This window comes from Dromiciops gliroides, chromosome 6 (assembly GCF_019393635.1).
Source record: "Dromiciops gliroides isolate mDroGli1 chromosome 6, mDroGli1.pri, whole genome shotgun sequence".
In the NCBI taxonomy this organism is placed as follows: Eukaryota; Metazoa; Chordata; class Mammalia; order Microbiotheria; family Microbiotheriidae; genus Dromiciops; species Dromiciops gliroides.
In genome coordinates, this window is record NC_057866.1 from 10,819,762 (window position 1) to 10,872,632 (window position 52,871).

The 52,871-nt window shown below is 55.4% G+C and overlaps 7 protein-coding genes across 21 annotated transcripts; 2 read left to right on the forward strand and 5 right to left on the reverse strand.

Moving 5' to 3' along the window:
* Positions 1–2,494: 2,494 nt before the first annotated feature.
* PRDX5 (peroxiredoxin 5) lies at positions 2,495–5,685 on the reverse strand. The gene is made up of 6 exons (XM_043970617.1): positions 5,514–5,685; positions 3,821–3,955; positions 3,400–3,531; positions 3,258–3,296; positions 2,873–2,934; positions 2,495–2,730 (listed from the first exon to the last, which is right to left on the reverse strand). Exons 1-6 carry the CDS (start codon positions 5,658–5,660, stop codon positions 2,625–2,627), a joined length of 621 nt encoding a protein of 206 aa, XP_043826552.1. The 5' UTR covers positions 5,661–5,685; the 3' UTR covers positions 2,495–2,624.
* Positions 5,686–7,339: 1,654 nt separating this feature from the next.
* On the forward strand, positions 7,340–9,006 carry TRMT112 (tRNA methyltransferase activator subunit 11-2). The gene is made up of 4 exons (XM_043970620.1): positions 7,340–7,491; positions 7,578–7,679; positions 8,608–8,700; positions 8,791–9,006. Exons 1-4 carry the CDS (start codon positions 7,414–7,416, stop codon positions 8,896–8,898), a joined length of 381 nt encoding a protein of 126 aa, XP_043826555.1. The 5' UTR covers positions 7,340–7,413; the 3' UTR covers positions 8,899–9,006.
* Positions 8,955–14,171, reverse strand: ESRRA (estrogen related receptor alpha). Of its 2 annotated transcripts, none has more exons than XM_043970599.1 (7): positions 14,150–14,171; positions 12,243–12,594; positions 11,636–11,752; positions 11,414–11,542; positions 11,146–11,313; positions 10,782–11,051; positions 8,955–10,126 (listed from the first exon to the last, which is right to left on the reverse strand). In XM_043970599.1, the coding sequence occupies exons 2-7, from the start codon at positions 12,577–12,579 to the stop codon at positions 9,861–9,863; spliced, it is 1,287 nt and encodes a 428-aa protein (XP_043826534.1). In that variant the 5' UTR covers positions 12,580–12,594; positions 14,150–14,171; the 3' UTR covers positions 8,955–9,860. The 2 variants fall into 2 exon arrangements, with proteins under 2 accessions (XP_043826534.1, XP_043826532.1); XM_043970597.1 differs by lacking the exon at positions 14,150–14,171 and adding an exon at positions 13,938–14,094.
* Positions 14,172–14,900: 729 nt separating this feature from the next.
* Positions 14,901–17,004, reverse strand: CATSPERZ (catsper channel auxiliary subunit zeta). Its single transcript, XM_043970619.1, has 4 exons — positions 16,313–17,004; positions 15,955–16,028; positions 15,759–15,825; positions 14,901–15,253 (listed from the first exon to the last, which is right to left on the reverse strand). The coding sequence occupies exons 1-4, from the start codon at positions 16,608–16,610 to the stop codon at positions 15,153–15,155; spliced, it is 540 nt and encodes a 179-aa protein (XP_043826554.1). The 5' UTR covers positions 16,611–17,004; the 3' UTR covers positions 14,901–15,152.
* Positions 17,005–17,925: 921 nt separating this feature from the next.
* KCNK4 (potassium two pore domain channel subfamily K member 4) lies at positions 17,926–22,715 on the reverse strand. Of its 8 annotated transcripts, none has more exons than XM_043970606.1 (7): positions 22,522–22,647; positions 21,855–21,960; positions 21,031–21,151; positions 20,448–20,608; positions 19,854–20,040; positions 19,510–19,649; positions 17,926–18,566 (listed from the first exon to the last, which is right to left on the reverse strand). In XM_043970606.1, exons 2-7 carry the CDS (start codon positions 21,876–21,878, stop codon positions 18,177–18,179), a joined length of 1,023 nt encoding a protein of 340 aa, XP_043826541.1. In that variant the 5' UTR covers positions 21,879–21,960; positions 22,522–22,647; the 3' UTR covers positions 17,926–18,176. The 8 variants fall into 8 exon arrangements, with proteins under 8 accessions (XP_043826541.1, XP_043826540.1, XP_043826538.1 ...); XM_043970605.1 differs by having other exon boundaries at positions 22,527–22,644; XM_043970603.1 differs by lacking the exon at positions 21,855–21,960 and having other exon boundaries at positions 22,527–22,715.
* On the reverse strand, positions 22,673–28,474 carry GPR137 (G protein-coupled receptor 137). 3 transcript variants are annotated; one of them, XM_043970602.1, is made up of 7 exons: positions 28,118–28,474; positions 27,813–27,862; positions 27,244–27,469; positions 26,954–27,103; positions 26,684–26,812; positions 26,451–26,569; positions 22,673–22,802 (listed from the first exon to the last, which is right to left on the reverse strand). In XM_043970602.1, the coding sequence occupies exons 1-7, from the start codon at positions 28,472–28,474 to the stop codon at positions 22,760–22,762; spliced, it is 1,074 nt and encodes a 357-aa protein (XP_043826537.1). In that variant the 3' UTR covers positions 22,673–22,759. The 3 variants fall into 3 exon arrangements, with proteins under 3 accessions (XP_043826537.1, XP_043826536.1, XP_043826535.1); XM_043970601.1 differs by lacking the exon at positions 22,673–22,802 and adding an exon at positions 25,789–26,237 and having other exon boundaries at positions 27,346–27,469; XM_043970600.1 differs by lacking the exon at positions 22,673–22,802 and adding an exon at positions 25,789–26,237.
* A 6,958-nt stretch (positions 28,475–35,432) lies between these two features.
* On the forward strand, positions 35,433–44,670 carry BAD (BCL2 associated agonist of cell death). 5 transcript variants are annotated; one of them, XM_043970615.1, is made up of 5 exons: positions 35,434–35,603; positions 36,016–36,167; positions 38,883–39,079; positions 43,662–43,897; positions 44,113–44,670. In XM_043970615.1, the coding sequence occupies exons 3-5, from the start codon at positions 38,905–38,907 to the stop codon at positions 44,236–44,238; spliced, it is 537 nt and encodes a 178-aa protein (XP_043826550.1). In that variant the 5' UTR covers positions 35,434–35,603; positions 36,016–36,167; positions 38,883–38,904; the 3' UTR covers positions 44,239–44,670. The 5 variants fall into 5 exon arrangements, with proteins under 5 accessions (XP_043826551.1, XP_043826550.1, XP_043826549.1 ...); XM_043970614.1 differs by having other exon boundaries at positions 35,435–35,603; positions 36,016–36,128; XM_043970616.1 differs by lacking the exon at positions 36,016–36,167 and having other exon boundaries at positions 35,433–35,603.
* Positions 44,671–52,871: the final 8,201 nt, after the last annotated feature.

Below are 52,871 nucleotides of genomic sequence, written 5' to 3' on the forward strand. Positions count from 1 at the left end.
AATTTGTTGGGCTTGGCTAGTTAGTATATTTATTGAAGGATTTTGTTGTTGTTCCTCCAATGGGGGCGAGGAAAAAAGTTAGATTTCTGTTCATTAAAAAATAAAATTAGGGGCGGCTAGGTGGCGCAGTGGCTAGAGCACCGGCCCTGGAGTCAGGAGTACCTGAGTTCAAATCCAGCCTCAGACACTTAACACTTACTAGCTGTGTGACCCTGGGCAAGTCACTTAACCCCAATTGCCTCACTAAAAAAAAATAAAATTAATTAAAAAAAAATAAAATTTAGGGGCAGCTTGGTAGCTCAGTGGATAGAGCACCAGCCCTGGAGTCAGGCAGTCCTGAGTTCAAATTCAGCCTCAGACACTTGACACTTACTAGCTGTGTGGCCCTGAGCAAGTCACTTGACCTCAATTGCCTTACCAAAAAAAAAAAAATTATTAACAAAAATTATAAAAAATAAAATTTAATTGAAAACAGTGTTTTACATGGGTGACCTTAAATATAGGCTCTCATTTCATCCTCCCAACAGCCCTGTGACTTGAGTACTTTCACTATTATCCCCTTTTATAGATGGGGATATTGAGACTGATTCAGGTTAAATGACTTGTCCACCATTTGACAGCCAGCGTCAAGAGGCAGGTCTGTTCACACAGCTCCATCTGCTGCACCTTGTTGGCTCTCTTACGAGGAAGACTGAGATAAGGTTCAGGCAAAAGCTGAGAAACCCAAGAAGGGAAAAAAATAACTTTCATTTCTCGGTCATTTATAATCAATCTTTTCATTATCTGCTAGCAATACTTAATAAAATTAATGATAAATTACCTAGAAACTCCATCTCCCGAAAATTGTCATTCATCACAGCCAACAAGCCTTTGTCAAGCCCCCATGGCATGCCAGGGCCAGAGAAGACTTCAGGAGAAGAGCACTAGAAAGAAATTCCATGCCTGGAATGCTCTCCTGCCTCACTGACACCGCCTACTTTCGCTGCTTCCTTCAAGGCCCAAAGTCCCGCCTTCTCCTGGTCCCCCTCATTTCTTTTTTTTTTTTGGTGAGGCAATTGGGGTTAAGTGACTTGCCCAGGGTCACACAGCCAGTAAGTGTTAAGTGTCTGAGGCTGGATTTGAACTCAGGTCCTCCTGACTCCAGGGCTGGTGCTTTATCCACTGCGCCATCTAGCTGCCCAGGTCCCCCTCATTTCTAATGCCTATTTCCAATTGTTCCTGTCTATAACTTGCTTGTTCTTGGGTGTTTGTGTATTGTTTCCATCAGAATTTAAGCTCCCTGAGGGAGACTGGGTTTTTTTCCATTTCTTTGTTTCTCCAATGCTTAGCACAAGGCAGAGCAGAGTAGGTGCCTAAGGAGAAGAGTCCTAAAAAGAAGCCCAACTTTGAGTAACTGAAAAACCAATAATGAACCAGATAATCAATACCATGAAACCTGCCTCTTTCCTCTAGGCACAGAGGTAGGAGCCCACTTGGTCAGAATGCTGTCTACCTCATCGGATGCACTTGCTGTATTAGGTATTGTGGCTTGGGAGCGGGGGCATCTTTCTTACAAGGTGGGGCTCAATTTCATTGAGGGGGATAGAGAAGAAAGACTCCCAGAGTTAGCTGTGAGATAAAAAACAAAACTTATAGTAGGGGAGACTGTAAGAGTTCCAGGTCAAAGAACCCAGGAGAGAAGGGAGTTGGTCCAGTGTCTGATGACACAGAAAGATGGAGGATGGGAGCACCTAGGCGGCCCAGTGGATAAAGCATCGGCCCTGGATTCAGGAGGATCTGAGTTCAAATCCAGCCTCAGACACTTGACACTTTACTAGCTGTGTGACCCTGGGCAAGTCACTTAACCCTCATTGTCTTGCCAAAAAAAAAAAAAAAAGATGGAGGATGAGGCCAGAGAAGGAACCATGGGCTGTAGAAATGAGACTCTTCTTCATAGTGGGGCCTGAAGCCAGACAGAGGCCACATGTTGAGGAGGGAGTGGGCCGTGAACATTAGGGAGATGCCACTTCTCCAAGGGCCAGCAGGATGGAGAGAACTTCCTTGGGATTTGGGAGCTGCAAGTGTGTTTATACACATGGGGGGAGAGGCCAAGAGAAAGAGGCCATGGAGAAAGAAGATGGAGGATCCGGGAGTGGATCCAGCAGTGTTGGAGGAGGGGGTGGCCACAGCAAGTCCTGGAGGGGCACATGCTCTATGGTCGGGTTACCCAAGGCCAGATACCTACTGGCCAACAGTGGTCTACCCAGGAGCTATGAGTGAGTGGAGCCCATGGGGGTAGAAAATGCCCTACATTGTCCAGTCGGTAACCTGCCCTGGACCCCCATGCCAAGAAGAAACTTCCCGACTTGGGCTGCAGGCCCACTCCATCTGTTCTGTTTATGGCCTATGGGTGCGACGCTCTACATGGCTGACCTGCTACAGTGTAGCCTCCCCAAGGGCAAGCCCTAAGATGGCACCTGGTAGACACAGAAAATTCTTCCACGGCAGAAAGGACTGAGAGACAGCAAACGGAACTATTTTATTGTAGAACCTTGAGAAGCTGGTGGACCAGATGCCAATTGTGAGGTCTTGGCTCCCTGTGGAGAGAGCCCAGAGTCCAGGGCTGGTCCTGTGAAGCCCTGGCTTCAGAGCTGAGACAGAAGGTTGGGGGCGAGGCTGCAGGTGAGGCCTGTGCCATCTGGCTCCACATTCAGAGCTTTCACAACACCGTCCTGCACCACCATGGAGAACCTGGATGGGCACAGGGAGTCAGGGGAGTGTCAGGACCCAGGGGGGACCCTGAGGGTCAGTGGGAGAGAGGATTCAGGGGACACAGGCTGGGGAGTGTCAGGGCCCAGGGGGGACTCCCAGCAGAGGGTTCCATAGGCCTCACCTCTTCAGACGATGATTCCCAAACAGGGGTACAAGGGAGTCATCCAGTAACAGCCCAGTTGCCTAGAAGAGTGGAGGAGGAGATGACCAAATGGGTGGCAGGCCAAGGTCACCACAGAAGACCAGCCTCTCCCTACTTGGAAGGCCTGATAACGCCAGAGCTTGAGTCTAGCCCCGTCATTTCCCAGGCCCCCCCAGAGTAGATAGGACCGGCCCAAGGTCACAGAGCTAGGAAGTGGAGGATCTTCGACATGAACCCAGATCATCTGACTCCTCCCTGCCTAACCCTGCCTCTCCCAGCACTGAGCCAGGCCCTGGGGGTCCCCAATTCCTGGGTGGTTGCCCCCCTTTCCCCAGCCGGTCCCCAATACTGACAAAACATTTACCTTCCCGAAGGCCCCTGTGGGGTCAGCCAGCAGCTGAACCTGGAGGCAGAAGGACCAGGGGAGGGGAGATGTCAATCTTGTCATCAGCCCCTCCCCTCAATGAGCCCCCACCCAGCCCATGCCTGATCCCTCAGGGCCTCACCTTGCCTGAAGCTTTCTGTGAGTGGCCCCATTCACTGACCACAAAGACATCATTGACGCTGAGGCAGGCCACCACCTGGGCCCCCTTGGACTTCAGAGCATCAGCCTGCTCCACAAATCCAGGCAGGTGGGTCTGGGGAGGAAAGCACAGGGGTTAGCAGCCCCATGTCCTTCCCCACCCTCCCTTCTTCCAGGCTGCCCCTCCCTCACTTCCCCTAATATCTACAAGGACCCCAAAATGGTGCCATTCTTCACTCACAAGAGAGTGGAAAGGGGTTCCGAGGCCATCTTATCTAAGCCACACTTCACCAGGTACCCCTTCTTTGATCCCCAAAACAAGGGGTCACCCATGTTCCGGTCATAGGGGCCTCCATCCCTCCCTGGGGAGCCCAGCTGGCCACTGTTAGGCACCATTCCCTTACCTTGGAACAGCCTGGCGTGAAAGCTCCGGGGACTCCAAAGAGCACCCCCTTCTTGCCTTTGAACAGCTCTGCCAGGTTCACCTTCTTGCCCGGGTCTCCCTCAAATACCTCCACAGATGGAAGGGCATCGCCCACCTGGGGAAGGAGAAGGCTCAGAGCTCATCCCTAAAGAAAGGGCCCCTAGACACCAGAAAGATGCTGGACCCCATGGGAGCCAGGTCCAGGTCACAGTCCCCTGGGACCAGTTTCCTGGTCCCTGCCCTGCCCCCAGGCACAGCACGATCACCCACAGCCCCTCCCTACTGAGGCAGGTTTGAAATTTCCGGGGTTAAGATCCCTCCCTTGGGCAAAAAGAGGGCGGTTGGTGACCTGGGAGTTTTTCTGTGGCCAAGCAGGTGTTGCATAACCCAGATTAATAGCTTCTATGGGGCAAGACCAAAACCTGCATGCTGGGAAAGGAGTGGGATGGGATGGGGAGGGGCAGGAAGAACAGAGTCTGGAAAGAAGGCAGAGTCTCATCTAGAGTCTGGGATTTGTCCTGTGGTGTCCCAGGATAGTGTGGCTTGGAAGAAGACCCAGGAACCAGCATTTCTGGCTTCAGGAGAAAGAGGTGAAATGGGCTCCGAGATGGAGCCTCCACACACACCCCAGTGAAATAGATCCCCCCCAGAGGAGAGAGGAAGAGGGGTACACCAGGATGAGTAACTTGGTCCAGAGGCATAGACTAGGGGTAAGGAAACCGTTAATTCCCTAAGTCCCTGAGAACAATGGCCCCCAGCATCAGACACTGGGTCGGAGGAGAGGGTCTTAATCCCCACCCCCCAAATCACTGGTTGGAGGGGGCTGAGACTAAATGAATATCTCAGGACATTAGCAGCAGCAGGAGGAAGAAGAGAGCACGGGTGGAGGGGGGATTCCATGAGGAGTCAGTCTATAAGGGGGTGCGCCTTAGGCCAGATGAGGCATCAATCCACAACTGGGGGAGGGGGAAGCCCCCTGTACAGGATATGCCCAGGTTACACTGGCCGGGGGTGGGGCGAGCAGTCAATCCACAGAAAACTACCCCTTTAGGGGAGGCTCGGCTCATTAAGCAAATCTTTGCCATTTGAAGGCCTGTGTTAAAACCCAGCTCTCCTACCTGGAAGACCTCCAGTCAATCACTGAAAGCTGCCCTGAGCCTCAGTTTCTTCAATTGTCAAAGGAGAAGCTTGGCTCAGGGCAGCACCCCGCTAAGGGCGAGGTATCCCAAAAGGGAGCCGATGCCTGCCCTGGGGAAGCTTGGATAACCCCCCAGTTCTAAATCTATGAGGAATGCTGTCTATATCCATCATCAACGTATAGAAACCCCCCCCCATCCATGGAGCAGGGAGAGTCAGTCCGTGTAGGGAATCCACAAAGAAGGTCCCTGGGTTACGGAGCGATCAGCCACAGTTGGGGGTGAGGTGCCGACTGTAATAGGGAGGGGGGCTTCAGTCTATAAAATAGATCGGTCCTCATGGGGGGACGGATGGAAGAGGATCAAACAGTAAAATAAGTCACTAACATGGAGGGGTCACGGGGGTGTCAGACCATGAAGTGGGTCCCTGACGTGGAGGATGACTGGGGAAGAAGGGTTAGTGCGGCGTGGAACTAGGGGGGGGTGATGGGGGCGGGGCTGCCAAGGTCAAAGTCAAGGTCTGGAACCGAGGCTCACCTTGATTGGGGCCATGGCTGCAGAGCTGCTGCGCAGGGTCCGAACCGACACGGCAGGAAAGCTCTGGACGACGGCGACAGCTCCCGACGCCCCTTTAAGTGCGGGCCCAGCGCCGCGCCCGAGAGCGAGCAGCCCCGCCAGCCCCATCCCCACCCTGCTCCGAGTACGGCCCGCCCCCGGCCACAGCCCCGCCCCTGCAGGGGCTCCTCATTTGCATGATGGGGCGGGGCCTAGCGACTGCGAGCCACTCAGCGCCGGCCATGGAGGGGGAGAGGAGGGGCGGACGCCTCCACTAGAAAAACCAGTAAACTTGCACCGACCTGGCAGCCTGGGCATCGCGGGGAGGGCGGTCCCGAGCCTCGGGCCTCGCCCTTCTCATTGGCTAGGCGACGAAGGGGGCGGGGCCTAATCGCTGCGGGGCTCGCTGCTCATTGGCCCGGCTGCGCCGTTCTCTTTCCCAAGACTGAGAGTCGCTGCGGCTCAGCGGGTGATTGACATGCGGCGTGGGAGGAGGGACTACCTGGCTGGGGGAGCCGGGCGCGTGAATGTGCCCCGAGCGCTCGCGTCTCTGCAAAAACACACCGCAGCCACGCTTCCCAACCTTCTCGTGCCTGCTCAGCCTCGCCATGGCACCCCCTCTCGGCCGAGAGGCGCAACCTGGGGACCGGCACTCACCCCCGGAGCTCGCTCTCCTCGCTCCCTCGGCTCACGGCACCCTCTTCACCCCATCCCACGTGATGTTGTGGTCCTTCTCCTGACCAAGTCAGCCCCGCCCCTCCCCACTTACTCCTGGCTGTCCACCCTCGTTTGTACGTGGTCTCCCCCACAGACTCTTAGTCCATAAATTTATAAAATTCCTACTGTGTGCCGGGGGTACAGAGAAGGGCAAAGGAGGCCCCCGCCTCGGAGAAGCTACGGTATAAGCGGGGGAAGAGGGCCAACCCAATTGCCTCAAAAAAAAAAAAAAAGGGCTTTGAACGTCGCACTCAAGGCAGTGGCCTGTCTTCTCCGGCTCACTTTACAGAGGAAGAAACTGAGGCAGGCAGAGTGAAGTGACTAGGGGGAGGCTAGGTGGCGCAGTGGATAGAGTCCTGGATTCAGGAGGACCTGAGTTCAAATCCTACCTCAGACACTTAACACTTACTAGCTGTGTGACTCTGGGCAAGCCACTTAACCCCCAATTGCGTCACTAAAAAAAGAAAAAAATACACACAGAGTGAAGTGACTTGCCCAAGGTCACCCAGGTAGCAAGTGTCTGAGATGATGCTGTGGAAACACTAGCTGTTTTATATGCATAAATTTATTGTTGGTGTTATTATTTGGCCTCCACAACAACCCCGGGAGCCGGGAGCCATTATTATTCCAATTTCACAGATGACGAAACTGAACTTGGGAGAGGCTGAAGCGTTAGAGCTTACGGTCAGAGTCAAAGGGAGGATTCGAACTCAACACAAGCTTCTGTTAGGTTCCCTGCTCCCCACTAAGCCACCTAGGGGAAAACAAGGGTGCACCAACGAGGTGGCGCAGAAACGCCCTTGCATGATCTCGGGCGCATGCGTTCTCCGTCCGGACCCGCGCTTGGCACCGCCCTCTTGCAGCACCCGGAAGCCTAGCCCCGGGCTCCCGCGCGGATGCAGATGCGCATGCGCACCTGACTCTAACAGTATTTGCATCTAGGGGCGGGAAACAAGAAGTTTCCGGAACTAAAAGCCGAGGGACCGTAGCAGCTTCCGCAACATCCTGTTTGGGGAGGGGTGCCCCGCCTCTTCCGGAAGTGACCGGAGGGAGGAGAGAGGTTCAAGCGCAGGGGGGCGGGCAAGCGAGAGGTAACGGAAGTGACGTAAAGGGCGCCAATCCGGTTCCGGTTCCGGTGTGGGTGCGGGTGCGCGCGCAGACCGGGATGAAGCTGCTGACCCACAACTTGCTGAGCTCCCACGTGCGTGGGGTGGGGCCCCGGGGCTTCCCGCTGCGTATCCAGGTACGCGAGGCTGAGTGGGGTGGGGGGAAGGGGCCCTGCCCGGCCGGCGGCCCACCTGACAACTCCAGTGTCTCCCCCACTCCCAGGCCACCGAGATCCGCGTGAGCCCCGTGGACTTCAACCCAGACTTCGTGACGCGCATGATCCCCAAGATGGAGTGGACGGCGCTGGTGGAAGCGGCCGAGAGCGTGAGCGTCCACGCTTGCCCCCTTTCCCCGCGCCCCTTCTACCCCACCCCCCGTGCCGTGGGTAGGACTCGGCCCGTGGAGTCGGGAACACCTGGGTTCAGACGCTCCTCCGGCCCTCGCGAGCTGTGGGGCCGTGGGCGAGTCACTGAACCGCCCCAGCCTCGGGATCCTCATCTGTAAAACGGGGTGCGTGGCTGTCAGACCCACGCGAGACGTTCTTGAGCAAAGCGTGTTGTCGGTGCATAAGCACTTATCGGAAAGACCAGGTGGCTCAGTGGGCAGAGTCGGGCAGCCCCGAGTTCAAGTGAGGCCCCACCCCGCCCACACCCCTTAAGATGCTGGATCGAACTAGAGAGCGTTTGTAGAGGCTTTAGCCAGGATTACCTGCTCTGGCCACCAAGTGCATGCTGGGTAGAGAAAGGCCAGAGGGCAGTGGAGGGGGCACCGAGCCTCGCAAAGGTCCTGGCTGCTCAGTGCACCCTGGAGACGCCCCCACCCCTGAGAAATAGGGGGAGGAGAGGGCACTTGGGGACCTTTCATGCTTTGGTCCTGGGCAGGGCCCCAAGAGCCTGGCAAACAGCACGCATCTAATAAATGCTTGACAGCATCCAAAGAACAGGAAGTGCCACCTTTAAAGGGTTTTGGGGGGTGGCAGTGGTGCTCAGACCTTCCTTTAGGAACGGCAGAGGGGAAATTGGTAGTTATGGGGTAACCAAAGCCAAAATTGCTATGGAGGCTGTGGGACTTGGCACTAGGTTGATTTAATGCATCACAGAGGCAAAAAGGTTAACAATGTAAGCCTCAGCAGCTACAGATGTGACCTTGGGAAGATGAGCACACCTAGTGAACATCCAGGTGGAGAAATAGGGGTCACCAGCAGCCCAGACACCCCCAGTGTAAGCCTTGCCACTTTTGCTCCTTCTTGCAGCTGGGACACCTGTCTGAGCTGCCCCGGGAGCTGGCGGATGGCTATGAGAAGGATGAAGAGTTTCTGAGGAAGGTGCACCACGTCTTGTTAGAGGTGAGGGTTCTGGGCAGGTCCTTGCAGCCACTGGCTGGCATCTGCCTAGCATAGTTCCCGCTGATTCTCCATGTTATGGTCATCCTGCAGGTGGAGGTGGTCGAGGGCACCCTGCAGTGCCCAGAATCAGGACGCCTGTTCCCCATCAGCCGAGGGATCCCCAACATGCTGCTGAGTGACGAAGAGTCCACATCCTAGGCCTTGGAGCTTCCCACCCCCACGCCCAGTACCCAGACCACACAGAGCCCTGGGGGGGTGGTATGATTGCTGTTATATTTTTTTCCTCATTAAAGGTTCAAAACTGAACGCGTGTTTTTTTTTTTCTTTGCAGCAAATATACATTAAAATAGAGTCTCTGTACAGCTCTGTTCCCCTGCTCAGTCTTGGGAGGAGGTGGCCCAGGCCCTACCCCAGTGGCCCCTGCTCCTCCCTCAGTCCAAACCCTAAAAATAAATATAGTGTTATTGCTATGCAGGGGATAGAGTAGATGCTGTGGGCCCCCCTCCTCCCCTCCCCAGGGGTCTGGGATGATCCCTTGGCCCAGCTCCAGGGGTGAGGTGGGGAGGGAAAGAGGAGTCAGCTCTGATTTATTGCTTTAAAGGGGGGAGAAGGATTGAAGTTTGGGGACAGTAATAATGCCCAATATAAATGGCAAGGAGGGAAGGGTTCAGGGGTCCTTGTTCTCCAGCCCCAGCTCTGCTAGAGGGGGGAGCCAGGCCCCTGGGGATGGGCCAAGCAGCAGCAAAAAGCATTAACCGAAGGGGGAAGCTGGGGCCCCTCGACCCTTCCCTCCCTGAGATCTCTTCCCTCTCCCCTGATACCCCGTTTCCCCAGCAGCGCCCCCTTTATGGCTTCCACAAGGCCCCCCCAGCCCTGGGGGTAATTATGGCTTGTGAGGGGCAGTGCCTCCCCTAGTGGTGGAAGCAGCACTGCCTAGCCTCACTCCTCTAGGTGCCTAGGGAAGGGAAGAGGGTGGGCATGGGCCTGGTTCCCATGGGCTGTTGGCATTGCCCTGGCACTGCCAGCAGGCTGTGGGCACTGCCCATGCCCTCCCCTGGGCTTCTTCTGGGGCTCAACCCCCTCCCTCCCACCCCAGCCGGTCCTGCCAGCACTGCCACCCACCCCACCCACCCCCACATGTCCACACGGCCCTCCCCACATCAGTCCATCATGGCCTCCAGCATCTCCAGGAAAAGCTTGTGCATGGGGACCTTCCCTTCCAGCTTCACCCCATAGAAATGGGCCAGCACTTTGCCCGCTGTCTGGCGGAGAAGGGGGAGGGTGAGCAGGAGCCGCCCTGCTCGGCGGCGCTCGGCCCCCCCTCCGGGACCCCCGCCGGCCCGCCCAGCTTCGTACTCCAACAAGGCTTCGTGCAGGGCTTCCCGAAGTTGCTCCACAGCCTCAGCATCTTCTATGTGCACCGAGTCTGGGGGTGGGAAAGGCCCAGCTCAGGGGGCGGCCAGCCAGCCTGGCCTTGGCCCTGCCCTCCTCCAGGGAGCCCAACCCCTTCCACCCTTCTTTGTACTTAGGGGGCACTGGGGTGGCAGACACCCAACAGTGCCAGGCTGTGTGTCCCTGGGCAACGCTGCTAACCTCCCTAAAAAGGAACTTAATCATAATAATCCTTGGGGGGAAGCAAGGTGGCACAGTGCATAGAGCACCGACCCTGGATTCAGGAGGACCTCAGCTCAAATCCGACCTCAGACACTTAACACTTACTAGCTGTGTGACCCTGGGCAAGTCACTTAACCCCAATTGCCTCACCAAAAATAATAATAATAATAATCCTTGTCAGAATCTAGGGAGAGAATGTGGAGTCCACCAGGGCTGGGCTCCAGCTGGGCCCATACAAGTGCTAACTAGTGGGGAAAGAGCTCACTGGCCCCAGGTTCAAATCCGGGCTAAGCCTGTAGGGCTCAGGGAAAGTCATGCCACTTTTCAGTGCCAGCCCTGAACTGGGGACAGCCCCCTATGTGGGCAGCTCCTCACTGCCCCACCCCTTCTCCTCCTCTCTCCCTCAGCATCACCCACAGGGACCACGGGAGACCCTGGCCGCTCCCATGTTCCCACAGGCATCTCACCTGAGTTGGCCAGAGCCAAGGCCTTGAGCAGCACATATTCCTCCCGTTCCAGCCGAAGGGCCTGGAGCCGGCGCACCAGCTGCAAGAGTGCAGCCCCTAACTCGCCCAGCCCGGCCGCCCGGGCTCCCTCCTCGTCCAGAACCAGGTCCTCAGCAAAGGCCAGCTCATCCCGCAGGGGCAGGGAGCGCTGGGCCACCCCCAGCACCAACACCTCCATCCACACACTCTGCAGCACCGACATCTGGTCCGACAAGGACAGGGCAGAGAAGCCTGTGATCAGGGCAAGGAAACCGAGTCAGGGGGCCAGTCACTGGGAAACACAAGGGAGGCATGAGACTGAGCCGTTCAGCCCCACCCCCATCACCTGGGATGCTCTTTGCCCAGCTGATGGTGACCACGATCTCCCGGTCAAAAAGGTCACACAGGGTGGCCACGGCCGGCAGGTGCCCATCAGGGCCTGCTGGGTCAGGCATGGCATACAGCTTCTCCGGCTCCGCGACCAGCAGGTGGGACACGAGGGCATTGACAGGGGCTGCAAGGACAGAGAAGTAGGGGTGCTGTCACACACACGGGACCCGCTGAGCCCCCCATGGGACCAGGCTGGCCCCAGGCCCAGGCAAGCAGCTCCTCACCTGTCTTCCGAGTCCCCCCTGGAGGAGCCAGGGGGGCAGAGGGGAAGGGTCCTGGAAAGGGTAGGGGCTCCACCTCAGGCCGACGCTTGTACTTCTGCCGTCCGCCCCGGACCCGATCTAAGCGAACCCCTGAAAAGGGAGAGGCAGAGCCAGAGCCCTTCAGTAGAGCAGGCAGCCTCGACTCAGACACTACTGAGGTCTTCCCTGCCTCTCCTCACTCACCCTCCTTGAGCATGCCCACCCGCAGGCACTTGGTGAAGCGGCAGGCTTGGCAGGCCTTCCTCCGCCGCTTGGTGATCTCACACTCATTGGAGGCTGGGCAGCTGTACTCGATGCTCCCTGGCAAGGAAAGAGATGGGGTTCACACTGGGCAGCAGCACCCACCACCCCGGGAGAGACTTCTGCCACCTTCCCCAGGCTCGGTTCCCTTCAGGGCAGGAGCCAATTCGAGGGATGGTCCAGGAGCGCACCGGGCCCTGAATTCACAGTCAGAGCACCTGAGTTCAAGTTATGACTGTGATTTTTGGGAGCTGCAGGATTTCAGGGCATTCCCTGCATCCCCCAGCCCCCTTCCAGGTTTGCCACAGCACTAGGTACCAGGGAGAAAGTCTCATCACTCCAAACAGGGGCTGTCTCCACCACAAACCCTGAGAGGACAAGGGCCTCGCCTCATGTGCACGACCCACTTTGTCCCAGAGCGAGAAGAGCGAGGCACAGGAGGTCATGGTGAGGGTCACCCAGGGAGCAGTGATGCACCTTGGTCCCGACTCCCAACCCATCTACTCCAGGAGGCCCAGAAGAGCCAGAGCCAGGGAGAGGCCGTGCTCACCTTGGATGGTCCGCTTGAAGAAGGCTTTGCAGGCCTCACAGGAGGCCACACCATAGTGGTAGCCAGAGGCCACGTCCCCACACACCAGGCAGAGCCGCTTGGGCAGCGAGCTCAGCACCAGCTTGCCCCCGCCGCTGCCCCTCTCGCCCAGCCCTGTGCCCTCCCCTTCCTCATCCTCCTCCCGGCCCGGGGGAAGCCGTCGCCGTGCAGGGGCAGGGCCCGGGGGCCGAGAGGGTGGGGGTTCAGGCTCAGCCTCTGAGGAGCCCCGAGGACTGTCTGGGCTGGCGGGCTCTGCTTTAATATAGAGCGGATCCGTCCCCTGTTCCCGGCTAGACATGGTGCTGCCGATCACCTGGTGGGAGAGGGAGAAAAAGGCAGAAATGGGTGGGGGGTCCTGGAAGAATTCAGGGAGGCTTGGCTCGGAGATGGAGAGGCACCTGGGGAAGATAAATGGAGGGGGGTCACGGAGGAAGTGTGGGTGCCCTTTGTCACTCAGATAGAGGCCCTGCAGGGGCACCTGATGAGCCAGGGTGGACTTATCTCACCAGACCACAGAATCATAAACTGTGCTGCAAGGACTCTCACAAATCACGGGAGCTGCAAAGACCTTTAAAGACTTCCATCCCAAACCTTGACTTTGTAGCTGGGGAAGGGAAATGAGGGGCCAGAGACTGGACTAGCAGCCAGGTCTCCTCCCCTCCAGCCCAGGGTTCAAGCCTCCAGGATGCCTCCCCGCTGGCCTGGGGTGGCAAGAGGCTCCAGGAGGAGGATGGGGAACCATCCATCCTGGTTGCCCAACAGCTGGGCACAGAGCCAGCACCTGGGGAGGGGGAGGAGGAAGAAAGGGGGCAGGGAGCAGAGTCCAGAGGAATTTTATTCCCAGAAAGAGATAGGCCCTATGCTGGGACCGGGGAAACGGCCGGAGAGGGAGGGAGCAAGAGAAAAGTCTCAAGAAAGTCACGAACTTGCCCCCGATTCTTGGGTCCCCAGAAAGTAAGGGAGGGGCATCCATGGCCCCCAAGTGTGAGTAACCTTGAGCCCCAGGTTAAAGTTATAAGCCAGCGACCTTCAGCACCCAACGGGCTGCCCCGGCCCGGAGTGACCCCACCCCCCACCCCCGGATTCGGGGGTTCTCCCTGGATATTGCCCACACCTGGCCTCCGGGGACGCAGGGCGGTCGAGGCGAAGCCCTCGCACTTCCTCCACCCGGCTGGGGGAGGGGGGCTCCCCGCCCCCACCCAGGGGCATGAACTTCCCTCCTTTCCCCCGGGTGCCTGCGCACTCACCTGCCCGCCAGCTCACCTGGCGTGTAAGCCGGCGGGGGGGGGGGGGGGGAAGGGGATGAAGGAGGGGGAGGGGCGGGGCCCAGCTCTTGCTCCCATAACACCCCCCACCCTTCTCTGCCTCTGCCACCCCCCCTTCCCCCAGCAGCTGGGGGGGGGGGGCGGAGGTTTACAAACTTGCTGCCGCCCCCTCCCGCCCGCCGGCCGTGACCCCTGACCCAGAAAGCCCGCGCGGCCCGAGGGAGGGGAGGGGCCCGGCCCACGCGGGCCCGCGGCCCCCACGTGTCTCCCGGGGCCGCGCGGCCTCGGCCCAGGCGCCCCGCGGCGGCGAGAGCCCCAGCGGCCGGAGCCCCGACAGCCGCCCATGGCCCGGGCCCGGCCCTGCCCGCCCGGCCCCCGCCCGGCCCCGGACCTGGGGCTCCGCAGCAGTAGCAGCAGCAGCAGCGGCGGCGGCGGCGGCGGCAGCAACAGCAGCAGCAGCAGCAGCGGCGGCCGGCCCGGCATGGGGGCCCCGAGGCGCCGGGGCTGCGCGGTGCTGGACGGAAGCCGCCCGGCCCGGGCCCCGCCTCCTCCGCCGCCGCCTCCGCCGCGTCCCGGCCCAGCCCGGCCCGGCCCGTCGCTCACTCGGCGCCGCCGGCGGCTTGTAGGACACAAAAGGACATCGCGGCCGCTTCCTACTCGGCTTCCTCCAGCTGACAGCGGGGGCGGGGCCAGCCCGGCGCGTATGCAAAGCAGGGGGCCGGGGGCGGGGCCGGCCCGGCGCGTATGCAAAGCAGGGGGCCGGGGGCGGGGCCGGCCCGGCGCGTATGCAAAGCAGGACTCGCTGCACGCGGCGGGGAGCCGGCGGGGCGGTGCTTATGCCAAGCCGAGGAGGGAGGGAGGCAGGGAGGGGGCGGAGCGGCCCTGGAGGGTTTGCCAAACAACACCGGGGGCGGAACCCAGGGGCGGGGGGCGGAGCAGACATGGACGTGTCCTCCTGGAGATAAGACGAGGGGAAATCTGCTCCGGGAGTGAGCGCGCGTGCTCACCGGACTGCAGAAAGCCCCTCGCTCCCTAACAACTCCGCCTCATGCGCGGCTGCGGCGAAACGGAGGTGTTTGCGTAACGAGTCGTAAGCAGAGTGCGGGACGTGGGAACCGGGCCGAAGAGGCGGGGACGCGGGGGCGGGGCCTTGGCAGCACGTCCTTTGGGCGGAGCTAGAGGGGAGCGCGAGCTGCGGGCTCCACAGCCTCCCGCGTATGCAAATAAGGCTGCGGCCTCGCGGCGCGGACGAGCCTCCCAGGGGCGGGACCGGAGCCTTATATGGCACGGAGGCAGGCGAGAGCGAAAGTCACTCAAGGTCGCAAGGCGGCAGGGCCGCACACCGGAGGGGGCGGAGCCCGCAGGGGGGCGCACAGGCGCCCAAGGTCACTGCGGTGACCGTTGAAGGTCGCGGGGCGGGGCGTAGTCATGTGGCACCGGGAACGACCCCCCCCCTTTTCTCTCCCCTCCCGCGTCCCACGCAGGCGCAGACACCCAGGCGGGCAGAGCAAGGGGCGGAGCGCCTTTATTTATGTCGGGGGGCGGAGTCCCTCGGGGCGGGGCCAGCGCCCAGAGGGGCGGGGTTCCCGAGGGGGCCACGAGGAACTCAGGTGACGAGACGATTCTTCAGGTTCCTGCGGAGCTGGTCCACGTGCCGCTGGAGCTGCTGGGTCAGCTTATGGTCTTGCCCGATCCCCTTGCGGTAACCTGAGAGGGGATCAGGAGGCGGGATCCAGCGCGCGCAGGTGGGCACCTGCTGGCACCGGCCCGCCCCCATGGAGCCTTTCTCGCCAAGGTCGCCCAGTTTTTCCCCCATGCACTTTCTGGATCGGCCCGGACCTGGGCTTTCAGCCCGTGTACACCTCGGCACTTTGCCTAGGCACTCAAAGCTGAAGGACGCGCCATGGTCCCACAGTCCCTACGCATGGCTGGAGCAGGACTCGAACCTAGATCTGACCTAGAGGCCTGAGCCGGCTACCCCTCTGCACTATGCTACGGCCGCCTTGCCTTTCCACCTCTCAGCAGGAGAATGACAGGAATCATCCCTACCCTGCGGGCGTCTCGGGGCTGTAGTGGAGACGTAGGAATGGACGTTGGAGAGGGACAACGTCCCTAGGTGACCTCCCCGCCCCTCCCCTGAACCCCATTTCCATGGACCTCCCTCCCGGCCCAGCCCTGGTCCCGAGGGGGTGTATGGGGTGGGGGCGCTCACTATGGAGGCTTTTTGTAAGGATTTCCAGCGCCTCCTGCTCCATGAGGTTGACCAGAGACAGGGGTAGCTGAGAATGGAAGGAAGAAACAGCTGCTAGGGCACGGGGTTCAGGGAGAAGCTTCCCAGTCTCCGCCAGAGAGGGGAGAATCGAGAACCAGACCCACTCCCAGAGTCCCAGCCCTCGGTGCGCACGCACTCGATTCTGTAGCTCAGCCCAGTAAGCGCGGTGCGTAGCATCTCGAGATCCCATGTAGCCTTCCCCATCTAACTCTGGAGGGCGGGGGGGGGGGGGGTGAGAAACGAGAGAGTAATTATAGTCAACACACAGACCCTTCCGGAGTCCCTGACTCCCGCTGACAGCCCACTGAGGGGCTTGGGATGGCCACTGAAAGAATCATGTCTCTTCCTGGCCCAGGAGTGCCAGGCCTTCCCATCTAGGGACCTGGAAAGGTGCTGAAGGGGATGGATCCCTCCCCTTGACCTGCAGAGCGCCCTCCGGGGTCTCCCTTGGAGAGGCGCCCAGCAGGTCGCAGCCCTCCCCAGCCCTGACAGACCAGGGAATCGTTTAGGGTTGCTCCTATCGACGTCCTCTACGTTTTTCCCCAGAGTGGGCTTGCTCGGGGGCTCCTCGAACGTGGCGCTAACCGCCGCGCGGCTAAAGTCGGACGAGTCCCCGTCTGTCATGGTGCTTTGCTTCCTCCAATTAAGGGGCGCAACCCTGCTAGAGCTGGTGTCGATGCTGCTGTCCCGTTCCCTGCTCCACTTGCCCTCTTGGTTCCGTTGAGCCGCGCCCGCCGTTGCCCAAAGCTTCCGCGCTTCCCTTCGGGATGCGGGGCTTTCCTCCGAGAACATCTGGGAATCTTCCGACTCCTGCCGAGGAGAGGAGAGGGAGTCGCTGGGCTAGGGAGGACCGAGGGGAAGGAGCCGGAAGCGCGAGACACTGCTTCGGTGCCGGGAGGTCGTCCCAACCCTCCCCTCCCCTCTCCTCCTCAAGGGTCCTGAGGCCAGTTCTGCCGTCTTCCCTGGTCACGAGTTAGAGGGGGAGGACAGCGAGGGGGTCAGAGGATTTCGACTGGGGCCCCTGAGGAACGATAATGCTAAGTGAAGGGCCCTGAGGGACAGAAAGGACAAGGGGGAGAGGCCGGCCCCCGGGCGAGGGACTGGGAGGAAGGAGGGAAGGTTAGAGTCCACGGCGCTCCTGGCAGCCAGTGGTCCCAAGCAAAACCTCACTCCAGTCGAGTTCACGAGAGAGCAAACGCCCAAGACCGAGTCCTCTGCGTTCGCTTGGTCCGCCGGAACAGGGCTTTGGCCCTCTCTTTGGTTTTGTGCTTGGACTTTCTCTGGAAGACTGGAGCCTTTGTTCTCCATCCTCTCCCCAACGGTCGGAGTCCGTTGTACAACTGACCTCTGAGGGTTGTGCTCCCGGGAAGTGTGTGTGTTGGGGGCTGGGAGGTGAGGGGGTTGGGGGGAGAGAGAAGACGTTGGGATTGAGTCACGAGCCGGAGTTCGGACCCTACCACTTAAAGGCCACAACTTCCCCTCCACCCGGACGGAGCTTCAGAGTATCCCAGAATGACCAGCTCTAGAACCAACAGGCACCCAGGAGCCCATCTAGCCCATCCCCTCATCATTTTTGTTATTGTTTAGCCGTGTCCGGCTCTTTGTGACCCTATCTGTGGTTTTCTTGGCATTGCCATTTCCTTCTCCAGCTCATTTTACAAAGATGAGAAAACAGGGTTAAGTGACTTGGCCAGGGTCACACTGCTAGTAAGTGCCTGAGGTTTGATTTGAACTCAGGAAGATGAGCCTTTCTGATTCCAAATCCAGTGTTCTCTGCCCACTGCACTAGTAGCTGCTCCCCCGTGACAAAACTGATGGGGGGGGGGGGTGGAGCGGGAATCAAAACCAGTCACTTAAACCAAAGGAGATTTCACTAACAAGTGACTGACTATTGCCCAAGGTCGCATAGCTCAAGGTAGATGTGAGATCTGTACCCAGGCTCTGAGTGGTCTGTCCAATTCAAGCCGCCTGTGAGCTTTGCCCCCCGCCCCAACCCCCTTAGGGACTCCACGGGGCTATAGCACAGCACACAAGCCCACCCCATCCCCACCCCGTCACTCCCGTCCCGTCCTCGGACCCCTAGAGAAGACAAAAGCAGACGGCCGGGAGGCCTCTCCTTTATTCAGTCAGGCCAAGAAGCACAGGTGGGAGCCTAGGGTGAGGAAACAGGCAGGGAGCTTCATGGGAAGGAGGAAGAGACGAAGCAGAAGCCCCGGTTCCCAGGATGCCCCCATGAGGAATAGGAGCTCTTTGGCTGAATGAAAAGCAGGAAGGTGGACGCGGGAAACTGGAGAAGCCTGAAGCCAGGGGTCCTTGCGCAGGAGAGCGCGGTCCTGTCCAGTGGCTCCCATCCCCTGACTACGCGATCTCCCTCTTGTTTTGGGAGCGACCGGAGTCCCGGGGCCGGGCAGCTTTCCTGGGGTGTTTGAGGCCTCCTCGGCGGCTGCGGGGGAGTACACCACCCCGCTCACTCTGCGTGTCCGATGACTCGTCAATGAAAGCGAAGTTCTCTCCAGGGTAATCCAAGGGCGCTGAAACAGAGGTTGTGGGCGGTGTGGAAGGTGCTTTCTCCTTTTCCGGGCTCTGCAGCCTCGGTCCAAGCTTGGCATGGGGCGCCTGGGCTGGTTCGGAGCTTGGCTTGTCCGGCAGCGGCGGCTCCGTCCCCCGTGCATCCGACCCAGGGCGGTGCGTCATCCGCGCTGTCACCGTGCCGGTCCAGCTGGCTGCCTGAGCTGTAAGGCCGCCCATCTGCGGGGTGAAAGGAGGGAAGACGGAGTGCATTCGGAGCGTCTCCCATCGCCTTGGGGGGAGGGGATTAAACAATCAAAGTCTGGGGGACTTCGAAGCACTTTAAGCATCCTATCTGAGCCGCCTAACCAAGAAGCTCAGCGAGGTTGGGTGCCTTATCAAAGACGACCGGCCAGTATCAGAGGCGGGATTAGAACTCAGACCCCCGGAGTCTCAGCGCGTGATTGCATGAGACCTTGGCTAAGGGTCCAAAGACCGAACAGTCCCCGCCCTGGCTCAATTTCCACTGTCTTGTGTTGTGGAGGTTAATCGGCTCTGGCGTCCTCCGCCCCCCAGCCAGCTTTGCTGAGAGGAAGAAATGCTTTGAAAATAAAGATCTAAAGGGCAGCTAGGTGGCGCAAAGGATAAATCACCGGCCCTGGATTCAGGAGGACCTGAATTCAAATCTGACCTCAGACACTTTACACACTTACTAGCTGTGTGACCCCGGGCAAGTCACTTAACCCCAATTGCCTTTAAAAAAAAAAGAAAAAAAAGAGGCCTGAGCTCAGTGGGAAGAAGGCTGGGAGGCAGCTAGGTGGTGCAGTGGATAAAGCACAGGCCCTGGATTCAGGAGGACCTGAGTTCAAATCCAGCCTCAGACACTTGTCACTTACTAGCTGTGTGACCCTGAGCAAGTCACTTAACCCTCATTGCCCTGCAAAAAAAAAAAAAAATCTAGCGGAAGGAGATGGGGGAGAGCAATTAGCGTGTGAGCGGGTGATGTCTCCCACCGAGCTAGCAAGTTCTCTAGAGTCCCCATGGAGCCTCCTAGGAATGGGGGGGGGGGGGCAGGCGAGTGCTCTGCATACAGCTAGGCCTCTTAGAGTATAATAACGTGGGGTGTATGAGGGAGGCCGAATATGCAAAGCGCCTGCCCCGTCGGGGAGAGGCGCCTCCCTACCTCAGCCCGAGTGCGGCGCGACACGACCCGGAGCCAGTTCCCGATCATGGTGAGGATGGAGGCGAAGTAAGCGAGGCCCATCAGAATCCAGAACCAGACGATGGGCTGGTAGGCCGGGAACTCCTGCTCAGGGTTCGCGCCTGGGGGCAGCCGGCGGAGTTGGGGTCGGGCGGGGCAGGAGCTGCTGCGGACCGGCTGCTCTCCTCCCCTGCCCCTCGCCCCCAGGGCGTGAACCTGGATGAGCTTCCGCTCCCCTGCCCGCCACCGGCCCTGCCACCATCTCTCCACGGCTCCGGATACGTACAGCCGGGTCCCTCCCTCCCTGGCTCCGGCCTCTCACCCACCGGCCACGAAGTCCCCGAAGCCCACGGTGGTGAGCGTCACGATGATGAAGTAGAGGGCCTCCAGTGTACTCCAGTCCTCCATGTAGCGGAACACGAACATGGGAGCCAAAACGAAGAGAAGACAGCCAACCACGAGGAAGAGCAGCGCCGAGAGCGATCGCACCAGAGCCGGCTGCACCCGCCACTTCTGGGGGAGGGGAGGGGGCGGCACAGAGAGAGACCCCGACATGAGTTAGGCTGGGTCCAGATGCATTAGACAGCCCCTGGTCCAGCCGTCCCTTTTTACAGAGAGGGAAGAGCTGGCCATCACCCAGGATTAGAGCATTTTAGAGTCCTCATTTGCTTAGGAATAATCCCAATTCCCACTTCTCGGAGGCTTTCGGGTCTTCGAGGTGCTTTCCTCACAAACTTCCTGCAAAGCTTGCCACCCCCACTTTACAGAAGAGGAAGCTGAGACAAAGGGGCTGGGGTGGCAGCTCCACGTTAGCGTTGGGTGTCTCTGACTCCAGGTCCAGCTCCGTCCCCCCTCCGGGTTGGGGATGCGGAGGAGGCCATGTAGGGAATGGACAGAGACCAAAACAGGTGGCCGCTCACCAAAAAAATGGCTTCCACGTGGCCAATGCCCCGGCGCAGGGCAGAGCCCAGCTTGTCGCCAACACCAGCCAACAGCATCCCGAACAGAGGGATCCCCACCAGTGCATAGAAAATGCAGAAAATTCGAGCCTCGTCTGTGAGCAGCACCATGTTTCCATAGCCTGGGTGAGATAGAGGGTCAGCCTCCTCCGTGCCCGAAGCTCTACCCTCTGGAAAGCCCCAGCCAGCCCAGACTGGCCCTAACGAGGTAGGCCAGGCTACCCTGGAGAGTAGTAAGAAGCAGGGCCAGGAAGGTGGGGAGCAGCTAGTCTGCACAGGGAATTGGAGATGCTCCAGTGACTTCCTCTAATTTAGTCCCCAGTTTAAATGACCCCATGTCTCCACAGATGATGAGCCCCAGTAAAGAAGGCAGGTGAATAGAGTGAAGGGGCTGCCAGGCCCTTGGTAGGAAGAAAGTCCCTGAAGAACCTGGGCTCAGGCCCCTTCCCCCTCCCCTCTTCTCTTCCTCTCCTCCATTCTTCCCGCTGACCTGGCCCTAGCTCTCTGCTGGTGATCTATCACCCCGGTGACCCTCTCCACACACCGATGGTGGTGACAATGGTGCCAGCAAAGAAGAAGGCACTGCCCAGGTTCCAGGCTGATCGAGTGATATTGGTGAAGTAGTCCCCAGGTTCTGCACCCATGGCCAGGTCATTGGCCACCTGCTACAGGATGGAAAGGCAGGAATTAAAGGGCTGTCAGCACGCTCCCCAGCCCCACCCCATCCACTGGAGCTCAGATCACCTACTTTCTGGGCTTCTCCAGACCAGCCCCCACCTCTCCTAAGCTTTAGGAGCTGGATGAGAGCTCAGAGCTCCACTTGTCTAGCAGTGTCTCTTTATTGAAGTCCAGACAAGGAAAAAGATTTGATGAGGGTCTCAGAGCTCACAAATAGCAGGTCTTTGAACACCCAATCATTTGTGCTAAACCAATCTCCCATAATACCAGCTGGTCCCTCAAAACCCTGCCTCTGCCTCCCTAATAGCTCCTCCCAGGTTCACGAACTTAGCCTCTCCCCCGAAGAGCTTTGACTGCTTCCCATCCCCCTTAGCTATACCAGTAGGAATTGGACCACCCAGCCCCAGCATCACCCTTCCTAGCTGCCACTTTACTCAGAGACCTCCTACCCCAGAAATTTGGAGTGATTCGACCCCCCTCTTCAAGCTTTGCTCCTCAGTATTTTTTCAAGATGTACAACATTTCCATTGCAGTGAGGAAAATGGGTCACTTCTTTCTGTGGTCTGTGCAGAGAGCCCAGGCCCTGGCCTTTTAGAGAACGGCAGCACCAGCAGTACAGAGAAATTCTTTTGATGCCAGATCCCTATCCCCCCCACCCCACCCGAAGCAACACCTCCCCAACACACGTACCTTTTTCTGACAAAGCTGCTCCATCCTCCAGAACGTACTGGGTTTTCTCAGCCCCCTGTGGGTGCCTCTTGCCTAATATTCCTTAAGCTCCAAGGGGGGGAAGGAGCTGGGCATAGATTTTTTTTAAATCACCTATTACAGTTTAATCTTAGCTTTTGAATAACTGATTCTGAAGTCCAACAGAAGAAACCCCCTTGGTAGCAGCCCCATTTTCCAAGCCTCTTCTCCAAGCAAAGACCTGTTGAGGTCTCAGTGGGGTTTCAGCCTGACACCTAAATGAGTTGTAAAAAGCGTGGGGGCGGGGGGAGGGAGGGAGAGAAACTCTCTTCTAGCTGTACCTGCTCAACTGCTGTTTTATTTTCAAACCCGCCCCCAACCCTTTCCCCAGAGCCTGCTGTCCTTTTCTTCCTTGGTACACTCCCATCCATTGATTGTTTGGGTGTGTTAGAGGGAGAATAAGAGAACCTTCCTCATCCAGTTCCCAGCTCTGAGTTGGGGAACCCCACCACCACCCAGCTGAGTTCCCAGAGAAAGAGGTCCCATAGTTGACTGACATTCACAGGCCTCTTTTAAAATCCTGGGGCCCTCCTCCCACTCTGTCTCCTGTGAGCACCACAACATGGAAGGCCCCAGCTGGTGGTGTCCGCACTTCCTGCCCCCCACTCACCTCACCTCTATAAGAGCCTGCAGTGTGCTCAGGTTAACACAAGGGTGTGCCCGAAGGAACTTTGCTCGGGTCTCTTCCAAACTGATGCGAGCTTGCCGTTCCATTGGGAGCTCAAATGCCCTGAACACAAGGGCACCTGACACCAGGTAGAGCAGCACCAGAATCAACAGTGCCAGTAGGGTGGTGCTTCTCATGGCACTACTGGAAAAGGTGCAGACGCCCAGCCGGGAGCTCCAAGTCAGCCCCGAATCTTCTGATCACAGTGGTGACAAACATGGGCCCTGGGGAGAGGGAGCGTGTATCACAGCAGAATCTGCCTGATGCCAACTATGCCCCCTCCAAAAAGCCATTCCCTTAACTTCCTTATCGGTGCCCACTCCTTGCCCCACATTTTCCTCTTGGAAGCCTGTGTCTGCTGCACTTCATCCCCAGCCTGACCCTCCTTCCACTTCCCAGTGCCCACCCCCCACTGGTCCTGGGTGGGCCCTCAGTTCACCCACTCCAGAAACCAGGCTCATCCTTCACTGCTAATCTGTGCCCACTTCCTCTGCCCCTCTTCTCCCTCCTCCTCCTCCTCCCCTACAGCATTACCCCTTCCCTTACCTCCACTGCCCCTTTCATCAGCCCTGCTCTTGGGCTCTTATAGAAGGGGGAAAGGGGAAGAGAGGAGATGGAAAGGGGGAGGGGGAGAAAAAGCCAGAGCAGATAAAGAGGAGCCGGACAAGCTAGAGGGAGAGGGCCAGAGGGGGAGGGAGGAAGAGGAGAATGGGTGATGGAGAGGAAAGAGCAGGGGGGCTGGAGAGAGACCCCGAGAAGGGGAGAGGGAGGATTGCTGAGACCAGGGGCAGGAGGCAGAGCGGAAAAGGCGGCATGCAGCAGCAGAGTGATGGAGAACTGCAGAAGAGGAGGGTCGGAGGGAAGGAGGGACAGAGCCAGCCGGGGAGCCAGGGTGAGAGGGAGGAGTCCACCACCGAGAGCGGATCCCTCCAAGCCCCCCAGCCCTGGGGCCCGCTCCCTCCCTTCGGCTGCCGCCACACCTGGCCCGGCCCCGCCCTGCTCCGTGTCTGGCTGCAGCATCCTCCCGCTGATGGAGCCGGGCGCCCCAGTTGGCCCGGGGCGGGGGAGGGGTACGGGAGCCTGGTCGAGTCGGACACTTGGGCAGAGAGAGCTCGCTGGCCCCGCAGCCCCGACCCTAAGGGCGGGTGCAGAGCTCCCCGGGGGCACCCCTCGCCTCCCCGTCTCAGTCCCGGTGTTTCAAGCAACAGCCGCAGGGCGGGTCCAGCAAAGCAGGAGGTGCCCCCCCCGGGGGGGCCGGGGGTGGGGAAGGAGAGCAGAGAGGGGCTCCCGCACAGCCAGAACCTTGGACCCCGCGTGGGAGGAGGGTGGGCAAGAGATTCTGCAGGTCCCAGTTACTGGAAGGCGCCCGGGAGAGGGCGTGACGGCTCCCGAGGACGCCTGAGGGACCGACAGACCAGCTGGTCGGGAACCGCAGTGACCGCAGGAGCGGCCCCGCAGACAGCGCCCCCGCCGGAGCCCCAAGCGCACGGACCGTCCGCCGGAGGTGGGAACAGACCGATAAACGGGCCACCCCGGCGCACACGCGTCCGCGCACGGCCCACACTCCGCCTTCTCGTGGGCTCATCCACAGACTCACCAATTGTCCACGCGTGTACTCACGCCACCCATAGATTCACGCAGGTGGACACTCACCACGCTCACGCACCACACACACACATTCACATACACCATCCGTTTTCCCCGCCCCACCCCGCCGCCAATCCAACACTCACGTTCACACCGAGACACGCGCGATCTCCCGTGACCATCAGCACCATTCCCTGGAGCTAGAGGCCAACCTGTGGGCCCCGGACCGTCCCCGGCCCACTCTGACCGGCTGCCAGCCCCTTGTCCTGCCCCCACCCGCCGCCTCGTTGCTTTGCGGATGCATCCCGAAGTCCCAACTGTGTGCAGCAGCTGCGGGGGCGTGGGGAAGCCCCGAGAGAAACCACCCTGCTCCAACACAGGCACACAAGCGAGCTGGCCGTGACTAACGTTGTCTGAGCTGGTCAGAGGCAGACCCCCCCCCTCCACCTTTCCTGCCCTCCCACACCTTCTCCAGGGCGACTCTTCATCCTAGCCCACCCCTACCAGGACTTAGTCTTTTCCTTACCTGATCTGGCCCCCAGGCCCGATATGCCCAGCCCAACAGTGGGCAACCCAGGACAGGCACGTCCTGGAGGAGAGGGGTCGGTAAAGTGCCCAAAGGAAACAAACCAGTGTGCTCAGTGGGCACTACCCAGCCAATCCTCAGGAGTCTTCCCAGTCTCCCTGGCCCTTGGGGACAGACGAGCCCCTCTGCTTAGCATTTTCAGCAGGGCCCTGGTCTAAGTACAGGGTGGGGCAGCAAGGACCAAGCTGAGAACTCTGGGGGCTTGGCTCTCCTGCTCTAGCATCAGCATCATTTCCCAGAAGAGAGCACCTGAGGGCAAGGGAGATGGGCAGGCCAGGCGGGATGCCCCATCCTACGGACACCAGGACCTCCCATCCTGACCTCACTTGCTCCATAGGGTGTGCAAGGTAGGGTTACGTGGGTGTTAACTCGTGAGCGATGACATTTGAACCCAGGTCTTGATGCTCCAAGCCCAGCCCTCTTCCCATTGCCTCCAATCTGCTTCCCCTGCCCGTCCATCTGCCCAACAGTTCCATGAAGTGCCTGTGCCCAGCCTCACCCCCTCTACCCCAGCCCCTGACTTCTGGAAGCTGAGAGAGCTCATTTGTTCCATCAATTCCCTTGATTTGGAGAGCCTGGTGGCTCTTTAGCCACTTGGCCCTAGATCCACTGGTCCATGCCTTGCCACCCCCCAACCCTCCAAGGCCTAGAGAGACTGACTTCAGAGTGTCCTCACAGGGGACAATCGAGCCCGAGTCATGGAACTGTGCAGAATGACAAGGACCTGAGAATCCCGTGCTTCCTCAGAAGGGGGCAGATTCAAAACAAGGCCCACTTTAGTGAAGAGGCCCACCCTTATTCCTAGGCCTTCCATGGGAGGGGAAGCTGAGACAGGGAAGGATCCACTGATCTTCCCCCACACCAGGCCCTTGTGCCAAGGATAGGAGGCAATCCATGGAGATGCAGAGGTGGGGGAAGTGGGGGGAATTGGGTGGAGCCCTGGCCTTAGAGTCAGGCTCCCTGTCTTTGTAGCCCAGGTCAGGGCCTAGAAGTCAAGTCTGAGTCGAGAGAGCACAAGCATCAGACCACAGCTCCAATGGGGGCATGGGCACTGTTTATTGAGCAGCAGGCACAAAAGAGGTAGCGGGTTCCAAGTGGTGGATGGTGCCACCCCCAGCAGGAGGCAGAAGCTCACTACAAGAGGCGTGGCTACGGGGCTGGACCCAGCACTAGAAGCTGCAGACTCAGCAGGGGCAAGGGCAGAGGGCAGGGCTGCGGCCAGACTGGGCAGGCAGGCAAGCAGGAAGGCTGGGGGCATCTAGAAGAGGAGACACCCCACCCCCGCCCCCCTGCCCCACCCCCCCCCACAGGAGAGGAGGGGGCTCATGTCTGCGGGGTGGAGTAGAGGCTGTGGTGATGGTGGCCAGCAGGCCCAGCCACCTGGGAGAAGAGGAGCGGCGCACTTCGGCTCTGGCTGCTCCCACACCAGCCGGGCTCTCGCCCAATGGCACCGTACCAGCTACCAGCCCCCAGGCTCCCCGAAAGGCTGCGGGGAGAGATGGGGGGGGGACTGAACACACAGGCCCCAACAAACAATGGACTAGAAAGCAAAGCAAGCCGGGACTTGGAGTTCCTCGGGCAGCCCACCTGAGGCACCCCAAAACGGGGAGCTGGGGGCCTTGTCCTTCGTCCTGAGGTGAAAGGGCAAGGGGCAGTGCCCCCAGAGGAAGGTATGGGACAGGCCCCAGCAGTTTCATACCTGGTGCTCTCTCCCCGGCTGTGCTCCCATGGTCCTCCCTCATCTTCACAATGCCCAGCCCGGTCAAAGAAGTAGGAACGGGAGCTGAAGACCTGCCCGCTGATAATTCGGCTGGTGCTCTTCGGGAAGGGGCCATAGGAGGTTAGTGGCTTCATGCAAGCTCTCCCCCTCTGATGCCAGCCCCCTACCGCCATCACAATGGACCCTGGAGGGTGTGCAAGGGAGGAGCTCACCAGGTCCTGCGGGGGCCGGTGTACCCGAAAGAAGCCAACGAGCAGGGTGGTGGGCAGCAGCTCCCACACGAAGAGGATGAGGCCAAAGACCAGGTAACCCTTGTCCCCTAGGTCATTCACCAGGTCAGCCTGCCAGGGGAGGAGGAGAGGAAAGGCACCTGTAGCAGACCAATGACTGAGAAGACAGATGATGCCAGGAAAAGACAGGAGCCCAGTGCCGTCTGCCAAGGGCAAGGCTCAGAGGACAAGAACCCCCAGCAGCTCACCTACCTGGTCAGAGACATTGTACCAATCATAATCGAAGGAGTCCAGCCGGCTGTGGGGGGCCAGCGCCAGAGCTGCCAGGTTGTAGCAGGCTCGGCTGGCATAGAGCAGGACCATGGCGCCTCCCATGGCTGCAGCCTGGCACACACTGGTCCCCTAGACACACAGAGAGGTGCACTTACTTAAGTCCGGCGTCCTGGGTCTGACCCAGCTCCCTAACTGGTGGCTCTGACTCTCTGCCCAGGCCCCAGTTGCCCCAGAAGCAATCCCAGAAGCCCCTGAGCCACGCCCCCTACCTTGGCCTCCAGGTAGATGCTGGTGGAGGGGGCACGCCGGGCCACCAAGCAGAGGCAGGCAGCCAGAGAGAGGGCACAGATCACAAAGAGCGAGTCGCTCACCAGCACTCGAACCAGCAGCAGGGCCCAGGGCTGTGTCCGGCGCCGACGGGACAGCACAGCACACAACACGTTCACCAGCAGGAAGAGCAGCGAGGCCCCAACGAAGGCCCCTCGCACAGCCAGCCTAGGGCCCACAGGCTCTGGTCAGTCCCCTCCCTGACCTCCCCCCAGCCTCCCCCCAAGCAGCTTCATGAGCTACTCTGGCCAAGCCTCTGGGGACAGGCCTCTGAGCTGTCCCAGCTGAGCCTTGGCCACAAACCCACAGGCCCTGTGGGAATCAGCAAGGGCCAAGGGTGTCCCCCACACCGTGAGGAGGGCTTCACCCCAATGGAGCCCCCCGTCCACATTACAGCCTTACAACATCCTTGTCTGGCTCATAGGGGGCAGGAGGCAGGCCAATGGTCAACATGCTGACCCACCCGCTCCTGGGAGTCATGGGGGACAGCACCTCCTGCAGGAATACTCACAGGCCCCGGCTCATCTCTGGGTGCTGTTTTGTTTTTGCCTTGAACACCACCTAGGCCAGAGGGGGGAAGGGTAAATGACAGCCCCGGCTGCTGGACCCTCAGGCCACCAAGATGCCCAGAGAGCCGCCCAACAATGGGGCTGCAGTGGGGGGCCATGGGGCTCCCAGGGCTGGCCCCCTGACCCTGGAGCCAGAACAGGGCCCCAGCACTTGGGGTGGACTGTCTGACGAGGGGGGCCCAGCGGGGGGCCCCAGTGCAGCACCTGCTTCGCCCCTCCCCCCACTCCTGATGCCAGGCGTGGTTACCTGGGCAAAGTAGAGGTTCATGAGTGTGAGGGTGAAGAACTGGAGGCACACCGGGCAGCAGTAGAGCAGCCAGAAGGGCAGGGGGCCCAGGCGGTTGGCGCGAGCGGTGTCTCGGAAGTAGAAGGAAAAGAGGGTGGTGCGCAGGGCAGCCCAGAGCAGACACAGGGCCAGGAATACCGTCTGGTAGCTGAGCCGCTTGTGCCCATACAGCAACACCAGCCAGAGCTGGGCATAGACTGAGAGGAAGAGCAGGCCGTACAGCGTGGTGTAGGCGGCCGTCAGCCCCAGAGTCACAGCTGGGGGCAGTGCGGGCACCAGCCCTGCAGCAGGCACCAGCCCGGACAGGTTGCCCTCCATGCCAGGCGAGGATCAAAACAGCAGGAGGGTCCAGTGCAGGCAGTGGAGGCCTAGGAAGATGGGATGAATCAGACGAGATGGACAGAGCTTAAGGAAGCTGGGATGTGACGAAAGGTGGATAAAGATAGGGGGCAGAGCAGGGCTTGGGGAGGGTGGCAGGGGTCAGGCTAGCTCCCTTTCTCCCAAAATCAGTTTCTCCTTCCTTACAGATGAAGGGCAAAGCTTGGCTGGGCTTTGGAGCCTGGAGGAATGGGAAGAGGAAGGGGGAGGGGCTGTGGTCCTGGCTGGTCTGCCTGGGCTTCCCACCTTTCTGGGTAAGCCCCCCACCCACCCAGAAAAAGGGTCTGCTCTGGACTGCAAGCTGTCCTCCCCTCTGCCTTCCCAGCCAGACCCAGGTCTCCTCACCTCCCTTCCCGTGTCAGGGATCTCTCTCTCCTGGGTCTGGGGTCTCACCCCCAGTGTGATGGGGCTCCCCACAGCTCTAGGCCTTCTCTGGGCTTGGGAGTGAGTCTACCCCAACCCGCAGGAGGGTTTCAGGGGTCAGTCACTGAGTCTCCTCCAGATTCTTTGGGGTTTGCAAGTCACCCCAAGCTACGATGAGGACTAGGGCTGGAATCTGGGGGTCTGGGCTGTGTTTCCGCCAATGACCCGCCTAGGTCTCTGTGAACTTTGGGGGTCTCTCTGTGGGTCAGAGGTCTGCCCCCTCCCGGTGAACTGTGGGAGGGGTTCTCTCGGCCCCCCCAAGATTACAGATGGTCTGGGGTCTCCCTGTCAGGCAATGAAGTTTTGGGACCCCCGTGGGGCCGGGGTCTCTCTCCAGCTTGTGTCGGGGGCTCTCCTCGTTCCGCTCGTGTTGGGGTCTCTTTGGGTGGGTCCAGGGTCTCGCCTCCTCCCTCCCTCGTCAGGGGTCTCTGTGGGTGGGCCCAGGGGCTCTCCCCGGCCGGGGCGCCTGGGGGGTCCCTGTCCCGGGGTCTGGGGTGTGAGTCGCGGCCTCCCCCAGGCTCCGGGCCCTCCCTCGGGCGCCCTGTCAAGTCACGACGCGTCCTGTCCCGCGCGACCCAGGCCCCTGGGCCTCCCCGGGCTCCAGGCCGGGCGGGGGCCCGCCGCGATCCGCAGTACTCCGGGGGAGCCGGCGCCGCTGCCGGGACCGGGCTCAGGATCCCCGGCTCCCCGGCTCCCCGGCTCCCCGGCTCCGCCTCCGCCGCCTCCTCGGCTGCCTCCGCCTCCGCCTCTGGAGGACGCTGCGCATGTGCTGCGCCTGGCCCTACGCAAATTGCGCAGCGCCCCGCCCTGGCCCCAGACTGGGAGGAGGGCGCCGGGAGCGCGCGCCACCGCTGGCGTAGCTGCGTCCGGGAATGGCCTCGCGCCGTGCCGCGAGCGCGCGGGAGCCCGGGAGAGGAGAGGCCGTTGCCATGGAGACGAGGAGGCGGCCACGCTTCTGGCCTGGAAACCCCCGCTCCTTTTCAGCCAATCCCGCCCGCAACCTCGGCCCCGCCCCTAATCCCGGTCCCGCCGGATCCCTCAGCGGCTCCCGAAGGGCCTGGACTGGTTTCGTTTGCTTCAGACCCAGAGTAACGGACTTCCGCCCCTACGCAAGATGGCCGTCAGGTCCATCATCCCCAGGAGTTAACCCTTTGTAGTGCAGGAGCCTCCTGGCAGCAGGCCCTGGGCTGCTACATGTGTGATGCACTCAGGGAAGGAGCCCATGGTCATAGTCACAGCACAGGGCCTTGGAGTGCTTTTCATTACTTTCATCTCAATAGTGGCTATGCTGTTAATTACAGGAGCTGTTAATGACAACTGTAGCACCACCCTAGGCTCATTTCCCAGTCTGTGCTAGGCCTGGATTGTCAGGTCTTAGAGGAGCAGTTACTACTAAAACCAGAACTATCCTGTGGGTGGCTGTAAGAAAATGGGTGGTTGTCTCCTTTCTAATGTACTTTTTTTTTAATTCATGTTAACTATTTCCCAATTACATTTTTTCTTTTCTTTTTTTTTCTTTCTTTTTTTTTTTTGGTAGGGCAGTGAGGGTTAAGTGACTTGCCCAGGGTCACACAGCTAGTAAGTGTCAAGTGTCTGAGGCTGGATTTGAACTCAGGTCCTCCTGAATTCAGAGCCAGTGCTTTATCCACTTCGCCACCTAGCTGCCCCCAGTTGTCTCCTTTCAATGAGGATATAACAGTCAATCATACTCCTCCTGACCTGTTTTTAGGACAAAGGTCTCAGATCCCCTCCTCCTTCTCCAACTAACAAAATCACATGGTTCAAGGGGCTCTGGTCTCAATAAGGTCCACTCCTGAGTTGTGTCCATATAAGGAAGAATAAGGTCCACTCCTGAGTTATGCCCATATTAGGAAGAACTGATATGGGATGGGAATACTGCCTTCCAATTAGCTAGTTTTCGACCATAGATTGTAACCCTTGAGTAATCGACCAATGATGAAAAAGGGAAGGGTCCATTCACATTAGGGACTAGGGTTTAAAACAGGGCCTTCGAGCCCCCTTTCTTTGCACACTAGGGTGCCTCCTTCTCAAGAAAAGGAAATAAAAGAGCCTTTGTCACATCTGCTGAGTCCCTGAGAATTATTGAGAAGAGGATTGTTTTCCCTCACAGTGGCTATCGTCCCCAAAAAGATGGGCTTCCCCTTCACAGCCAGTCTGTAACTTGAGGTTTGCAAACTGCTTTATAAATCTCTCATTTTATCCTCCCTCCTTCAGCAAAGACACGTAAATGAAATGGTACAGCAAGGACAGGAGTTACAAAGCATTCCCACAAACGCTCGGAGCACACTCTTGCACAAATATGCAATCCATGAAGGGAAGAGGGAGCACAAACCTGAAGTATAGTGGTGATCAAGGCAACTCACTGCTCTGAAATGGGAGGGTCTCAACTTCCTGTCTTTCTCCAGAGGGTTCTCAGGAAGGTCACTGCTGTAGGGGATGGACAAGTTGCACCGATGTTCAACTGGGCCTGTTTCCCACAAGCCACAGTGTCCTGGCTGGCCGAGATTCCCCCCTCAGGGGTCTTCCATCACCTTCAGAGGCATCTGGTGGTACAGTGGATAGAATATTGGGCCTGGAGCTAAGGAGACCTGAGTTCAAATCCAACTTCAGAAATTTACTAGAAGGGGGCAGCTAGGTGGTGCAGTGGATAAAGCACTAGCCCTGGATTCAGGAGGACCTAAGTTCAAATCCAACCTCAGACACTTGACACTTACTAGTTGTGTGACCCTGGGCAAGTCACTTAACCTCAGTTTCTTCATAAGTAAAATGAGAATGATAATAGCACTTACCTCCCAGAGTGGTTGTAAAGATCAAATTCGTTTGTATAGCACAATACCTGGTACATAGTAGGTGCATAATAAATGCTTATTCTAAGGCAGCTAAGTGGCTCAGTGGATAGAGAACCCAGCCCAGAGTCAACAAGACCTGAATTCAGATCTAACCTCAGACACTTTCCAGCTGTGATCCCAGACAAGTCACTTAATTTGATTGCCTCCCTATACCCACCCCCCAAAAAAGAAAGAAATGCTTATCCCCTTTCCTTTCCCTTGCACTCTACTTTTTGACCTGGAGTCCTGCTGTGGGCTTTCAGCTAGGGCAAGGACCCTTAGCTTAGGATTGGCTGGAATCTCTCTTCTCTGAGCCCTTAGGAGCCTTAATTCTTAGGTTTGTCAAGTCCAGGCAGGAGCAGAGGAATTCTAACCTATCCTTCCTGGTCAAAGATGCCCCAGCTGCATGAAGAAGAAATACACGGTCACACTCACCACGATCCCACGATCCCACTTCCAGGTCCACAAACTCCCTAGTTCTCTCATCCAGTCATTCCATCTTTCCCCTCTGCCTTCAACCCCCCAGGTCTGTTCTATGTACTTGTGACATCTCTCTCCCATACATGGCCATACTCGCTTCTGTTCTCTATCTCAACCCCTATTGAACCAATTCAGTGAGCACCCCTGTGCCCTAACACCTTGTCCTATGGTAGATCACACCCAGCCAAGCCCCAACCCGCATTGCTCCCCACTTCCACCTCCTTTGATCCATTCCATTGGGTTGGTGGCTGGAGGAAATCCCAAAATCAAGCTGATGGGGCCATCCCAAACCAGTACTATCTGATCTTAACTTAACCCTCCCTGACACTAAGTAGACAGACCTTTCTCTTCTTCCCCCACCATCCGCGGGGCTATTCCTTCTTAGCTCTCTCAGAAGCCTCCCTTTCTCTCTTCTCTCCATCTGACCATCTACCATCTCCTTCACGGTCAGGAGGCCGTTTCTCTAACAAGGCAGTTATCTCCAGACTCTGGGCTTTTGCAATGGCCGTGCCCCACGCTCAGAACACTATCTCTCCTGGTTTCTCTGAACTTCTTCAAGACTTCACACCCCCAGAGGGCCCTGCCCCTGGAATTACTCCCCTTTACACTGTGTATGTCTTTTAAGTATTTGGGGGTCTCTTCCAGTAGACACTGGGCTCCTTTAGGGAAGGGACCTTGTTTTTGCCCATATCTGTATCCCCAGCCTTCAGCACTAGTAAATGCTTGTTGACTGACTGACTGACTAACCTCAAATTCCCCCTTCCCCAAGAGGTTTTTCCCATTTCCCCCAGCTACCACTGCCTTCTCTGAGATGAACCTTCATTTATTCTGTATATTTCCTGTATGTCCTCAGTTAGCCACATGTCTCCCCCAAGAGAACGTGCTGCGGCAGGCAGTTTAAAAAAAAGTTATTGAGGCAGCTAGGTGGCACAGTGGATAGAGCGCAGACCCTGGAGTCAGGAGGACCTGAGTTCAAATCCGGCCTCAGACACGTAACACTTACTAGCTGTGTGACCCTGGGCAAGTCGCTTAACCCCAATGGCCTCACCAAAAAAAAAAAAAAATTTTATTATTTGCCTTTCTTTGAATCCCTAGAATTGACCACAATGTCTTGCACTTGGTAAACTCAGTAATCGGGGCTTTTTCCCATTTGACAGGCTGATTGGCTTAGAGTGAACAGAACCGATTCAGCCAGTCACTGCTATTCAGGGTTTAGAATTAATTCTATGGGGAGGACCTCAGTCTAGGCCAATATCCTCTCAGAGGCTAAAGAGCTTCTTTGGTGAAAGTGAATTACTCAAACATCTGACTCTTTCAAAGCCTGTTTTGCATTTGAAGGCTTCCTCCTTTATTTTTCTCAGCCCTTTAGCCCTGTGAGACTCCCTAGGGCATACATCGCAGTGGGGAGGGGAAACTATTTCTTTGCGGCTGTTGTGGAGTGGTCTCAGTCCCTTCAAATGGGTGACCTCATCTGGGGGTTTTTTGGCAGAGATACTGGGGTGGTTGGCCATCTCTTTCATCTCCTTCTCCAGCTCATTTTACGGAGGAGGAAAGGGAGGCAAGCAGGGTCCAGTGACTCGCCCAGGGTCACACAGGTAGGACGCGTCTGAGTACAGATTTTAACTTGGGAAGATGTCTTCCTATCTATCCACTGCGCCACCTAGCCACCCCTTTTCATTACACATTATAATAATTATGAGCAGCTAGGTGGCGCAGTGGATAGGAAGACATCTTCCCAAGTTAAAATCTGTACTCAGACGCGTCCTACCTGTGTGACCCTGAGCGAGTCACTGGACCCTGCTTGCCTCCTTCCCTCCTGGTAAAATGAACTGGATGGAAAAGGAGGGAAATGGCCAACCATTCCAGTATCTCTGCCTAGAAAACCCCAAATTGGGGAAGACTCATACAACTGAAAATGACTGGACCACAACAAAAATAATCATTATAATCCTATTAATGGGGGCAGCTAGGTAGCTCAGTGGATAAAGCACTGGCCTTGGATTTAGGAGGACCTGAGTTCAAATCCAGCCTCAGACACTTGACACTAGTTGTGTAACCCTGGGCAAGTCACTTAACCCTCATGGCCCTGGGGGGTGGGTGGGAAATAATAATCCTATTAATGACATTAAGAACATAAAAGGCAGCAAGGCTGGGTCTAGTCTCTAATCCAGCCTGGCTGCATGACCCTAGGCATGACCCAAGCAGCACCCATAAGATGCCCCAAGAGCATTTTAATTTAGGAGCATGGAGCTAGAGCCAAAAGGCATCTCAGAATTCTGACCAGAGGAGGAAAGTGAGACCAACGGAGGGAAACACACTTCCCCAAAGACACACAAAATTCAAGCCCAGGTCCTTAGACCCCAGATTGCGCCAATCTATCCCACCTGGCCTAGGAGTTCTGAAGGTTTATGTTGGTGGAGAGTTCAGGAGTTTCCCTTCTACAGTGGACCTCACAAGTCCCAACCAAAACAATATCTATTATTATTATTGTTGTTGTTAACCCCTCCCTGAGGGCAGGGGCTATCTTTTGTCTCTTTTTGTATCCCAAGTACTTAATACACTGCTTAGCACTTAGTAGGTCCTTAATAATTGTTTGCTGATTGACTGAATGACTGCTATAAGAATGAGGGGTAATTAATAATAATACTTAGAGAAGCCAAGGTAGTCAGATGACAGAGATGAGTTCGGAGAGCATTTTCCAATTAGCAAAGGGCTCTCCCCAAACCGCCGGTCAAAACTGTTATCCCCACTTTGCAGAAGGGAAAACTGAGGCTCTGAGAGACACAGTTGATGAGTCTCTGGTAGCATTGGAACCCAGGTCCTCAAACTCCAAAGACAATTCCCAGACAACCACTCTTTTAAAAAAAACCTAAAAAAAAAAAACCTCAAGACTAGACGGTCGTCGGGCTCAGACAGGGAAGTTAACTGAGTCATACTGGAATAAAGAAATTGGATGTCTGGATGGGCTAGACTAACAAAGGAAAGGGAAGCATGATATAATAATGTCCAGGAAGGGGAGCATGGGGAAAAGGGGGTAAGAGAAGGGAGAGTCTAAGGTCCTCCTCCTCCCGGAAACAACTCTGCTTTGGAGTGAGAGCACGTAAGGTCAACCCTGCCTCTTCTCCCTTATCTAGGTGACCTTGGGCTAGTCACTTGCAGGTCCGAGGGCCTCAGTTTCCTTCTGCGCACAAAGTGGGGCGGGTCATTAGGAAGGCTGGTCTACGAGCCTTAGTTATGTGGGGAGAGACGGGAAAGAGAACTGGGCTTACCTTCTAAAGAGCAAAACAACCACCACCACACCCTCGAGTAGATACAAGGTAAATACAGTGTCAATGGGGAGAGTTATCAGAGGGAGGGATTGGAGCTGGGTCTGGGAGGAAGCTAGCGAGATGGAGGGGGAGGGGGAGGCCATCGGGGCGGTAGGGGGATTAAATATCAAGACCCCTGCAATCTCGGCCGTACCCCCCAGCCCTCGATCCCCAGAGGAAGGAAGCTCAGGCCTGCCGGAAGAAAGAATCCAAAGATCCCTAAGGGTCCCGCAGGGCAGAGAAGAAGCGGGGGCCCAGGGTGGGGGAACCGAGGCCGCTCCAGGCCTGAGGCTGGGGGAGGAGCCAGGGGAGGCGGGGGAAGCCCACCTCGCCAGCCTCTTTCTTCCCCCTCCTCCCTCCCAGCCGGGGTGACATCGCAGGAGCTGATTGGGTTAGGTTCATGACAGTTTCTCTCACCCAGGCAACGGGGGCCGGGCTCCCACGAAAACAGGAGGGAGGGAAAGAGGAGAGACCCAGAGCCCAAGTCTTGGGACCCAGAGAGAGAGAGAGAGAAGTCCGGGGCTTCCCATCCGGGTAAGCCTCCTGCACCCGGGGCGATGGCTACGGCCAAGGGCAAGTCCGGGCTGGGCGAGAGGGAGCGGGGAGACGGGCTCCCGGACTGGGAGGGAGGGAGGGAAGCAAGCAAGGAAGGAAGTCCCGGGCTACCCGGCGGGGAAGGAAATTGGGAGGGATGGAGGCGTAGCCGGCCGAGCTCCCCTCCCCAGCCTCAGTTTACTCCTCCTGGCTCCAGCTCCCTCCTCTTGGGGCCCTCCCGGAGTGCACGCTCCCTCTGCCTGTGGATTGCAGCCCCAGCCCTGTCCTGGCTCCCAGCCGTAACCCCCTCCGCAAGGTCTGAGGCGCTGGACTTGTAGTTACCAAGTCCAGCTCCCTGGCCTCAGTGTTCTCCTCTGTCAAATGGGAGTAACTATAATTGAACTGGAAGCTTGTGGTGAAAGTGTTTGGCAATGTCTTAACTGGGCTGTAGCAAGGTGAGTTTTCTTATCTTGGCCTCTTCCTTCAGAAGGGAGCTGGGCGGAGTCTCAGGAGTTGGGCTGGCCCCTGTGTTCCCCATGTGACCTTGGTAGGGGAGAAAGAACTTGTGGGGGAACCCCAGTTCAAATCCCACCTCCAACCTTCCCTCCTATTCTCTGGCCACCAGAATGAAGGAACTACAGCCGCAAAAATAAGTGATTAGTGCACCAGGCAAATGCCTGCCTGGCATTTGAATACTGAGGCAGGGACTGCCTCCCTGATTAGCTTGTCGTTTGCATATCATCTCCTCCCTTAGACTGTAAGCTCCTTGACAGTAGAGGCTTCTTTTGCCCTCCTTTATATCTGGAGCGGCACACAGTAGGTGCCTAATCAATGCTTGCTGACTCCCTGACATCTCCAGGGAGTGGTCACCTGGAAGGAGCAGTGGTTTGAACTGGAAAGTCACTGGTAATGTCAAGTCAACAAGCATTGATTAGGCACCTGCTGTGTGCTAAAGGGAGCAGCTAGGTGGTTCAGTAGATAGAGCTCTGGACCTGGAGTCAGAAAGAATCCTCTTCTAGAGTTCAAATCTCGGGGGCAGCTAGGTGGCACAGTGGATAAAGCACCAGCCTTGGATTCAGGAGGACCTGAGTTCAAATGCGGCCTCAGACATTTGACACTAGCTGTGTGACCCTGGGCAAGTCACTTAACCCTCATTGCCCTGAAAAAAAAAGAAAAAAAAAATAGAGTTCAAATCTGGCCTCAGACACTTCCTAGCTGTGTGACCCTGGGCAAGTCACGTCACCCTGTCAGCCTTGGTTTCCTCATCTGTAAAATGAGCTGCAGAAGGAAAAGGCAAATGACCCCAGTGTCTCTGCCAAGAAAAACCCAAATGGGGCCACAGAGAGTCATGTTGTCTTCCCTTCCTGGTAGCTCAGTCAGTCAGTCAACAAACATTTATCAAATACCGACCACGTTTCAGGCGCTGTGCTCAAGATCTGGGCATGCACAGGAAGGCAAAGAAGGTCCCTGCCCTCAAGTAGCTGCCCATCTGATGGGGGGGGGCATGTGCCAACAACTAAGTATTGACAGGGTAAATGGGTCACCCCAGAGGGTAGGCACCGGCCGCTTCTGAGAGCGGAAGGAAGCCCCTTCCTCGGCTGACAGTGGAGCCCGTGGGATTATAGGGAGAGGGAGAAGAGCTGTAGGGACCGGCCTGTACGGAGGGTGGCCAGAGAGCCCCAGACACAGTGGGTTCTGCTGTGTTGCGGTGAGGCCAATTATCTTTTTTGCTTTTCTTTTTTTTTTTTTTTGCAGGGCAATGGGGGTTAAGTGACTTGCCCAGGGTCACACAGCTAGTAAGTGTCAAGTGTCTGAGGCTGGATTTGAACTCAGGTCCTCCTGAATCCAGAGCCAGTGCTTTATCCACTTCGCCACCTAGCTGCCCCTTGAGGCCAGTTATCAATGGCTCCCTCGTAGGGGGGGGGCTGGGAGGCCCAGGGCAAGGGGCTCCCACACACCCTTGGGGATGGCCGCTAGGTCACCTCTCCCCAGAACTGCAGCCCCCTTTCATTCCAGGCCTTATACCTCCAAGGTGTGGGGGGGCGGGGCACTGGGCGAAGTAATGGATGCTTGTGGAATTTCACCTACTCCCTTCCCTGATGGATAATAATGGCCAACCTTGTCTCTTTAGGATCTGAGGTGCCTTGGATTCAGTTTAACCAGCAGGGCGCATTGGGCATACAAAAATTTAAAAATAGCCCGTATTCCCCTTCACTTCCAAAAGCCTTTGGGGGGGAGCAGTAAAAATGTTGTTTCCTCTCATGGATAGGGAAACTGAGGCCCATCAAGGAGGACTTGGGGTAGCAGGGTACAGTGGAATGAGCCGGGTTGAGAGCAGCCTATGACACCACCTGGGTGACCTGGGACTTCCCCCCCTGGGCCTCAGGTTCCTCTTCTGTAAGCCAGGGGGTCCCTGTCTCTTTGACACCAAGGAGACATGATTGATTCCATTAGCTTGCGAAGCTCTCTGCCGGCCGTGGAGGCAGAGTCTGGCCCACTCTAAGGAGGTTTTAGAGAGAGAATAATGACATGCCCAAAGTACACATAGCGAGTGAGCATCAAAGACAGGATCTGAACCCAAGTCTTGCTGGTCCCAGGGCCAAGACTTGCTATCCACTGTGCCTTGTTGCTTTCTGAATTGGTTTATTATTGGGTTGGAAGTAGCAGGAGGGAGGAGCCCAGCAGGCCTTCAGTGGGACTCACCATCCGGCAGACAACCCAACCCTCTGCCCCTCTCCTCTCTCTCCTCCCCAGGCCAGATGATGTTTCCCACCCCATGAGCATGTTTCAGATCCCAGAGTTTGAGTCCAGTGAGCAAGAAGACAGCCCCAAAGAAGAGGCCTGGGCCCCAGGGGAGCCCAGGGGGTTGGGCAGGCACAGCTCCACCGCCCCCTGCCTCACCCCCATCAGGCCAGGACACAGACCAGCAGCTGGGACCCATCATCATGAAGGTGGGTGCACACCCCTTGCCCTGGCCCAGCTCTGGGCTGGGGTTCTCTCTCTGCTCTTGTTGCTCCAAACTAAGAACAACTAATACCCCTCCCCGAGGGGTGACAGCACTTACAGCTTGAAGAGGCTTGAGAATGACCCATTTTGGGGGCAGCTAGGTGGCATAGTGAATAAAGCACCGGCCCTAGATTCAGGAGGACCTGAGTTCAAATGCAGCCTCAAACACTTGACACTAGCTGTGTGACCCTGGGCAAGTCACTTAACCCTCATGGCCCTGCCAAAAAAAAAAAAGCTTCTAGAATGACCCATTTTGTAGATGGGGAACCCAAGGGCCTGAGGCGTCAGCAATGACTCATCCAAGGTCATCCAGGGACCAAGTAGGAGAGAGCTTTAAAGGGGCACAAGGACTTTTGAGACACCTCATATTTGGGGCCCTTTTTATCTTCATTTTACAGATGGGACAACTGAGGCTCAGGGCTGTTCAGCTTGTCTTCAGGGCTCAGGGCTCAGTATTCAAGCTTGTCTTCAGTCTCACTTTCCTAGCTGAAAAACGCTGCCCAACACCATTTCACCCCTTCCTGTTTGAAAGAAACCCAGCCTTCTTGTAGGGGCTGCCCCCTGGGGAGGGGGCTCTGGGAACACCCAAGGCTGCCTGGAAGAAGGCAGGCCCCTGCCCTCCCTGCCTTGGGCTGACCCCTGGGACCAGGCTCCTCTCTGGATGGGAAGTCCTGATTTCTGTCACCCTAGGCAGGCCCTCAGGCTCTCTCTGGTCTGAGGCTTTTCCCTGATGACCCACCCTAGCTCTGCTAGATCTAACTCTAGGGTTAGACCCCTAGGAAGTAGGAAGTGGTCAGCTCCTCCCCCTCCACATCCAAGCTGTTATTCACTCAACAAACCTTTCCTTGGGGCCCCACCTGGGTGGCCTGGGACTTGCATTCCAAATAAGTGAAGATGCCCTGAAGCATCAGGAAAAAGTGAGGAAACAGCCTTCCCCCACCTCTACACTCTGACTTGCTCAGTGAATGAAGATTCTCTAAGTTTATCCTGTCTAAGGCCCCTTGCACTGTCTCCAGAAGGCCCTTCCTTACGATGGCAGGTGTGACCTAGGGATTTGATGGAGGACCCCAGAAATCTCAGGCCCCTGGTCCCATTAGCGCGCTGAGGTTATCGGATTAGCCAACCGGCACCTTGGCCCACAGAACCTGCCTGGCATGGGGCTTGGATGGGGCTCATGCCACGGACGTGCCTGCCGACCCCATTGGATACTCCTGTCTGGGGCCTTGAACCAATCCAAGGTTCTGAGAACTCCCCTTTGGGTTCCTTAGACTGTCCCCGCACCCCATGGTCTCCCCTAGGACCAGAAGTCTGGGAAAGCAGGTATAGGAGCCCCAGGGGACTGTGAGAGAGGAAAGAAGAAAAGAGGGAGGAGTAAGGAGGGGCCTCTACTTGGAGCCCAGGTCCGAGATGTCCCAGCACCCACAGACAGGCTGAGGAGGACCTCAGGCCCCAGAACCCCTCACTCTTCACATGCATTCTGACCTCAAAGCAACCCTGGGGGTGGGGGGGCCAGGGATTCTCATCCCATATACCAAGGAGGAGGGGGAAGGATGAGCCAAGGCCCCAGTGTCAGAGGTGAAATTGGAACTCAGGTCTTTCAAATCTTGAACCCAGGGTCACATCTCCTCCTGTGCCTTACAGAGAACAGCCTCCTTCCCTACCCCCCTTGTCCTTGCTGAGGTAGGGGGGCCTGGCAGATCCCAAGCACACCATGTACTTGGACCAGAGAGCACAGGAGATAATGTTTTCTGTTGTCTGCCCCACCCACTGCCCAGCCATGACCCTCTCTCCCTTCAAAACCAGGCTTTGGAAACAAACCCAGAATGCTCTTCGGGTCCCACCCACTCCTGGGCAGCTCTGTTGACCCCCTGGTTGGGCCTCAGGCCTCCAGCTCTTTGAGGAGGAGGGACCACAGTGTGGGGCAGGGGGATGACCACTGACCTTGCAGCACGAGGCCTGGATTATAAGGCAAGTGAAGCAGTGGTGACACAGGGAATGGAGGACTAGCCTTGGAATACACAAGACCTGGGTTCAAATCCTGCCTCTGACCCTTACCAACTGTGACCCTAGGCAAGTAATCAGGTCTCAGCCTCAGTTTCCTCTTCCTAAAATGGGGAGGATAATAACAACTAGCTCTCAAGGCCCTTGTGAGGACCAAAGCTCTCAGTTTCTACTTTGCATATATCATTTAACTGACTCAGTTTCCACAACTGCAGGGGGGAAAGGTTGGACCTGAGGACCCTTCCAGCTCCAGTTATGTGGTCCTGTAAATGACATAGCAGGATTAAAATATAATTAATATCTTTATAATATATTTAATGATATAATTTTAAATAATAAGATATATCATATCTTTTGTTTTTCTGTCACCCACATCCACCATTCCAGACAGCCATCCTTTATTTTATTTTATTTATTTATTTGTTTATTTTTGCAGGGCAATGAGGGTTAAGTGACTTGCCCAAGAGTCACACAGTTAGTAAGTGTCAAGCGTCTGAGGCTGCATTTGAACTCAGGTACTCCCGAATCCAGGGCCGGTGCTTTATCCACTGCGCCACCTAGCCGCCCCCTTTATTTTTAAAATACTTTTTTATTATTTTCTTTAATCATTTTTAAGAGGAAGAGGAAAAAATTTAAAAAAAATCAAAGCAATGCATCAAAAACAGTTTAACATATACACCGTTCCACACCCCTGGACCCCCACCTCTGCCAAGAAAGGGGAAAGGCTCTTATATCTCTTCCTTAGGGCCAGACTTGGTCCATGTCATTGGGTTATTAGGTATCTGTTCTTTTCATTTATATTCTCATCGTTTTAAATATTGTTGCCCTGGCTCTGCTCCTTTTCCATCAGTCCACGTTCTCTGCATACCTTGTTTGTCGTTTCTTGTAGTAGAGTAAGAGTCTGCACATTCATGTGTCACCACTTGTTAGGCCTTTTCTCAATTGATAAGTACTGCTGGGAATCATTTGGTATGGGGGAGCAGGGGGCTTTCTTCTTGGGTTATTTGGCATACTTCTGTGTTGCTTTTCAGAATGGCTGTGTCAGCTCACAGCTCCACCAGAGATGATGCATCCTTGTACTTTCTTCCAAAGTTGCCTATTGTCTTTTGTTGGTTTTGCCTATTTTCGAGCAAAGACTTTGAGTCTCCTGCTATTCTTGGAGAGATCTGGATTCTAAGGATAATGGAATTCGATGCTTCAGAACTAGTCGAATTGGAAGAATGATAGTTATCGCTAATCATTCAATGTCAGTGCCCCCAGGCATCCGGGACTGGACCTGCGCTGTTTAGCAATTTTGTCCAATAATTTTGGGCAATAGTTCTCAATCTTTTTAGTCTGAGGAGCCTATTACGATCTTAAAAATTAGAGGTCCCCCAAAAAGCTTTTGTTTATGGGTCTTGTCTATCAGTAGTCAGTGTTAGAAATTAAAATGTGGGGTGGCTAGGTGGCACAGTGGATAAAGCACCAGCCCTGGATTCAGGAGTACCTGAGTTCAAATCTGGCCTCAGACACTTGACACTTACTAGCTGTGTGACCCTGGGCAAGTCACTTAACCCCCATTGCCCCACAAAAAAAAAAAAGAAAGAAAGAAAGAAATTAAAATGTCTTGGTATTATGAAAAGTTTTGACCTTGGTGATCCCCTGTGCAGGGTTCTTGGGGACCCCTGGAGGGGTGATGAAATTCAGTAGGATTAAATGTTTTTGTTTGTTTGTTTGTTTTTGGTGAGGCAATTGGGGTTAAGTGACTTGCCCAGGGTCACACAGCTAGTAAGTGTTAAGTGTCTGAGGCCAGATTTGAACTCAGGTACTCCTGGCTCCAGGGCTCTATCCACTGTGCCACCTAGCTGCCCCCCAGTAGGATTAAATGTAAAGTCATGCTTGGGTACAAAAAAAAGAGCTTTAATAAGTACAAGATGGGGGTGGCATCAGTTAACATATAGTCAGGGGAAAAGATGGAGGGGTCTGAGTGGAGTCCAAGTTCAAGATGAGTCAGCCATCTGGGACTGCATTGGGAGGGGGCAACCCTCAAATTCTCAAAGTCCCTGAAAGATTTTTGTGCAATAAGTAGAGAGAGGTCTGTGTCTTAGGTGTTATCAGTTGGGAAATTAAATACAAAGTCCAGGTGAGGGTTAGTAAGGTGTGCCCTTGGAGGTGCTGTGAGGGCAGAGAAGGGGCTAGATGGGGGAGACATTGCCAAGGCAGGGTGGCCCAGACTGCAAGCCAGATTTGAGGGTAGGAGTTGTCTTTTGCTTCTTTTGGCATCCTCAGCCCTTAGCACCATGGTGCCAGGCATACAGTTGGAGCCTAATAAGTGTTTATGAAGATTGAGAGAAGGCAGCATCAAGGGTTGGGAAGGGGAAGGGAAGCAGAGGATGAAGATGAGAGAGCAGGAAAGGGGAAGTCAGGCCCCGAAATGTTTGAGCATTAGAAAGATGAAACAAGGGAGGAACTAGTGGCGTTTGTGTGACTGCAGGAATGAATGAACGAACGAATGAATAGATGGCATTCTCCCGGCTTTCTCCGCAGGCGCAGGCGCAAGCGCAGGCGACCGGAGGCCCCGCCTGATCTCCTACCCCCCACTCCAGGAGGGGTCTGGGGAGGTGAGTCCCGAAGCCGAGGCCGAGGCAGAGCGGTCCGAGGGGGAGGAGGAGCGCGGCCAGTTCCGGAGCCGCTCCAGCTCAGCGCCCCCTATCCTCTGGGCCGCGAGGCGTTATGGCAGTGAACTTCGCAGGATGAGCGACGAGTTTGATTGCACCTTCAAGGTACCCGTAGAGGGAGCCCAGAAAGTGGGGCGCGGGGCATACTGGTCATTGTAGTCTCAGAGTTCCTGAAGGCCTTAGGAAGGTGGGAGGGAAAGCTGGTGGCCTGGAGCGAGAGGAAAGGGAGGATTCCGGAAGTTGGGTGGGAGGCGGGACAAATGCCCAAGATTGACAGTCACATTCTGTCTTTGCTCTTGTCCCCCAATCCACCCCCGCAGGGACTTCCCCGCCCGAAGAGCGCCGGCACTGCAAGCCAGATGCGTCGGAGCTACGCCTGGACCCGCCCCTTCCAGTCTTGGTTTGGCCGGAATTTGGGGAAAGGAGGCGGCGGTCCTACCCACTGACCCCCGCCCCTTCCCCTTCTTCCCAGTCATCCCAACCCTGAAGTAGTTTGGCGGCCATGTTGGATAAGGGCGGACGTGCTCTGCTTTCTACTTCCAGAGGCCGGAAGCAAGTGTGAAAGTGCAGAGAGTCAGGGAGCCAATGGCGTGACTGGAATCTACCTGAGCCATGCGAATTACTTGGGGAGCCCGGGCGCCGGCCGGCCAAAACAACAGTAGGCCGGCCTTTTCCGCCCACAGCCAACATGGTGGCCGGAAGCGGCCTGCGACTAGACTTCCAGGCCCACCCCTAAACACCGGCTTATGGGCGGGGCCTCGCTATGCCTGCGCCTTACTCAGAGCCGAGATTAACCATTTCTTCCCCGGGGAGCTGCCTTAGTAGCGGATTCTTGGGTTTTCTGTGTGAGTGTGAGAATAAAGCTGAAGTCATTTGTTGTTGTGTCTCCTGCTTCTCTTCTCCTACATATCCTCAGACATCAAGTCTCTGGTGCCTCGACCCCCACTCTGCCGCTCAGGAACCTGCCATGGCTCCCCATTGCTAATTCCCTGGCCTGGCATCAGGCCCTCAGCCAGCCCGTACCACGTTTAGATTGCAGAGTCCTCTAATGTTGGGGTCCAATTTAGGTGCTCCTTCTACTGAGAATCCTTTTGTGATTGCCCCTTTCCCTTCTCAAATTTTTCACATAGTAGTCCTTTTTATGGATCTGTATTTGCTTATAAGCCCTCTGAAGGCAGGAAACCTGGGGTGGAGAAAGAGATATCTTTGCCTTCCCAGTACATGGGTAGAGCCATAACCTCATCCATTGTCAGAAAGGCACGATGATGTTTCTAGAGTTTGAAGGGACATCAAGACCTCTAATGTCCAACCTTATCGTCTCATAGATGAGCAAACTGGAACCTGGACAAGTTAAGGTCACACAGGTAGAATTAGAACCCAGGTCCTCTGTTTATACAGTGGATAGAGTGTGGGACCTGGAGTCAGGACGACTCCTTTTTCTGGGTTAAAATCTGACCTCAGATGTTTATTAGCTATGTGACCCTGGGTAAGTCACTTAACCCTGTTTGCCTTAGTTTCCTCATCTGTAAAATGAGCAGGAGAAGAAAATGGCATCTCTGCCAAGAAAATCTTCCAAATGGAGTCACAAAGAGTCCGGACAAGACTGAACCACAATAACAACAAAGTCTGCCTCCTAAGCCAGTAATTGATGGCTTTGTGCCAAGCACTGGGCTCAGCCTGTGGAGTCGGCTTCCCTGGTGCCTTCCAGTTAGGACTGAATGGCTTTCCACAGAAGACGAGCCTGGAGCTTGGATTTGAGCTCGGAGGGAAAACTATGGGAGAAGGGGAGGGGGAGCATAAGCAAGGGAGAGGGCACCAGGATAGGTTGTCATACTGAGAGAAGGTTGCAGCCAGATGATGGGAAGCTTTAAATATCAGGAAGACCGACTGGGACATAACCGAGAAGAAAGGCTTACAGGCTAGCTGGGACAGAGATCATTTTCAGATGGGGAAGAGGAGGCCCCAAGCATGAACAAGGAGCCAAAATGAGATGATCCAGCCCGAAACTATGTCACTAGCAAGCGGCGTGAGGTAAGGACAAGACAGCAACTGTGCATGGGCACGAGGTGAGGAGAGGCTGGGCAGCCAGCTCAGGTGTCCCTGAGATGGGCCCCAAAGGGCTCCATCCATCCGTGACCTGTGTGACCACCAAGGATCTGGGGCCAGGACTCCTTGGCAAAGTTGTTGCTTCTTTGTAATCTGCCTGTGCCTCCCTTCCTCCCCACCCCATCTCCTGTTTGCTCTGGACTTTGGCAAAAAGAGAGAGCAGTCCATCGGCAGGAGATAATGTGAGAAATGGATGTTTTAGTTTCCACAAAGTCACTTGAAACTTAGGAAACAAACCTAAGTTTAGGTTAATGTGGAAGAAAGGAAACAAAGCTTAGACCCAATGCATACTGTTGGTAGGGGGATGCATAAAGTGGCTAAAACTAGTTTTGTGGTTAGGCATAGATGAGCATATCCACTTATGTAAGCAAAAAGGGTGTATACATACCCAAATAAAGGCAAAAGAAAATAAGGGCTAGGGTCACCCAGTTGTGGGGAATGGGAGATGCCATCAGGGGAGAGGCCTCACCGGGGGCTCCTGCTACGGAAGGACAGGATTTCCTGTGTATTGTTAACCTCAGAGAGTGTTCAGAGTCTCAGGACCGCATTAATAAGTAGGAAACAGAAAAAGGGGAAAAGGTAGGTACTGTGGTAGCCACCACGCACCTCGGTGCACAGACCAAGGGAAAAAAAAGAGGACATTTAAGTATTGGTGGTTGGGGCATCTCACGAGGGTCTGAGACTGAAAGTGTGTGAGTGAAATACACCAACATGGCAAGAAGTGAGGGCAGAGTCTGGATCCAAGGTTCTGATGATCTGTGGAGGGACTCAGCCGGAGAAGGACTAGATGAAAGGGAAACAGTACAAAAGGTCTCGGACAAGTAAGTAAGATGGGGAATAAGAATGCAAAGGTACCAGGGAAAATAGGAAACCAGAGAGTCCTTTGTGGACATTGCTCCAGTCTTTAGGGAGGATGTTGAAATATTGGGAAGATGCCAATTGTAGCAGACAAAAGAGTAAGAAAAAGATGATTAGATATTGTTGCTTCACTTGGCTGAAGCAGAGCATATTACCACCTGCTGTCTTCTGGCCTAAGTATGGGGCTGAGGAAGACTAGTTGTGTCAAGCCCTTAATTTTCTTTTCTTTCTTTTTTTTTTGGTGAGGCAGTTGGGGTTAAGTGGCTTGCCCAGGGTCACACAGCTAGTAAGTGTCAAGTATCTGAGGCCGGATTTGAACTCAGGTCCTCCTGAATCCAGGGCCGGTGCTCTATCCAGTGTCCATTAACATCAATATTCGGGGACAACTAGGTGGAGCAGTGGATAAAGCACCAGCCCTGGATTCGGGAGGACCTGAGTTCAAATCCGGCCTCAGACATTTGACACTTACTAGCTGTGTGACCCTGGGTAAGTCACTTAATCCCCATTGCCCCACAAAAACACAAAAAAACAAAAACGAAACACATCAATATTAAGGGCTTGAGGGGCAGCTAGATGGTACAGTGGATAGAGCACTGGCCCTAGATTCAGGAGGACCTGAGTTCAAATCCGGCTTCAGACACTTGACACTTACTAGCTGTGTGACCCTGGGCAAGTCACTTAACCCCAATTGCCCTGCCCCAAAAAACAAAAAACAAACAAACAAAAAAGGCAAGAAGAAAAACAAAAACAGAAGGCTAAAACTATGATGACCACAGTAGATGAGATGGTGAAAAAGAGAATGGAACCAGTACCAGAGAGGGGGCACGGAGGCAACTGGGAAGAAGGAAAAGGAGGTAGGAGAGGAAACACACCAACTCAGGTAAGGGGCCCATCCCAACAGAGTCTCTCAGACTCCCCCAGGTGTTAACAGTGTAGAAGACCCAGTCATTTTAAACGGGAGGAAAGCAGTCTGTTAGGGAGGGATTTAATTATACAATTTTATTTATTGTTTTTTGTTTTGTTTTTTTGGGGGCAATGGGGGTTAAGTGACTTGCCCAGGGTCACACAGCTAGTAAGTATCAAGTGTCTGAGGCCGGATTTGAACTCAGGTACTCCTGAATCCAGGGCCAGTGCTTTATCCACTGTGCCACCTAGCCGCCCCTTACAATTTGACTTAAAACTGGAAGTACAAGATGAACAGGTTAAGGTGATAATGGCCATCTGTAGGGAAGAGGATGAAAAACACATTAATCAGGGCAGCTAGGTGGCACAGTAGATAAAGCACCAGGCCTGGATTCAGGAGGACATGAGTTCAAATCTGGCCTCAGACACTTGACACTTACTAGCTGTGTGACCCTGGGCAAGTCACTTAACCCCAATTGCCTCACAAAAAATAAATAAATAAAAGAAAAACACATTAATCCGGTAGTTTGGGTAAAAGAAGGGAATAGGGTGATGGAAGGAAAGAGATATAATGAATATGCTATAATTGATGGGAATAATAACTCGCTGGAAGAGTCAGACAGATTGCCAAACAGTTGGTCAGCCCAGACCTTCCAGCTGAATGCCCTAAATCAAGCCTTGAAACTATTGAGCAAAAGAGAAGGGACCATCTATACAGACTCTAAATATGCCTACAGGGGTAGTCCACACCTTTGGGAAAATCTGGTGTGAAAGGGGACTAATTAATAGTAAAGGAAAAGAGTTAGTTCATGGGGAATTGGTAAAGCAGCTGTTGACCAATTTGTTATTACCAAATGAAATTGCTGTGGTCCATATAAACGAACAACAGAAGGGAAACTCGTTTTGAGGTTAAGGGAAATCAGTTAGCTGATGAAATGGCCAAAGAAGCTGCCTTGCTCCCTGAATCTACTAAGATGCATGTCATGATCCCTGTAGTCCCTAAGATCCAAGTGGTCCCAAACTTCACTGACCAACAGAAAATAATGTTGACCAAACTCGGAGCAATAGAGACAGAAGAGGAATGATAGCTATTGCCAGATGGGAGAGAGATGGTAAATAAACAAATCATGAGAGAGGTCCTGTCTCTCTTACATCAAGGGAGCCATGGGAGGGGGAGGGGGGCACAAGCTATGTGTGATTCAGTATTAAGTATTAAATATGGACTGAGAGGAATTCACACCATAGCTAAACAAGTGTGTGAGGCCTGCATAGTTTGTAGGAAGGTAAACAAGAAGGAATTGAGAAAACCAACTCCTGGAGGGCAGAAGCCTGGTCGTGATCTATTCCAAAGCTTCCAATTTGACTTTACCCAAAATGCCAATGGTGGGCAGACTAAAACTTCCTGGTAATAGTCACCCATTTAACAGGATGGGTTGAGGTCTATCCAATGGTGACAGCTATGGCTACTGGGGTCTCCAAGATCATTCTGGAACAGATCATCCCCTGGTATGGCCTGGTAGAGAACAGATTCAGATAATGGGAGTCATTTCACTTCTAAGGTATTGCAGGGGATTATGGAAGCATTTGGAAAGATCCTGGGGCTTCCACACCCCTTGGCATCCTCCATAGTCAGGATGACTAGAGCACATGAATCAGACCTTAAGGAGGCATCTGTTCAAATTACTGTTAGAAACTAAACTCCCAGCAGTTTGGAACTATGCCCAAAGGGCTATGGGACTGTGCATACCCTTTGACCCAGTAATACCACTGCTAGGTCTGTATCCCAGGGAGATCATGGAAAAGGGAGAAGGACCCTTCTCCTAACTAAAAATATTATGAAAACAAATGTTGAAAACTTTTTTTACATGTAACTGGAAAATGATTAAATGCTTTTATGATTTAAAAAAAAGAACTCCCCTGAACTAAATGCTTGCCCATTGCCCTATTGAGAATTAGAACAGCCCCAGGCAGGATTTAGGCTTATCCCCCTATGAACTATTATTTGGGTTGCCTTACTTAGGGGATATCCCAACTATGGAAACCAAGAACTGGTTGGTGAAGGACCGTGTGCTGGCATTGTCCTCTTTTTTGTTTGTTTGTTTGCTTTTTGGTATTTTGGTCGGAGCAATGAGGGTTAAGTGACTTGCCCAGGGTCACACAGCTAGTTAGTGTCAAGTGTCTGAGGCTAGATTTGAACTCAGGTCCTCCTGAATCCTGGACCAGTGTTTTATCCACTGCCACCTATCTGCTCCCCATTGTCCTCTTCTTTATCCAACTTTAGGCAAAAGGGATTGCTGGCCCAGACTCCATCTCTTGAATTTGGAGTACACCAAATCCATCCAGGAGATTGGGTCCTGATTAAATCTTGGAAAGAGACCAAGTTACGACTAGAGTGGGAATGACCCTACCAGGTAGTCTTGACCACAGAGACTTCTATCTGGATGGCTGAGAAGGGCTGGACCCACTATACTAGGATTAAAGGACCTATAAGGAGACCAGACCACTCTAATCTGTCTCCTTTGAAGGGAAGTTGGAAGGTAAACCCCACTCTGGATTCTCTGAGACTCATCTTATGGAGACAATACTTAGGAAATGACTGATGAGGTGGGACTGTGTTGTCCCTCTCTGGACTTTGAATATGGATCTTGGGCCAGAAAAGGGAAACTTTTCCTTGTGGAACCTTGACAGAGAAGAACTGTCAGGCATAGGAGAACCCCTATTGATAATATCAGGAGCCCTCTTTGTGATCTGTATCCATCCCAGTGGTGTTTCGGAAGACCCAGGGCAACCCCCCCCCCACCCCCCTGCATCAGAATGAGACATCTAAATGTGATCATATCAGCACTTGAATAGCAACAGGGGGGCAAGCAGCCTGGACCCCAGTAAAGTTAACAATCAATGTGACTGAGGGACTGGACTCACAAACCATACAAATAGATGCATGTCAGGTTATAGACTGTGCAAATTTGGAACGCCAAAGATGGTTAAGTGGGGAAAACAAGGACTTATATCCAGAGCCTATCGTAGGATCAGGATATGCAAAGGCTTCCCCTGGCCCCTCCTGGGATGGTGTATGGTGGACCACACAACACAGAGGATGGACTGTGAAAATGGGATGAGTCTCCCAGAGTTGGAGACCTCTGAAAGACACAATTATCTTCTATAAACGCAACGCCTCACCAGATTGTGAAACCTTAAAGTGTAACCCAGCAGTAATTACCATCAAACAAGCAGATAAGTTGGTAGAAAGTTCAAGTCCTAGGGATCAAGTGTGTATGGAATGGGAGTAGATGTATCAGGACGAAATTCAGGAGGCAGATTTCTCATATGGATCGTGTCCTTACCCACCTCCTCGGCTCCATCTACAATCCTGACAGTCCAGGACCCCAACAAGGGGAGATTCTCTCTGATAGTGAGTCCATGACCCAGAACAACCCTAAGATAGTGAAAGACATAAAAGCTGAGGATTTAAGACAAAGAGGAAGACCTATATGAAGAAGAGCGTGAAAGAGCATTAATCAAACCTGAAAGATTGAATGTGGAAACAAAATTAGGGATTAAAGAAGGGGAGGGAATGTGAGAAATGGATAAATTTTGGTTTCCACAAGTCACATGAAATTTAGGAAACAAACCTAAGTTTAGGTTAATGTGGAAAACTTAAAACCAAAGTATATTCTTGGTAGGAAGATGTATAAAGTGGCTAAAACTAGTTTTGCAGCATATCTACAAAAAGGGTGTCATACATACCCAAATAAAGGCGAAAGAAAATAAGGGCTAGGGTCACCCATCCTGGGGAATGGGAGATGTCATCAGCGGCAGGGACTCACGTGGGAAAATGAAGAGCTGCGGATAGGGTCTAACTCCTGTAGCACCCAACCAATGGGGAGCCAGGGGAGGGACCCGTGCTCGGGACAGGGAATAAAAGTCTGTGCTTTTGCATTCCAGGGGTGTACCCACTTTCTTTGCTTTGCCCCTGAAGCCCCGATGGGGAAGGCAAGAGGGGGAATAGGGAGAGTTTTAAGCCAGGGGCTGTGGAAACAGGTCAGCTCAGGATGATCGGCCATAAGAGCTGGGGAGACATCAGAACATAGATGGGGGAGCTAGAGGAGACCTGAGAACGGAGAATTGTCAGGACTAGCGCCGGATGTAAGGATTAGGAGGGATAATCCGACCCCCTGCTTTTACACTTGGGGAAAGCTGAAGCCCAAAGCAGGAATGATTCACCTGAGATCCCACAAGCCCTCTGACTTCAAATCCAGCTGAGGTGTCCACTAGGCCAGGCTGCCTCCCCTTGAGCCAGCCTCTCCATGGCCTTTTCCTTGGTCTCCCAGGGCTGGCCCAGGGCCCCAGCTGGGCGGCAGGCTCACAGCCATGCTGAGAGGCACGTGCTTGGGGGAGAGCTCTCCAGATTGACACAACTTAAATAGAAAGCACACTCCAGAAATAGCTGCCCCAGGGACCCTGCCCTGCGGTGAGCTCTCCCCAGGGCTCAAGCCCTTCAGCAAAGTGACAGAAGAGTAGAGCAAGCAGCTCCCCTGTCCCTGCAGTGTGCAGTCTAGGGGCTCCTGATGGCTGGGGGAGGGGCAGAGCAGGGAGAAGCAGGGGGGACTGCCAGCAAGACCCAAGACCTCGATTCAGGACGCCTGGGTTGCAGGCCTGGCCTTGCTGGCTGTGTTTCCTTCCTAGCATCTAAAATGAGGGGGGTGCGCTAGATGGAGTGGGTTCCAAAGCGGGGGGAGGGGGGGTGTTCCAGGTGTCTATGGAGTTATGAGGAGTCCCCAAACCCTTTGCGGACCAAATACCATTGTTGTTGTCATCTTTGCTTCTCTCCAGCTACCTGCAGTGGCAGAAAGGGTTCTTCAGAAGTCTGATATTAAAGAAGAGTCCTCATACTTGCTCTGGAGAATACCCTTACCTAAACATTCCACTCTTAGGACAATACCACAAGAAAGTCAGTGACCCTCATAGACAAAATATATATACATACGTGCTAATATACACAAACACATATGTGGGACTTTATATATATAGGGGAGCGATCTATCTATCTAACCACCAAAGGTGGGACAACTGGTCCAGGTAGTGAAGGAAACTCAAGGGATCCCAAGGAATCCTGGGAGAAATGGAGGAAATTATGAAGGGGGAAGTGAGCAGAAGGATCATCTTGATGTGAGCTAAGGAAACTCCAACCAAAAGAAGTCAAATATGAAGG

Bases quoted from the DNA above. Each gene is read 5' to 3' on its own strand.
- PRDX5 (XM_043970617.1), bottom strand. From the start codon at position 5,660: ATGGGGCTGGCGGGGCTGCTCGCTCTCGGGCGCGGCGCTGGGCCCGCA. The intron at 3,297-3,399 runs GTGAGGCCCTGA...TTCTGCCTCCAG, and splicing joins CACAGAAAGCTTCAGGCAAG to GTTCAGCTGCTGGCTGACCC. The intron at 2,731-2,872 runs GTGAGGCCTATG...GTGCCCATCCAG, and splicing joins GGGAATCATCGTCTGAAGAG to GTTCTCCATGGTGGTGCAGG.
- GPR137 (XM_043970600.1), bottom strand. From the start codon at position 28,474: ATGGAGGGCAACCTGTCCGGGCTGGTGCCTGCTGCAGGGCTGGTGCCC. The intron at 26,570-26,683 runs GTGAGCTCCTCC...CCCTTCCCGAAG, and splicing joins ACCGGCCCCCGCAGGACCTG to AGCACCAGCCGAATTATCAG. The intron at 26,238-26,450 runs GTATGAAACTGC...CTCTCCCCGCAG, and splicing joins AGCCGGGGAGAGAGCACCAG to CCTTTCGGGGAGCCTGGGGG.
- CATSPERZ (XM_043970619.1), bottom strand. From the start codon at position 16,610: ATGTTCTCGGAGGAAAGCCCCGCATCCCGAAGGGAAGCGCGGAAGCTT. The intron at 15,826-15,954 runs GTGCGTGCGCAC...TTCCATTCTCAG, and splicing joins GGGCTGAGCTACAGAATCGA to CTACCCCTGTCTCTGGTCAA. The intron at 15,254-15,758 runs GTGAGCGCCCCC...ATCCCCTCTCAG, and splicing joins CCTTACAAAAAGCCTCCATA to GTTACCGCAAGGGGATCGGG.
- KCNK4 (XM_043970603.1), bottom strand. From the start codon at position 22,715: ATGAGAAGCACCACCCTACTGGCACTGTTGATTCTGGTGCTGCTCTAC. The intron at 20,041-20,447 runs GTGAGCGGCCAC...CCCCTCCCCCAG, and splicing joins ACGTGGAAGCCATTTTTTTG to AAGTGGCGGGTGCAGCCGGC. The intron at 18,567-19,509 runs GTAGGGAGGCGC...TTCACCCCGCAG, and splicing joins CGCGCCGCACTCGGGCTGAG to ATGGGCGGCCTTACAGCTCA.
- BAD (XM_043970612.1), top strand. From the start codon at position 35,995: ATGACAGTTTCTCTCACCCAGGCAACGGGGGCCGGGCTCCCACGAAAA. The intron at 39,080-43,661 runs GTGGGTGCACAC...CTTTCTCCGCAG, and splicing joins TGGGACCCATCATCATGAAG to GCGCAGGCGCAAGCGCAGGC. The intron at 43,898-44,112 runs GTACCCGTAGAG...CCACCCCCGCAG, and splicing joins AGTTTGATTGCACCTTCAAG to GGACTTCCCCGCCCGAAGAG.
- TRMT112 (XM_043970620.1), top strand. From the start codon at position 7,414: ATGAAGCTGCTGACCCACAACTTGCTGAGCTCCCACGTGCGTGGGGTG. The intron at 7,492-7,577 runs GTACGCGAGGCT...CCCCACTCCCAG, and splicing joins GCTTCCCGCTGCGTATCCAG to GCCACCGAGATCCGCGTGAG. The intron at 7,680-8,607 runs GTGAGCGTCCAC...TCCTTCTTGCAG, and splicing joins TGGTGGAAGCGGCCGAGAGC to CTGGGACACCTGTCTGAGCT.
- ESRRA (XM_043970599.1), bottom strand. From the start codon at position 12,579: ATGTCTAGCCGGGAACAGGGGACGGATCCGCTCTATATTAAAGCAGAG. The intron at 11,753-12,242 runs GTGAGCACGGCC...TTTCCTTGCCAG, and splicing joins CTTCAAGCGGACCATCCAAG to GGAGCATCGAGTACAGCTGC. The intron at 11,052-11,145 runs GTGATGGGGGTG...CCCTGATCACAG, and splicing joins CTGGGCAAAGAGCATCCCAG to GCTTCTCTGCCCTGTCCTTG.